This window comes from Ceratotherium simum, chromosome 2 (assembly GCF_057802395.1).
Source record: "Ceratotherium simum simum isolate JZ-2026a chromosome 2, ASM5780239v1, whole genome shotgun sequence".
NCBI classification, from domain to species: domain Eukaryota; kingdom Metazoa; phylum Chordata; class Mammalia; order Perissodactyla; family Rhinocerotidae; genus Ceratotherium; species Ceratotherium simum.
Genome location: NC_141901.1, coordinates 38,016,759 through 38,088,847, shown reverse-complemented (window position 1 = coordinate 38,088,847; position 72,089 = coordinate 38,016,759). Strand labels below are relative to the sequence as shown.

The window sequence follows — 72,089 nt, the reverse complement described above, 5'->3', positions numbered from 1 at the left end:
TTATTCTGAGATTTTTAAACAGCAGTCTCTGAGGATTAATTTTTGCAATCTTATTACCACGAATTTTCTTTACACAGGTGAGCACATATGCTCTTTTTCTGGTTTATAGATGATTCTAAAATGACACATATAGGGAAGTTTATAGCTTTAAAAGCATTTATTTGTAAACAAGGCAGCCTAAAAACATATGAACTAAGATTTTAATTGAGGAAGCTAGAAAAATAACAAAAAATAAATAAGAATTTAGAAAGTAGAAAATTCATTTAAGAGTAGTAAAATTTAAAATAAAAAGCAAAACAAAGAATTGATAAAGGTGACTGACAACACTAACAGCTGGCTTTTGGAGAAAATTTATAAAAATATAAAAACCTCTCACAGAACTGATTAAAAGAGTAATAAATATTAGAAAAGTAGACATATTACAAATGAGTAATATACAGATTAATATAAGAAAATGCTACATATAATTTATATCAATACATTTGTTATAGATAAAATTTTATTTAAAAAATCATAGAAGGGGGAGAAAACCAGAATATATGAGTAATTGTGAAGAAAATGGACAAGTAGTCAAAGTTGCTACTCGTTGCACAAGGTCCCAGCTCGAGGCTACATGGAGAAGCAGATGACCATATTCCATCTACATTGCTCCAGGTAGATAAAAAGATGGAAAACAATCCCAACTATCTTTATGAGGCAAAATTTTCATGACACTCAAGTCAGCAAGAATTCCTCAAGAGAAAAACAAAACAAACATTAAAATAATACTTATAAGCTAATCTCACTTATGTATATTTACTCAGAAACTATGTATATCAAATCCAATAAAATATCTGCAAATAAAAATCAGCACCAAACGAAGTGGGATTTATCCATAGAATGCAAGATTTGTTTACCGTTAAAAATCTCTTAATAGAATGACTTCCTTCAACAGATTAAAAAAATAAAACTGTATAATCATGTCCCGAATTCCAGAAAAAGCATTTGATGTATTTAAATGTCCATTTGGATAAAATATTAGCAACTCAGAATAGAAGGAAACTTCCACATATGGTTGAAGGGACTTATAAATGGCCCACATGAGATATATTTAATTTTGAAGCTTTAAAGCATTCCAGTGAGAATCAAGAACAAGATGTCTGCCTACTATAGTCATTGGTATTCAATAGAACACTGAAAGCCCTAGTTAATCCAATAAGGCAAGAAATATAATGAGGAACGAAAATAGAAATTAAAGAAAACATTATCATTATTTGCAAATCATATGATTATATACCAGAAAATAAAAAACAAAGTATTGGGAATAATAAGAGAGCTCATAACTTATCTATTTATTAATTTAACATATAAATAAAACTTTAAAGATTTCAAGGGAATAATTTTTTTCAGATGATTTGATTTCTACCTACAAAACTAATAGAATAAAAAGGAACCTTTAGAGCTACCATGAAAATTTAGCAAGTTATCTAGACACAAATTAAATATTAAAAAACCAACAGCCCTTTTTTATATAAGCAACAAACAAAAGAAAATAAGATACCATTTATAATAGCAATAAAGTGTATAAAATAGCTAAAAATCAGCTAAAGAAAGAATGTACAAGAATTCTACAGAGAAATTCTAAAAACTGTTAAAGATCATAAGAGTATTTCTGATAATTGGAGTTTTATGGAAGGAGTTATTCTAATAAAAAAATTAGAATTCTTTTAAAATCATTCCAAAACTTCAGTAAATTCTTAATTAAAATTCCAGCTGGATTTTGGAAGTACTTAGTAAATTTATTTTTTCTATTATATGGATGAATAAATGGTTACAAATATCTAAATCTTTTTTTTTTTTTTTGTGAGGAAGATTGGCCCTGAGCTAACATCCACCAATCCTCCTCTTTTTGCTGAGGAAGACTGGCCCTGGGACAACATCCATGCCCATCTTCCTCCACTTTATATGGGACGCCACCACAGCATGGCTTGCCAAGCGGTACGTCTGTGCTGCCCAGGATCCGAACTGGTGAACCCCGGACCGCTGCAGCGGAGTGCATGCACTCAACTGCTTGTGCCACCAGGCCAGCCCCCTAAATCATTTTTGAAAGAGGTGAGCAAAGGTTTATTCACACTGGAATCAAGTCCTAAATGTAAAAGATAATACTGCACAGTTAATAGCGTATAATCTAGCAGAATGTCTTTATGACCTATTAGTGGGGAATTATTGCTTAAACTAAATTCCCAATTTGGAAACCCTAGAGCCTTGGGGATAAATGGCCTATAGTGGGTCATTCCTCCCACCTTCCATACAGACATACACAATTCTAGTTAACCAAAGGCCCCTGAGGGTGCTGGTGTCCCTTGCTCCTGATCTTGACCACTGAGGACTTGGCCCTTCCCAGAGGCCTGTAACTAGGTCTGTTCCTTTTGGGCAGGGATCCTGAGCTCTCCATCTCTTGGAGGACAGGAGTGGGCATGTCCAGGTGGGGGGACAGCACAGACTGTTCCACTGTTTTGCATATTGTTGCTTCTGAACCACAAACTGTGTAAAATTGATGTTTCTTTGCAAAAAAAAAAATAATAAAATTAAATTAAGTGTAAAAATTGCTGAATTTATTTTATAAAATTATGATTTTCTCTTCAATAAAGTATACACTGAACAAAATTGATGGGTGAAAAATTGACAGAGATATTTGAAATTCTAAAAATAAAATATATGTGTTTTTTATACATATACACAGAAAGTAATAAGGAAACGTGTTTAAAAGAGTGCTGAATGAAATACATTAATAAATGAAGCATACGTATAATGGCTTTTGTTGAAATTAAAGTTCTACTCAAACTCATTGGTAATTATAGAAATGTAAATTAAGACAAGATCTCATTTTACGCCCCCAAATTGCCAAAATCAGAAAGCTGAGGAGTCTAGGCTTTGCAGGGATGTGGGACAGGTGGCAATACCCATGCATCGGTGGTGGTGAAGTAATTCTGGAGCGTTTGCAGCAAGATCTTATCTAATGATGTACATGTTGACCCTGCAATCCCACTTCTGAACATGCATAATAGAAAATATTTACCCAGCTCCAGAGGGAACACATATAAAGATGTTTATCACAGCATTTTTATGGTGGTGAGGTGTTGGAAGCATGCTAGATGTTTATCTCTCTAGCAACACATAAGTAAACGCAGTAAATGCAAACGATGGGATTCTGTGCAGCAGGTGGAAACAATAGACTAGACAGAGTAATACGGAAGGTCTTTAAAAGAGGGCTGAATGAAATACATTAATAGATGAAGCATACAGTATAATAACTTTTGTGGATATTGAAGTTGTACACATCAAACAACACTACGTTTTATGGGAACACATAGAAACAGTAGGATAACATTTTAATACATTAGAATGTGGTGAACAGAAGGAAATGGGGAAAAATAAATAAATCAAACAGTTTGCACAGGAGGTCTGCTCATACTGAATGATATCCATGAGTCTGTGAATGGAGGAGAATTATTAACTCAAGAATCTCCACTTAATTTTACAAAAGCTAAGTAAAACACAATAAAGCAAAAACAAGCAAATGTTTAATGATGCTCTATGGAGCAGAGACTGAACTGGGATAATGAGTTGCACCATGGGAAATACCTTCTCGGGGAAAAACCATAAAAAATATATTGTATAAACTACTTATATTTGGAAGCACAGAATCAAAATATCTGCAACATCAAAACCCTCTGGTTGAAAATGTCAGATTTGTTGTAATTATCAAAGGATACAGACTGGGATAAACGTCTATATTTTACCACCAAGTGACAGTAGAGATTAAAACAAAGTTTCAGCATCATAGTTGTTACTAAAATTTGAAGTCTCCCAAATCCTCAAGCAGCTTACAAACATACGCTTAAATTCACAAGAACTTGTTAGCTCAAAAATAATTGAAAATGACTTACAAAAATATGTACACAAATTAAAAAATATATCAATAATAATATACGAATAAAATCAAAGGGAATTTATAGCTGGTAAAATATGATGAAGCCACGAATGGAGTAAATTAAAAAAGGTGTCATGATACCCTATACACTGGCTATATGTGGGTTGCAAATTATTAGAGAACATTAAGATGAGTAAGACAGGATTAATTACATATTCACAGTGTTTAGAAGACATAGACAAGTAGTTCAGGAAAAGTATATCTATTCCTGGTCCTGAGGCCGCAAAGAAATTTCTTTCAACAGTTCTTACAAAGAAGAAACTATTTGGTTCAATGAACAATGTTGTTAGGAAAGTTCATTCAGTAAATTTTACGAAGCTCACAGGCCTGCTTTTTCAAGTCACTTAAAGTAAGGTGATTATATCAGCCTAAAGTAAAAAATGGGGAAAATAACTCTGCATAACACCACATGATTTGGTCCAGTGTGTAGCTCTCAGAAGTTTTGGCAAAGTCAAAGGTAGATTTTACATTATTTATAGGAATGAATAGTCTCTAAATCTCCCCAAAATTTTGCTTATGTTGAAATAATACAATTATTTTTGAGCATCAGCGACTTTCAGATTATGCACTCTAACATATATCTTATGTACAACAGTTTTATATTATCTTTCAGCTGCAGAGCAGCAACTTTAATAATTAGTTGAGCTATGGGTGGAATTAGCAATTGGAAATATCTTGTGGCTTTTAGAGATCTACTCAAGAACTGTTGCTTGAATCTCAGGTTTGCTCCTGGGAGGATGATAACACCCATAGAGAGTACCAAGATTCTTCTTGAGATATAATTTTGGTTCTGTTTTAAGACTTAGGCACTTGTTGGCCAAACTACAACTCTTTCCATCCCCAATGCATAATCATTTCTACCTCAGAGAGAATGTCAGATACAACTTTAGACAGTGTTACTTCCAGTTTACCTATTCAAGTGAAACTGGTTACCAACTATATACCAACAAAACTAAATGGATAGGTGAATTGACAGAAGGGGTAATACCATTGGTTGTCTCCCTGAGTCTATTTCCACTTCCTCTAGAATAAATCAACCCCCCAAATACTAGCTGAGCAGAATAAAAGCTACATCTCTTAGGCACCCTTTTAGCTGGATGTGGCTATTTGACAGCAGTCTGACCAATGGAGATTACAACTTCTGCAAAGTGGGTCTGAAATAGTGGGAGGTGGGTGTGCTCAGCTTCCTCTTAGCTCTTTATTGCTGGATAAAAGTTGGGCTTGGCGGAAAGACCTCTGGCAACCATCTCAGAGTATGAGATCACATTTTGAATGAAGACCAAGCATGGTAAAACCAAAACAAAACAAAGCAAAACAAAACTTAAAAAAAACCCAAAACAGAAGAAGAAACTAGGAACCAAGTCCCTGACCAATGAAATGCCAAAATAACCCTGAATTGCCAACTCCCAGTCTCTTCACAAGACAGAGAAATATAACTACATCTTTTTGAAGATATTATTCTCTGGAATTTTCTGTCACTTGCAGCCAAACTGGATCCAAGAATCCAGGCTGTTGGCTGAATATTAGTTAAAAGTTGACAGCTTTGGTTGATGAAATGTTTACCTGTAGCTCTTTATTTTTCTCATTGTAATGACCTGTATGGATTATGTATTTTTTGCTGAGGCTAAGTCAAATATTGGACAATGACAACCATGTTATCTCTATATAAATTCATTATTATCTGTATATTTTCTAAAGCTAGGGAGAAAACGCAACCAGCAATTCCAAACTTTATATGAAAAGAAACATGTTAGAAATCACAGTGAACCTCTGGGAAATGGTAGAGTGAAATATTTCACAACTCATTTCACTTAGATAAATCCAAAGTGGAAAATGTAACTTCACCTATGTTGATTTTAGGGAAAAGTTGTAACTTAAAACAAAAACCAAGGAAGTTATAATCAAAGGTGGAATAAATTTTTAGCATACATTTTCATTAATTTTGAAACGATGAAACATTGATGTCTGTAGTTAGGGAGAATAAATTCAATTCAGGATACAATTAACAAAGGCTACTGGGACCTTTGTTAGAAGACAACTTTGGAGAAAAAAATATTGTGAAAAAGAGGATAAATTAATGTGTGAGAAACTTTTGGTGGAGCCAAAGCAAATGGCCTTTGGCTTTAGCAATTAGGGCACGACCACCCGAGTTTTGACCTTGTTGGTGTGCAGTGATCTATATGGTTCAACATGACTAGTTCTTATATCCTGTGCAGCAGCCTCTTTACTGCTGTGGCCTAGACAGACAGGTGAAGGATTTTGCATCTAGTGTCCATTTGAGGATCTTACCATCACATATTGCTGCTGCTACGGATGGTTTTCTCCAAGCCAAGTGGCTGTTTTATATAAATGAATCTTAGGTCAGTTTTTCAGAAAACAGACTCACATGGACATCTGCATGTAAAACATTTATTAGGGAGTGCTCTCAAGAACAACACCTGTAAAAGAGAGAGGGAAGCAGAACTGAGCTGACACAGAGGTTGAACTGTGATGTAGTTGCAGCAGAGGACTTAATCAAGCTCACAGAGAGTTCTGGAGCTAGGATGGCCCTTCAGAGATTTCCTAGAACAGGGAATGGGGCTGTACATTTTTGCTCCCACATTTGATGTGTGCTCTCCTGAGGGAAGGAACATCCCCTTGGACAAAACAACTCTCTTCCACTGAAGGCAATTCCTGGAGAGGGACATGTCTGTGAGCAGTCGATAGCCATACACCCCTAAGCTGAGAGAATGAGCATATTGTCCTGGAGAGGGTATGTTGGTGACTGGCCACGGCATCCACTAGAGCAAAAGTGCTCCTATGGAGGTAGAGATTTACTTGGTGGGCCTTAAATAAATGCACAGGCCTCACCAACAAAGTCAGTATTGAAAACACAGGCCACAAGGCCAAAGAAAATCTCAGGCAATGTGCATGAGATTCTATAAACACTGACCTTCAACTAGGCTGCCTCTGCAGGAATGGCTGTGGCAAAAATTCTGTTAAAGGGATCTGGGAGCTCTTAGATATGGATTACTTTAAAACACTAGGCATAAAAACAGTTAGTGCCAGTTTTTGCCTTGGCTTTCAGTCTCTGTTGATGCATTCATTGTAACCTGTTGCATTCCATTTACCCTAGTTATTATAATGCCAACACTCTAGCACTCAGTCCTAGCTTATTCTCTGCTCACATCATTCATGTTGCCTTCTTTGAACCATTTGCCTCTTTCAACATGTCATTCATCTCTTTCTCCAACTCCAACTACCACCAATTCCTCTTTTTCTGATCCTCTATTCAAACCAAACTTTGCTCCATTCCCTCAATTTCCTAAATTTCTCCCTTATACTTCTATGATCTTTTGCTTCTGCTTTCTTTTTTAATTGTATATTAGTGAAACTTATGATCCTTCCCTGAGTGAAGACACAATTTGTGTCTCAGAAATCTGGGCAATAACAGAACTGGTGTAGACAAACTGAGACTATATAATGGGAGGAGATTCCTGAGTCTGTGTACAAGCCTCATGAATTCAAGGTTAGTTTCTTCACAGGTCTCCTTCTTGACCAGGAAGCCAGTTTGAAATAATATAGGAGAGGAACCAAATTTGGGGCATCTCATCTGGGCTGCAAGCTAGTCTAGACTGAAAGACTTCTGCTTCTCAAAATGGTAGACTACCTAATTTGGACCAACTCTCATGTCAAGAACAATTAGAAAAAGCAATAAAAATATCAAATATAATCTGCCTTAAGGCACTGAAGAACCAACAAAGGAGAGATGAATTATTGGGTCAATATCTGGGAGAAGACAGAAACTCACAGAGGTGATCTCTGTATTGGGGGCTGCTTTTCCCCTAGGGGCATCTACTGATTCCACCAGAGGCAGCTAAAGAAACTGAGAAGCTAAGCAAACTTTCAACAGACACGTACATTTTCAAATATAGCAGTGGAGCCTGAATTTTGAGTTGCGGCCTTGAAGGGCTGCGTCCTAGGAGTAAGTGGGATGCAGAAGGAGAGCAAACTTTGCAGAGTGTAACTAAGTTTCAAATTATCTTAATTTCTGCAATTAATAAGGTAATTTTATATTGCCAATGCCCCTAATTAATTCTGAAGGAAAACAACATTATTCTAAGCCCCAAATCATTTCTGTATTTTTTAAATGTAAATGATCAGTACTCAAAAACAAAAACAAAGAAAAAAATAAATAAAACACCACCCAGAAACATAAAAAGACAAGGTAAAATGAACAAATTTTTAAAAGAAGGACAACAGAGAGCAGACAGAGACTTACCTGGGTCCTAGATAATGGAGTTATCAGGCACAGACTTTAAAATAAGTAGGCTTAACAAGCTCAAGGAGATAAAAATAACACTGAAAATTTTGGTAGAGAAATGAAAGCCATAAAGAAAGAAGAAATGGAAATTGTTTAATAGAGAAATAAAACGACAGCAACTGAAAAAAAAAAAAGGATGGATGTAATAGCAGATAAGGCTCCACTGAAGAGAGAACTTGTGAACTGGAACCTATATTAGAAGCATACATCCAGAATGAATTTTAGAGGGACAAAAGTTTGGAAACTATAGAAAAGACAAAGTACACAATTGAAGGAATACCATGAAAAGGTCAAACGTGTAACTGGAGTCACAAAATGACAGAAGAGGGAATGGAGTAGATAGTGTTTGAGATGAAATAATGGCTGAGAACTCTCCAAAATAGAAAATGAGGTTCAAAAATTCCAATGAACCAAGGCAAAATGAACAAAAAGAAAGTCACTCCAAGTACATCATAATAAAACCACTGAAAACCAAAGACAATGAGAATATCCTAAAAATAGCCAGAGACAAGAGACTCATTTCCTAGAAAGAAGCAATAATTAGATGAACATCTGACTTCTCAAAAAAAAAAAAAAAATAGAAGCCAGAAATTAATATAATGTTGTTTTCAGTATGCTAAGACAATAATAGGGAAGATCTAGAATTCTATACTCAATTAAAATATGCATCACAACTGAAGGTAAATATTTTTTTTTGCCAAGAAAAAACTGGAATAATTACTCAACATACAAGAAAATGATGAAGAGTATTCATTAGGGAGAAGTTAAACTATTACAAAGGGATAGAAAAACTAATTATAGTGTTGGAAGTCAGGATAGAGATTGTGTTTAGGGGTGAGAGATGGAGTAATTCTGGGAGTGGCATAAGGAGTCTTCTGAGGTGCTAGTGATATTCTGCTTCTTGACCTGAATTGCATAACATAGGTGTGTTCTTTTTGTGATAATTCAGTGATATTTATAATTATGATTGTGTACTTTATTGAAGGCTCATTATACTTTACCAGAAAGCTTAAGTAAAGATAGGAAGTTTTGAAACCTATCCATTTATTGCACACAAATTTTTTCAATTGGTGAAAAAACAACTAGATTATAGTTGCCTTTTAAAAAAGGCTCATATGCATTATTATTTAATTTATACTGAAATTCTTTAGGAATGAAAAAATTAATCTGATGAATGAGAATGAATAAATAATCAGATTTATCAAATGTTAATAGCAAAAGGAAATGAAAATTCTTTGATAATACTTGAATACGTAAGTATTCAAAAATGAAATATGGTTATATTACAGAATGATGTGCGACTATGAGTATATGAAAATATTGACATGCTGAACATGAATGAACATATAATATGGCTGATTCAGTTTTTGGCAGGACAAAGTCAAGCATTTAGAGCACCATCCAAGAACATGTATTAGTATTCTCTTCTTTTGGCAAGTACTATAGCAAATTATGCCAAATTATGGAAGAACATTTATGAAGAAGATTGACATTAACAAAAAATAATGTAACACATTACTTAGGGAATGAAATACAAAACTAAGCAATTAATATTTTAATATGATGATTCAAATAATTTTAAATACAGTAAGAAATTCTAAATGTTTCCTTGAAGGTTTGATAATATAGCCTCAGATATAAGCCAGGTAAAACAAACAATTATTAAATTTGTGCATTTTGAAACTTATATATTTCCACATGAAACATTTTTGTGTTGAAGAATTTTCCAAGTACGTGAAATGACTGGAAAAGAATTATATAAATCATTCATAGGCAAGTTACAAGATCTGAACACAGAGAAAAATGATTTGAAGAGTCAGATATATGACAGTGCCATCATACATGGAAAATGTAATCAACAACATTTGAACATCCTTGAAAAAATTCTATGGCATTCTGTATTCTTTGGTCTGTGCACATTCTTTTAAGAATTTTGGTGGTAATTAATATAGTACAAGTCTATCTTTAAGTAGTTTTAAAAAATGTCATACAACTAAAGTACTACTACTTTTTTAGATCTCAACAAAACTTTGGAGTGTTGAAAGTACTGAAAATACAAATAAATATAAAATTAAAACCACTGTTGATTTTTTTTAAATTTTTTGTCTAGGTAACATTGGCTTATAATGTTATGTAAATTTCAGGAGTACATCATTATATTTTAATTTCTGTGTAGACTACATAGTGTTCATCACCCAAAGTCTAATTGCCATCCATCACCATACACATGTGCCTTTGTACTCCTTTTGCTCTACCCCCTGCCCTTTTGGAACCACCAATCTATTATCTGTGCCTTTGTGTTTGTTCATTTTTGATGTTTTTTAAATCTTCCCCATGAGTGAAATCATACAGCATTTGGTTTCCTCCGTCTGACTTATTTCACTTACCATGATGCCCTCAAGGTACATCCATGAGGTTGCAAAAGGTAAGAGTTCATCTTTTTTTATGGCTGAGTAGTATTCCATTGTATGTGTATATCTATCTATCTATCTATCTATCTATCTATCTATCTATATATACACACACCACATCTTCTCTCTCCATTTATCCAGTGATGGACACTAAGATTGTTCCTAAGTCTTGGCTATTGTGAGTAATGCTGCAGTGAACATAGGGGTGCATAAAACATTTTGAATTAGTGATTCTATTTTCTTTGATGAATGCCCACCAGTGGAATAGCTGGATTTTATGGTATTTCTATTTTTATTTTTTGAGAAATCTCCATACTATTTTCCATAATGGCTGCACCAGTTTGCATTCCCAACAGCAATGTATGAAGGTTCCATTTTCTCCACATCCTCTCCAACACTTGTTATTTCTTGTCTTGAAAACTATACCCATTCTGATGGATGTGAGGTGATATCTCATTGTAGTTCTGATTTACGTTGCCCTAATAATTATTGATGTTGAACATCTTTTCGGATGCCTGTTGGCCATCTGTATATCTTCTTTGGAAAAGTATCTGTTCATATCCTCTGACCATTTTTTGAATGGGTTGTTCATTTTTTTGTTGTTAATTTGTATGACTTTATATATATTTTGGAAATTAACTCCTTGTCAGATATATGTTTTTCAAATTTTTCCTTCTAGTTGGTGGGTTGTCTTTTCATTTTGTTGATGGTTTCCTTTCCCATGCAGAAGATTCTTAGTCTAATGTGCTTCCTTTTGTTTATGTTTTCTTTTGTTTTCCTTGCCTGAGTAGACATGGTATTCAAAAAGATACTGCTAAGAATGATGTCAAGAGTGTACTGCTTACATTTTCTTCTAGATGTTTTGTGGTTTCAGGTCTGACATTCAAGTCTTTAATCCATTTTGAGTTAATTTTTGTTTATGGTGTATAATAATGGTCTACTTCCATTCTTTTGTATGTGGCTGACCAGTTTTCCCAACACCAGTTATTGAAGAGGCATTCGTTTCTCCACTGTGTGTTCTTAGCTCCTGTGTAGAATATTAGCTGTCTGTAGATATGTGGGTTTATTTCTGGGATTTCCATTCCATTCCACTGACCTGTGTGTTTGTTTTTCCAGTAGAGGTTTTATAGAAATAGAAAAAAAGGAAGTAGGAAAGTTTTCTGTTTTTGAATCAGCATTGTCCCCATCCCCACCCCATGGGTGCTGAGCAAGTAAATATTCTTGTTTACAGAGAAAATGAAAACACAAGATACCAAAACTTATGGGATGCAGCAAAAGTAGTACTAACAGGGAAGTTTATAGCAACGCAGGCCTACTTCAAAAAAGAAAAAAAATCTCAAATAAACACTCTAATAATACAGTTAAAGGTAACAGAAAAAGAAGAAATGAAGCCCCAAATCAGTAGAAGCAGAGAATAAAAATCAGAGCAGAAATAAATGAAATAGAGTCTAAAATAGTAATAAGAAGAATCAATGAAACTAATAGCTAGTTCTTTGAAAAAATAAACAAAATTAACAAACCCTTAGCCAGACTCACTAAGATAAAAAGAAAGAAGACTCAAACAAATAAAATCAGAAATGGAAGAGGAGAAATTACAATAGACTGCAGAGAAATACAAAGGAATTTAAGAGAATACTATGAAAAGCTATGCCAAAAAATTGGATAACCTAGAAAAAGTGGATAAATTCTTAGAATAATACAACCTCCCAAAAATTAATCAAGAAGAAATAGAAAATCTGAATAGACCAATCACAAGTAAAGAGATTGAAAGAATAATCAAAAACCTCCCAAAACACAAGAGTCCAAGACCAGATGGCATCTCTGACAAATTCAACCAAATATTCAAAGAGGATTTAATACCTGTGCTTCTCAAAATCTTCCAAAAAATTGAAGAGAATGGAATGGTTCCTAACTCATTTTATGAGGCCAATGTTACCTTGATATCAAAACCAGACAGGGAGGGACAACACAGAAAAGGAAAATTACAAGCCAATATTGCTGATGCACATAGATGCAAATTCCTCAACAAAATATTAGCAAATCAAATACAGCAATACATTAAAAGGATCATACACCACAATCAAGTAGGATTTATTCCAGGGATGCAAGGATGGTTCAATATCTGCAAATCAATCAATGTCTTACACCACATTAATGAAATGAAGAATAAAAATCACATGGTCATCTCAATAGACACAGAGAAAGCATTTGAGAAGATCCAACATCCAATCCATTTATAGTAAAAACTCTCAATCAAATGGGTATAGAAGGAAAGTACCTCAACATAATATAGGCCAAATATGACAAACCCACAGACAACGTCATGCTTAATGGTGAAAAACTGAAAGCTATTCCTCTGAGAACAGGAGTAAGACAAGGATGCCCACTCTAACCACTCTTATTCAACATAGTACTGGAATTTTTAGCCAAAGCAATTAGGCAAGAAAGAGAAATAAAAGGGATTCACATTGGAAAAGAAGAAGTACAACTGTCATTATTTGTGAATGACATGATTCTATATATAGAAAATCCAAAAGAATCCACCAAAAACTATTAGAAATAATTAATAAGTACAGTAAAGTTGCAAGGTAAAGTTAAATATACAAAAATCTGTTGCATTTCTATATACTAATAACAAACTAGCAGAAAGAGAAATGAGGAATGCAATCCCATTAACAATGGCATCAAAAAATCCCTAAACTAATTAGGAATAAATTTAACAAAGAAAGTGAAAGACCTATACACTGAAAAGTATATGACATTATGGAAAGAAATCAAAAAAGACATAAAGAAATGGAAAGATACTCCATGCCCATGGATTGGAAGAATTAACATAGTTAAAATGCTCATATAACCTAAAGCAATCTACAGATTCAGTGTAATTCCAATTATAATCTCAATGACATTCTTCATGGAAATAGAACAAAGAACTCTACAATTTACATGGAACATCAAAAGATTCTGAACAGCCAAAGCAATTCTGAGAAAAAAGAATAAATCAGGAGGTGTTGAACTCCTTGGATTCAAAATATACTACAAAGCTATAGTAAACAAAATAGCATGGTACTAGCAGAAAAATAGACACAAGACAAATGGAACAGAATTGAGAGCCCTGAAATAAAGCCACACATCTATTGACGGCTAATTTTTGACAAAGGATCCAAGAACATACAATGGAGAATGGAAAGTGTCTTCAATAACTGATGTTGGGAAAACTGGACAGCCATATGAAAAAAAAAAAAAAATGAAAGTAGACCATTATCGTACACCGTACACAAAAATTAATTCAAAATGGATTAAAGAATTGAATGTAATACTTGAAACCATAAAACTCCTAAAAGAAAATAAAGGCAGTACACTCTTTGACATTGGTCTAAGCAGTATCTTGTTGAATAACATGTCTACTTAGCAAGGGAAAGAAAAGGAAAAATAAATATATGGGACTGCATCAGACTAAGTAGTTTCTGCATGGCAAAGGAAATGATCAACAAAATGAAAAGACAGCCCACCAACTGGGAGAAAACATTTGCAATTCGTATATCCAACAGGGGTTAATTTTCAAAGTAAATAAAGAACTCAAACAACTTAACAACAAAAAAATGAGTAACCTCATCAAAAAATGGGCAGAGGATATAAACAGACACTTTTCCAAAGAAGATATACAGAGGGCCAACAGGTACATGAAAAAATGTTCAACATCACTAATTATTAGGGAAATGCAAATCAAAACCACAATGACATATCACATCACACCTGTCAGAATGGCTATTATTTAAAAGACGAGAAATGACAAGTTTTGGAGAGGACGTGGAGAAAGGGAAACCCTCATACATGCTGGTAGGAACGCAAACTGGTGCAGCCACTATGGAAAATAGTATGGAGATTTCTCAAAAAATTAAAAATGGAACTACTGTATGACCCAGATATTCTCATACTGGGTATTTATCCAAAGAACATGGAATCATTAATTCAAAAAAATATATGCAATCCTATGTTCACTGCAGCATTATTCACAATAGCTAACATTTGGAAGCAACCCAAATGCCCATCAATGGATGAATGTTTAAAGATGTGGTATATATATATACACACACATACAACTCAGCCATAAAAAAGACAAAATTGTGCCATTTGTGACAACATGGTTGAACCTTGAGGGTATTACACTAAGCGAAATAAGTCTGACAGAGAAAGACAAATATTGCATGATTTCACTCATATATGGAAGATCAACAAACAAACAAACACACAGATAAGGAGAATAGTTGGTGGTCATAGGAGGGGAAGGGGTGGTGGGAGAGTGAAAGGGGTAAAGGGGAACATATTTATGGTGATAGGTAAAAACAAGACTATTAGTGGTGAACGTGATGCAGTCTACTCAGAAGCTGAAATATAATCATGTACACCTGAAATTTGCACAATGTTATAAGCCAATTGACCTCAATAACTAAAAAAAATTATGAGTATTAAGAATAAAAGAAGAGATATTACCACAGATCCTATTATTAAAGACATAAGGTGGAACTAGTATGAAAAACATAATGACATTACATTCAAAAATGTAGATTAGAGACAAAAAGTTTCTTAAGAAACACACTTTTACTGTAACTAAGATAAGAAAGAAGACATCTGAATGATTCTGTATTAATAATAATTAATATAACATTATTTAATTAATCTATTAATATAATAAATGTTAAGTGTAAATGTTAGTATAATGAAAGCAAATAAATATTAAAATAATTTGTTATTAAAAACTTTCCCACAAAGAAAACTCCTGTCTCAGAAGGCTTGTTGAATTAAATCAACATTTAAAGAAGGAGAAATACTAATTAATTAAATACTAATTAAAGAAACGCTAATCTTCTGTAAAATCTTTCAGAAGACAGAGGAGAAGGCAAAAGTTCCCAATTTACTTTATGAGGCCAGTAAATCCCTAACACTAAAAACTTACAAAGAAATTATAAGACAAGAAAATTATACACCAACATTTTTGTGTGTGTGTGTGTGAGGAAGATCAGCCCTGAGCTAACATCCATGCCAATCCTCTTCTTTTTGCTGAGGAAGACTGGCCCTGGGCTAACATCTGTGCCTATCTTCCTCCACTTTATATGGGATGCCGCCACAGCATGGCCTGACAAGCACTGCATCGGTGCACACCAGGATCCGAACATTGTGCCAGCAGCGGAGCGTGAGCACTTAGCCCCTACGCCACGGGGCCGGCCCCCAACACCAACATTTTTTGTAAACTTAGACACAAAAATCCTTAACAAAACTGAATAAAATCTAGTAGAGTATAAAAAGTTTGTTATATGATGACTGTGTGGGGCTTATTCCAGATAAGGAAGATTGGCTTACTATTTGAAAATCAAGCATAATTCACCACATTAACAGAATATAATAGAATAATCATACTATTATCTCAACAGATACAAATAAAATATTTGAAACATTCAACACTTCTTCATGACAAAAATTCCCAGTAAACCAGAAATAAGAGAACTTGCTCAATTTGATAAAGGGCATTAACAAAATCTTACAGCGAACATCATACTAACTGGTGACATTACAGGCTTGTCTTTGAAGATTGGGAGCAAGGCAAGGATGTCTGTGCTCACCATTTGTATTCAGCATTCTGCTGGAAGTTCCAATCTTATTAATTAAGAATTAATAAAGTAAAAGAAAGAAATTAAAGCAATAAAGATTGTAAAACAAGAAGCCTATCTTTATCTTTTAACTATCTTTATTTCTCTCTATAAGAGAGAAAATTTGCTTCTGTTCTAGCCTTTTTTCTCAGTCCAGAGCCTGCATAGTTTCTATATAGTTTGCAAAGTTTGTGGGAGAACTGAATTGGCAATATAATAAATCAATCCAGGACAAATGAAAATCATAAAATATCTCGTTAAAACTTCATCAATGAGTTAACTATTTTTGCTTTATCTAAATTTTTAAATAAATATGAATAGCAGCAAAAACAACACAAAATAAAATTTATGGTGGATAAAAACACACATAGTAACATTTAGATCTGTACATTTCAATCTGGGAAAATTGCATTTTGGTAGATATAGTGGCTACAAAAGAAAACCCGTGAAAGCAAAAACTTCACAGGTAAAATTCAACATTTGACTTGCCAATTAGTTTTTACCATGTATAATTTTTTGATAAGAAAAAGAATTTATCCTAGTGTTATACTTTTAGTAAGATATAAATAAGATTGGGTGAAATAGAAATTATTTAATGTGGTTTTAGAATAATGGAATTAAATTGACCTAAAGGAATTTACTTGGTATACTTTCTCATAGATACTCTAATTTGGAGATTTAAGAAGAGTGACTCCCAAAAGCTGGAGAAATTAGGATTTTTTGATGACAAATGTAATATAGAGATCTTGTTTAAGGCTAAGTGTAACTACGGAAAACATAAGGGGGAAGTAGCCCAGAGTCAGGTAAAATCCTCCATTTACAGCAAAGTCTTACTATAAAGCTCCCCACATCAATAGAGTTTACTTACATGGTACCACATTGGGTTTGCTGTTCTTCTTAAAGTGATGGGTTAAGATAAGGGTCCCAACGGATGAACAGCTGTTTCTGCAGGTGACTGTCCACATCAGGTACTGGGTTTTTCACTTAGAATGGAATGATACTGAGCAACATAGATTTTTTCAGAGGAAGAGCTGTAACTTGATGCTTGTGAATGTCTATATTTCACCAGTAGGTGTTCTTGGGAGTTAAACAGCTACTGAATGGACTATGGGGTATTCAAGTTTTCCTTTGAAAAAAATAACTGATTGATTTTGTGTACATATTGTATTTTTTTGTTTGGTTGCTCACAAACACCTGATAGTCAGACACCTCTTGTGTCCTGCCTCACATCTTCTCAGCCCACTTTTTTCTCCCAGTCATTGCTAAGGCAACTGGTGACAGAATCTAACTTCTGCTGCACTGCGTATCTTTTGCATTTTTGCATGAAGGCTTTTCTCATGATGCGGGTGGGACACCTGTGAGAAGCTGGTTATTGTTTGTGGATGCTCAAAACTGCAAGAAAGAGGGAATTGACACACCATGTGGTAATCGTTGACTTTTAGGGGCTGGGGATCATGAATATGTGATTTCTCAGTCGACAATACTGAGGCGTGATGTACATGATTCATCAGAGGGTTCCAGTGGGATCAGATGCTGGTTTTCCATAGTGCTGACCACTCTGATAACACATCGTTGTATTGGTTTTCTCTCCTTACCTGTTTTGTTCTTCTGGGAGTCCATTCCTAGTACCTGGTGTCATGTCATCAAATAAAGTCTTACCTATAAAACTCCCCACGTCAGTATAGTTTACTTTGACTTTCTCTTCTTTACTGTTTTTAGGGTCTGCTTTCTGGAGGGAACGTAAGAACAATGTGAAAGAATATTTTCAGCATCCAGAAGTCTCTCTCATGGCTTCACTTCCCAGTCAATATCTTTTTAAAGACAACAACTCTTCTGGTCTATATTACCATGGATTAATTTTTTTTTTTTTTTGTGAGGAGGACCAGCCCTGAGCTAACATCCATTGCCAATCCTCCTCTTTTTTACTGAGGAAGACTGGCCTTGGGCTAACATCCGTGCCCATCTTCCTCTACTTTATATGGGACGCCGCCACAGCATGGCTTGACAAGTGGTGCGTTGGTGCATGCCCAGGATCCGAACCGGCGAACCCCGGGCCGCCACAGCAGAACGCGCGCACTTAACCGCTTGTGCCACCAGGCTGACCCCTACCATGGATTAATTTTGATTCTGTTTTTGAACTTCGTGTTACTAGAATCATATAGTAAGTCCTATTTTGTATCTGTCTTCTTTCACTCAACATTATTTCTGTGAGATTTATCTATGTTGGGGCATGCAGCAATGGTTCATTATTTTTCATTTTTGTATAGTATTCCATTGTGTGAATATAGCACAATTCATGTCTTCCACTGTGGATGCACATTTGAATTGTTCCCAGATTTTAACTACTGTTCCTAATTTCTTCTTCTTCAAGTTCGTCTTGTGAAACAAGAGAAAAGGTAAATGTTTCTCTTTCAGTTTAATAAAGAAAAACTTGAGTTATTTATACATTTTGGAGAATAGAGATACCAATTTACATATAACTACTAGGGCAACAATTAATATGAAAACGATGCAGAATTACAGACTTTTTGGAAGTTAAAGTTTACTTTCATAAGCCATAGCAACAGTCTCTGAAGTCTAGATGTCCATGAGACACCTCTGTTAAAAAAACACATTTGAGGGGCCTGCCACGTGGCATAGTGATTAAGTGCGCGCATTCTGCTGCTGGCAGCCTGGGTTCAGATCCCGGGTGGGCACCAATGCACTACTTGTCAGGCCATGCTGTGGTGACGTCCTGTATAAAATGGAGGAAGATGGGCACAGATGTTAGCCCAGGGCCAGTCTTCCTCAGCAAAAAGAGGAGGATTGGCATGGATGTTAGCTCAGGGCTGATCTTCCTTACAAAAAAAAAAAAAACATTTGAAAGTTAAGAAGATTTTCAAGGGGCTAGCCCAATGGCGCTAGTTAAGTGTGTGCTCTCTACTGCGGTGGCCCGGGGTTCGCCAGTTCAGATCCCAGGCACGCCCCGACGCACTGCTTGTCAAGCCATGCTGTGGTGGCGTCCCATATGAAGTGGAGGAAGATGGGCATGGATGTCAACCCAGGGCCAGTCTTCTTCAGCAAAAAGAGGAGGATTGGCAAATGTTAGCTCAGGGCTGATCTCCCTCACAAAAAAAAAAAAAAAAAAAAAAAACAAAGGAAGATTTTCAAGAAATGAAGACTTTTAAAAGTCAAAATACCCAGTGTTATGAGTTGAATTGTTTCTCCCTAAAATTTATTTGTTGAAACCCTAAATCCCAGTATCTTAGAATGTGACTGTATTTGGTGATGTGGCCTGCAATGAGGCAATTAAATTAAACTGAGCCCCTATGGTTGGCCCTAAACCAACCTGAATAGTATCCTTATAAGAGTAGGAAATTTGGACACACAGAGAGACGCCAGGGGTGCATATGCACAGATGAAGGATGATGTGAGGACACAGTGGGAAGATGGCCATCTATAAGCCAAAGAGAGAGATCTCAGGGGAAACCAAATCTGTTATAACCTTGATCTTGGACTTTTGGCCTCTAGAACCATGAGAAATAAATTTTTCTTGTTTGAGCCACCCAATCTGTGGAACTTTGTTATGGCAATCCTAGCAAACTAATAGATGACTAGTCATTAAGCAAGGTAGCAAAGTAAACAAGCATATATTAGGCATTTTCAGATAATAATTAAACATTTAGGCAGCATTTTTAGAACATATTAGGGAAAATCAAAGTCTTTAAACTAGTTTTTGTATAGGATGCCCTTAGGAGAACTTTGAGTAAACACAAAGCAAAGAATGTCTTCATCTACTTCCTGTCTGATAATAAGGACCCTGACGGAATAAACCAGAAAAATAAGAATGTCAAATGTAAATTGGTCAAGAAGAGGCACCTACCAGGTGTGATAATTATTCTCCTTATTATCTAGTGATTGCTAGAACAGGTGAGAACTATTAAGCAGTAAGGCCAAGAGAATGTTCTCTGACCATCTAAGAATTCTCATCAGCCTCTTATTGAGAAGTTAGAAGAAGTTGATGTCTAACACACAAGGTAGTATATGTGGTGCTCAATATGCAGGTTCAGTTTCAATTCGTTTTGATATCGTCAGAAATTGCTGAGTTAAAAACCACTTGACATATTTTCACTGATATATAGTCTCTCTGCCTCAGTCCTACCTGATTCTTGCAGCCAATATTCTGGTGCTCAGAGTGGGCAAGGCCATAAGCAGTAGAAATACAGATACAATGGATTTAATGAGGCTCATTCAATCCCTGTGCTTTCTGTCACAAGAGAATTATCACATGCTACATTTATGGTTGGTTTACATGCTTTGTTCTGTAGAGTTTGAGCTTCTTTCTATTCTTTCTAATCTTAGTATTTACCACAGCATTAGTATTTAATAGTGTAGGGGTGAGAAAGAAATTTTCCTCTACCCTTCTAGGTTCTTCTGGCTGATCTAAGAATTAAATTGACATGAGATAGAATAATAGGAGAAAATCAAATAAAGTTTAATAGCATGTATACATGGAAGAGATCCAGGAAAACTGAGCAACTCACCAAAACAGCCAAATCCACCACCTTAAATACCGTCTTCAGCTAAAGACAAAAGATGATGTTGTGGGTAGTGGCTTGGGACTTCAAATGGGAGGAAGGCAACTCACAAGAAGATGGAAAAGCAAATGTTTGGTAAACTCTGGACAGCAATAACAAAATAGAGTAACATATGTTGAGGTTTCTAAAATGGAGCTGGAAGGCCGTTAAGGAAACGAAGCTTACGCATGCGCACCATGTCTCTACCCAGGTGAAATGAAACTTTTGGACTCTATTTTACTGTTATCTTGACCTTAAAAGAAATATACTTAATCCCATAGGTAAGAACTTTTTGCCTTAGGGATGGCTTTAGCAACCAATCACACAGAGCCACGAAGTAACAGTTGTTGACAGCACCAATCACAAATTTTTCAAAACTGTCTATATAATTTATCTCTTTTTGCCTTTATAAACCCTTGCCTCATTTGTCTTCCTCGGAACATGTTTTGGGTTTCTACCTTAATCTTTGCCTCCTGAATTGCGATTCTAATTGCCAAAATAGATATCTGCTGTTTGAGTTGTAGTGATTTTTTTCTTGGATGACAAAACAAGTATTTGCCATACCATGCAGAGACAATGGGTCATGGAGAGGACTCTGATCTAGGCCCTACTGCCTCCCCCACTACACTTTTGCCCATATTCTTTGTAGATATCTCTGGTGACAGCTCTGTTCCTGTTACAGGCCATTTATCTAAATTCTTTTAGGCAGTTAAGGGAGAGGTAACAAGAAAAACTTTCTGAGTCTTCTGTTTCTTAAAAATAATACTAATGTTAAAGAGATGAAATCTAAGAGAAAGGAACTTTGGTTTATTGATTTATATTATAAGCTACCTACATCTTTGTGTTGGCTTCTTTACCATGAAAAACCAAGATTATTTTTCAAATTCATTAAATTGCTTTGGAGCATTTTTCTTTCATGAATCTAAAGATTTATGGTTTTCATTAACTTGGGAAAATTCTCAGCCATTGTTTTATTTTATTTTATTTGCTGAGGAAGATTGGCCCTGGCTAAAATCTGTTGCCAATCTTTCTCTCTTTTTTTTTTTTTGCTTGACGAAGATTAGCCCTGAGCTAATATCTGTGCCAGTTTTCCTCTGTTTGTTATGTGGGTCACCACTACAACATGGCTGATGAGTGATGTAGGTCCATGCCCTGGATCCGAACCCACAAACCTGGGCCGCCAAAGCGGAGTGCACCGAACTCAGCAACTACACCCTGGGGCCAGCCTCTCAGCCATTATTTTTTCAGATATTTCCTCTTCTCATTATATGTTTTGTCTCCTAATGAAATTCCTATTAGGCTTATACTGAATTTAATTTTAGTCTTTATATCTCTTAACTTCTTTTTTCATATTCAACAGCTCTTCAACTCTGTATTGCATTGTAAGAAATTCTTCAGATCTCTCAATTTAGAAATATTTTTAAATTGCTTTCTCTATTTGTTACTTAATCCACCCATTGAGTTTTTAATTATGGTAATTAAAATTTTTATTTCTAGAGGCTTAATTTGCTATTAAAAAACCTGCCTGGTATTTTTTGGTAATGTCTTTTACTTTTCTGGTATAATTTCTTTTCATATCTTTAAGTTTTAAAAATATAATTTCCTCCATATATGATTTCTTGAGGGTCTAATCTCTTGTTTGTTTGTCTGCCAACTTTCCTTCATGATGGATTATTATCTCTGTGTTCTCTAATTTTGGATTGTGGCCTCATATTAGGAAAGGGTTTATGTGTGGGAATCCTTTGCAGCTTGTGTTGAGGGTGGTTCTCTTGAGATTAACTTTGCTTTAAATTTCACCAAGAGTCACAGAGGTATTACAAACTTGGAACCTCCTTTTATTTTAACTTATTGGCTTGTGTAGTCCAGGATCACATCAGTAGAATATTTTCGAACTCCAATCTCAGAATTAAAAACACAAACCAAACCAACATACAGTGAATACACAGACAGGCAAACTTCCTCCCCTCTACAATTGGGTGGGTATTTTCTTGGACTAGATGAGAGTGTAGCAGAAGCCTCAGTTGCATCTTTCTCCTTGTATGTCTGGCCTCAAAGCCTTATCTCTTGTTCCAAGTGACTTCAATAACTAAACCCCTAGGGAACCTGTACAATGCCTAATATGCCCAAGTGTCAATTCCTGCTAGCCTCTCTGGGTTCTCATTTCTTCTTTTCTTTTTTTTTTTTTACTGGGAGGTTTCCCTTATTTTGTTATGAATGCAGCTCTTCATTTAAAAAGAATTCAAAAGTATTTTTTACCTTGCATTTCTGGGTGTTTGTATTCAAGTTACGTAGTGTGCCATCTTGCAAGAAATGGAATCCATATCTGCATTTTATACATCTACACACAGGAATCCAAGGGTCATGTGATTAAATAAAGCTTTAGGTTTGAAAGTCAGTCAAGGGGGAGGGGCTGAGATGAGATTGAATGGATAGGAGTACGAGAAAATGGAGAGGAGACCCTGGGAGCTGAGATGAAGGCTACGTAGAAATGCTGTGAAGACAAGGAAGAGTGAGAAAGAAGGAGGGAGAAGCAGAGTGGGGAAAGAGAAGAACACATCGGTGGCAAGGAACGGGAGCCCATAGAAGAAAGACACACAGAATGTTAGAGCCAAAAGTGATAACAGAAAATATTCAGTTCTTTCAACCAGTCATTTTACAGATAAGGAAACTGAGGTCAGAATGTGGATATGATTTCTCTAATTCTCTGCTCCAACAGTTGTCTCATCCAGGAATTCATCTTGACTCTCGATTCAAAGCTCCTTTTCCTGCAAAAGATTTGCTGTGAGAGGCAAGAAACACACAGACCACATGCAGGAAGAGCTCTGGAAGCCAGAAAGACGAGAAGAAAACTTGAAGCAGAGTGGGAGGGAAATGAGAAGCTCAGTAAAAGGCACATGTTTATAAGGTCAGTGGATTTCTCTAGCTGGAAAGTTGAGGTTTCTGTTGGTGGTGAGGGGAATGTCAGATGAGTGTGTGGGACTGTGTGGGGAGGGGAGCTCACATGGGTTCTGAGGAGAGCTTCACAGAAGAGGGAGGAATTCAAGAGTTGTGATGGTGTTTGGGGAAGCAATAAACAACTGTTAAAAAGACCATGAGCGAGCTTGTGGCCTGAACACTAGTGAATCAAGAGGAGGGACCCAGGGAGTTCCGGTGACACAGGGAAGAATGATGGACTCCCCTGAGATAGCTGGGATACCCTGCCTGGTTGAATTCTAGTCAGGGTATATACCAGCCATCCCAGTTTTCTCCTCTGGGGTTTCCAGTGTCTGGGAGCACATGATTATCAGTGACTTGTATAGCCATCTCCTTCTCTCCTGTGTTTTTTTTTAATGCTGGTCCTGGTCCCTTCCCCCTGCCCCCATTTTTATCTCTTGATTTTCACTTCCAGTTCTGCTCTTTCTCATCTCTCTCATTTTTCAGTATCCCTCAGCTCCCAAGAAGCTCCTTTCCTTTCTTCTGTTTCAGATCTTGTCCTTCATCCACCATAGTCGAGTGTGCACTCAGGAGTGGGGCTGGCTGATAAAGCTTCAGATCCACAGTGAGATCATGACACAGATACCAGCCTTCCCTGCATCCCTGATCAGGATTAACTGCCCACAGGAGGTGAGCTGCAGAAATCTGTGGCTCTGCTCCACTTCTCTATCCAATCCTCATCTCCTCCCTCTCAGCTTCCTCTTCTTCTTCCTCTTCCTCCTTCTACTTCCCTACATTTTCTCCCTCCCTCCTCTTCCTCTTCTCTCCTTCTTACTCCTCCTCCTTTCCTCCCCTTCTTTGATTCTTTGACCTCCTCCTGCGTCTTTTATGCCCCTTGGTGTCTCTGACCATGTCCCAACCTTTGGTCCCAGAACTCCATTCCTTATTTAGTTAGCTCTTTCTTCTCCTTCCTACCTGAACCCAAACTGCCTCCTCCTTGTTTTCCTCACTCCACACTCAAGGCTATAAGCAGGTACACAATTTTTGTGGTTCAGTACAAAATGAAAATTTGGGGTTTCGTACTTAAAAACTAGAAAAAAATGCTTTTAAAGGTACTAAAATATAAAACTTTTTCCTTTTTTTGTAATGTCTCTCTCTCTCTCTCAACCTATCAGGGTGTTTTGTTGTTGTTGTTATTTTTGTTGTTGTTGTTTCTTTGTTTTAATTTGTTATTGTCACTCTCCCTTGGGCACAGTGACTTACATGGCCTGTGCAGATACTCTTGGGTGCCTAGTTTTTTTGTGTGTATGTTTAATAATTTTTGGTCAAAGTGCGAACATCTGTGTAGACTGAGAGACACTGAGGTAAATGATATTTTTGAGAGGAGTTTGGAAGTGGGCAAGCCTTTTCTATTGCTAAGCATTGAGTGTGGAGTTTGAATTAATCTAGTCAGCAGTTAACTGGATTTGGATTTTGCTGGTGTTCCAAAAGTCTTCAAATTCCTCTAGCAATATTTTGTTTGTAAGGTGGGGCTGTTTGCCAGAAGGTTTTTCTTAATGTTGGCTTCACTCTCAGGTTTTGGTGTTTCCTTTGTGCTGTGCCTCAAGAGGAATTATCTCCACATTCTTGCTCCTCTTCCAGCAGTGACTGCTCTTGTGACTTAGTGCTTGCTAACCTGCTTGGGAGAGGACGTAGGGCATTATTTTTGCCCTGGTTCAGTCTCATTCTTAGGCAGGTGTTTTGTTTTTTAGGTTTTGGGATTGGGCTTTGAAGAGTTCCTGCCTTTCTCTCAGCAGTATGGAATCTCTAATAGTCTAGAACAGGATTTTTAGTGTTCTTTTCCCCTTATTCCTCTTCTCCTAGTGGCAGTGACTCTTAACCTGTGCCATCAAGGCAACATGGCTTTCTTTCCTTCCCCCACCAGGTTAAGGCATTTTTCTGTATGGGAGATAGGGGAGAAAGATCTGGTTGGGACTTCCTGCCTGTCTCATGCAGGAGCTTCTCTCATACCTCAGGCTTGCACCACAGGAAAGGATTTCTCTGGTCTATATCCTTGACTCTAATCTTTCAGGAGCCCTTGGTGAGGTCTATGAAATAAGTGAATTTCCTGTTTCTGAGACTGACAGGGGTTCTATATACTCCTGCTAGGTTTTAGTAATTTGTTAACAATTTTAGCTGCATTATTCTTACTGCCTTGTATACAATCTGGCGTCTCTCCTAAGTCAGCAAGTGTTTGCATCCTCTGATTCTTTAGAAGAGTCTATCTTTCCTTAGATTCAAGGTTAATTGGTTGCCCTGGTATTCCAGCTTTCTGATAGATTCAAGAAAAGTTGTGATTTTGATTATTCAGCTTTTTTTTTTTTTTTTTGTGAGGAGATCAGCCCTGTGCTAACATCCGCCAATCCTCCTCTTTTTTTGCCGAGGAAGACGGCCCTGGGCTAACATCCGTGCCCATCCTCCTCCACTTTATATGGGACGCCGCCACAGCATGGCTTGCCAAAGCAGTGCGTCGGTGCGCGCCCGGGATCCGAACCAGCGAACCCCGGGCCGCCGCAGCGGAGCGCGCGCACCCAACCGCTTGCGCCACCGGGCCGGCCCCAGATTATTCAGATTTTTAAAATTGTGAGTATGGGAGTGAAGCTATTCTCAGCTTTCTATGTTCTAATCTTAACTTTCCAAAAAATTATTTTCTTCCTTAAATTAGCCTGATATAATTTCTGTTTACTTGTAAACAAAGAAATAACAAAATAAACAGCCCAAACACATTTATCCAGATGATACAAAGCACAAACCAATATTTCAGATCGTTGAAATAGTTATAAGCACCATGAAAGAGGAAGGAGGACGTGTCTAGCAGAGACTAGCTTATGATAAGACAAGCACAGAACATCCAAGCAGGACCAATAGGAAAGGAATCTTGGGTAAAGGATTCCAGAATACTCTATTAACTTCATTTCCTACAATTTCTCACTGGTTTCTTTTTTTTTTTTTTCTGGTGAGGAAGATTCGCCCTGAGCTAACATCCATTGACAATTTTCCTCTTTTTGCGCTTGAGGAAGATTAGCCCTGAGCTAACATATGTGCCAGACTTCCTGTATTTTTTGTATGTGGGATACCTGCACAGCAGGGCTCATGAGTGGAGTATGTTTGTGCCCAGGATCTACCTTGTGATGCTGGGCTGCCGAAGCGGAGCACACAGAACATTAATCACTCAGCCAGGGGCTGGCCCTGGTTTCTTATTACAAGTAATAGGAGATTTACAGCAGGACTACCTGTATAAACTTCATGTTTATTAGCATGTGCTTTCATCCTAAATAAAACTGTATAAGTTCCTCATTTCACCAAGTAGGGTTAGAAGGAACACATTCTGATGTCTTAAAAAAATTTTATGTTGAAAATCTCTATAATTTAAAAAAATAATTGTATGCCTGAATCAAATTCATTCAATGATTCAAAAATATTCATTGAGTGCCTACCACTTGCCAGGTGCTCTGTTAGATGTTGGGGATCCAGTACAATAGGGATATACTTCTAACACCCCCAGCCAAACACTGAAGTCAAGATTATGAGTGGACAAAAATCAGTTAAGGGTCTCCACTTTAGAAATTATTGTTTTAAGCATGCTTATTTTTGTCTAGAGAATCTATACGTTATAGGAAAACTCAGCACATCAAGATTTATAGTTCTTGGCTTAAGTATATTTCTTTTCAAGTAGACTAAAAGTTCCTTGAATAAAGTGATCACATTGTCAACCACTGTATATTCATGAGCGTAGCAAGATGCTTGATCCAGCAGGTGCTAAGTGACTGGTCAGTGAATATATATCAATGCAAGCCAAGCAGAGGGCGTTTTCCCTTCCGTGTTTCAATGTCCCTGAGGTCTCTGTGATGGCTACTGGTTCTTCCCTAAGAATAATGAAGAATTGATGGTAATTTATACCGTTACACAAGGCAATCATAGGGATTCTGAAAAAGAAAATAAAGCAACCAATGAGAAGTCAGAGAAGTGAATGAGGTGGGGTGGGGGTGAGACAGGGGAAGCGAATATTTGGGAAATATTCAACAGGACAAGAGAAGGACAGAGTGACAGAAGAAAGCAGGGCAGGAGATTAGGTACGGGAATGGGAAGCAACTTAGTTTTATGATTTTATTGTATGAGTGAGAAAGAAAATGCACTAGAGGTGCAGTGACTTCAATACCACACAAGACTTGGTCCACAGCTATTGAATTAGGGGAAGGTGAACAGGATGGAAGCTGGTTCAAGGAGAGAAGCTGGAAGCCAGAGAGGAGAGTCAGAACTGGAGAGGCCATGAGTCTGAGTAGGCGGTCCAAAGAACTGGAAGGGAAATGATGGTCTGAATAGGTGGTCCAGGGTTTAGGAAAGGAGTAGATTTTCTTTGTTGTAGACAATAATTAAAGGAAAGGTTTTCTGTTGGAAGGAGAAGGAAGTCAGAATAGAGGTATTGTGGGATTGGTTTGCTTAGAACAGAAATCAAAGACCAACTTTTCTGAGAGAAAGAAAGAACATCTGCAAATGAAATGCTGTTCCTGCAACTTCCATTGCTAGCAGTTCTCCTCCCAGCTAGTGACAGTAAAGATGGTAAGAACTCTGGCAACTGCCCAGTTGGGTGCAAGAGGGTCTGTGTGTATGTGCGTGTGTTTGTGTGTGTGTGTGTGTGTGTGGGGGGTTTCCCCAGCATATACCTGGAGAGTGACAGTGTCGGCCTCATTCCATTCAGAGTATCCCTGACCAGGTCCCTGTGCTCTCCTGAAGGTTGAATATAAATCATGGGGCCCTGGGGGACAGAAAATGTCTCCTAAGATAACTATGGCTCCCCTTTCCTTCAGATTCTGAGTTTCCCCTACGTGGAAGCTTTCTTTCTCCATACTTTCTCCTTCTCAATGCCTTTTTTCTCCTCATCTTATCTGTTCTTTTGCCACAGAGTTTCAGGAGCCAGTCTCCTTCAAAATCATCCAGATCTCATCCTTTTACAACCATTCCCGGGTACAAAATCAAGGCTCAGGTTGGTTGGGTGAGTTGCAGACTCATGGGTGTGAGAACAACTCTGGCACTATCTATTTCCTATGGCCATGGTCCAAGGGCAACTTCAGCAACAAAGAGATCATAGAACTGGAAAAATTATTTCGTATGTTCTCCGTTGGATTTCTTCAGGCATTTGACAACCATGCCAGTCAATGGAAGCTTGAATGTGAGTTTAGTACCCTCCACAGGGACTGGGGATATGGGTGGGAGGTGTGCCTGTCTCAACGAGTTTCTTATTCCTCTAGGAAACAGCCTCCCCTGACTTCTAAACCTTATCTCCCCGTATCATAAAACTGCAATTACACAGTTTTGGGCAGAGAGTATAATCCAGATCTTGATTCTTCAAATGCTTCAAGTCTTCTATTACTTAAAACTCCTCTCTCATTGACTGCAGGCTTGTGCCTTATTATCTTTCATTAGTGGTTTGCTGTGACCACCCCTTTCCCTGGGCTCCAACCAGATACCTTCAGCTTCCTCATTCTTTGATTGATTCAAAGAGTGATTTTTATCCCTCATTCCATCTCTTCAAGTGTGGTTTTCTCCCTCATTCCATCTCTTCAGAAATCTCTGTTGATACATTCATTGTAACCTGTTGCATTCCATTTACCCTAGTTATTATAATGCCAACACTCTCACACTCACTCCTAGTTTATTCTCTGCCCACACCATTCATGTTGCCTTCTTTGAACAATTTGCCTCTTTCAACGTGTCATTCCTCTCTTCCTCCACCTCCAACTACCAACAGTTCCTCTTATTCTGATCCTCTGTTCAAACCAAACTTTGCTCCATTCCCTCAATCTCCTAAATTTCTCCCTTCTACTTCTATGATCTTTTGCTTCTGCTCATTTTGTTTTATCTTTTTTACTCCCTCTTTCCTCTAATTCACAACCCCTCTTCCCCAGATCCCTTTGAGGTGCAGATGGAAGGAGGCTGTGAGCTGTGCCATGGCAAAGCCTCAGTAGGCTTCATGAGGGTTGCTTATCAAGGATCAGATTTCCTGAGCTTCCAGAACAATTCATGGTTGCCATCTCCAAAGGGTGGAAGTAGGGCTCAGCATGTCTGCAGACTATTCAATTGGGACCAAATAACCCTGGAAATAATACAGAGGCTCCTCAGTGACACCTGCCCACGTTTCCTCTTGGGACTTCTTGATGCAGGAAAGGCAGATCTCCAGCGACAAGGTCAGTCCCCCACCTATCCTCCATGAATTCTCTATTTTAAAATCACACATTCTCACCATGCCATCTCTACTTTCCTAATAAGGAGCCAAGAGGGAGAGAAAATAATGGGTGACATATTGCTAGAGATGGGAAAGTTGTATCTATCTAAATTGATGTGAAGATCTGAACCTCTAAGTATGTGGTAGAGTCCTCATCTGAATTATCTTTCCTGTCTTCTGCAGTAAGGCCAGATGCCTGGCTGTCCACCGGCCCCAGGCCAGGTCCTGGCCGTCTGATGCTGGTTTGTCATGTCTCTGGCTTCCACCCAAAGCCTATTTGGGTGGTGTGGATGCGGGGAGAGCAGGAGCATCTGCGTACTCAGCGAGGTGATGTCTTGCCCAATGCGGATGGGACATGGTATCTTCGGAAGTCTTTAGATGTCGAGGCCACTGAGGCCACTGGCCTGTCTTGCCATGTGAGGCACGGCAGTCTAGGAGGCCAGGATATCATCCTCTACTGGGGTAAGAAAGAACTAGTGCCCAAGCTGGGAATGGGAGTAGGTGGTCCTCAAGCAGACTAGGAGGGCCAGATGGAATTTGGGCTCTAGGGGCTTCAGACCCAAAATAAATGAAATTAAGTATTCCAAGAAATAGAAGAATGGAAAATGAGGGACGTGCAGATATAGGAGGATGTTAAAGGTTAGACAAAGGATTTGTCTCTGAAGAGGGATGAGGTAAGAAACAGGAGGAAAGGAGATTGGTGAGGCAAACACTCAAATGAACAAAGGAAGACCAGGGAAATGCAGTAAAACAAAGGGTGGATTTTAAATGACACCCTTGTGTTCACCCAAATCCACAGAACATCGCAACTCCGTGGGCTTGATCTTCTTGGCAGTGATAGTGCCCCTGGTGCTTCTGACAGGTCTTGCATTTTGGCTTAGGAAGTGCTGGTGAGTTCTTTGTATCCATCCTTGCTGCTCTTTTCCCCACTGAGCCACTTGTCTTTCCATCTTTTTTTGTTTTCTTTCTCCTCAGTTCTCCTCCTCCCAGTCCCCTTCCTTATTTCTCCTCACTTCTCACCTCCCCCTCATGCACAGTGACTTCCTTCTCTGTCCTTGTCAGGACACCCTATCAACCTGGAAGCACTCTCATTCCTTTGGAATGAGATCACAGCAGCCCAGGGACCCAGGACATATCTAAATGCAACATGGTAATGACTTCCATTCAACTCTTCTCGTATAACTCTGTTGTTGTTGTTTATTTCTGGTTAATGATTAGTTGTCAATATATTCTAAAGGTAATTTTACAAGATTTGTTGTTATGACTTGGGTTCTGAGAATTCAAAATTCAGATTTTAACTCTGAATAGATGAGGTCCTAGCAATCTCCACATATTCAAATATTATTGGATCATCAGACCCATTTCAGATGTCACTTCTTCCAGATGGCCCTCCGTGATTTACAATGGAAGCAGTGTTTTCCTTGTTTGAACTCCCAGCACAGTTGAACTGTACTTTGCCAAATCTACTCTTCACTTACTGCCCTGTGTTGCAGCTATTTAGATCCCTTTTCCCCTTATAATTTTGAAGCTTCTTGAGAGAAAGCTTACATTTTTTAATATTTGTATCATTGGCGAAGTGTCTTACCTGCATGTAATATGTTCTCAATAAAAATGTGAGTTGAAGTTACACCAAATTTATAGTCTTTTCTTGCTCTTTTCCTTCCTGACATGTTTATAGTAGTGAGACATTTGATGCTCATCTTGTTAAAAGTCTTCTCATTTGGCCAAAAGATTTGCACTTTCCTAGTTCCTTGGTGACTTTCTGAGCTCCTGAGGAGAAACAGAATGTTGCCTCTGGCCATTCTTATTATTTAACTATAAGAGACCTATTCGAGTGAAACCATTGCTCCAAGTATTGTAAACAAAAAGAGGAAGGCAGCATTTATGCCATTGGTATCCAGTGTGGTTCCAGAACATGCAGCAGAGTTAATATCTTAGAGCTTGTTAGAAATATAGAATCTTGGGTCTCGGACTTAATCATACTTTGCATTTATCAAATCAGTAGAGGATTCATAGGTGTATCAAAATTTGAGAATCACTGATATAGGTGATGCCTGAGAGGTAGTAGTACAAGTGTGCTACTGAAGAGAAAAGAAGATGGGTAAGAAAAGAGAACAAGAGTGTTGGTCCTCAGGATTGATGTGAGATCAAGGCAAGGAGATTACCTACAGTACATTCTTGTTACTCATGGCTGTTGTGTTAAAGTCACTGTGAACACTGAGTTAGTAAATATTGAGCTATTACTCCTATGGGACATATACAATTAGGTTCCTGTGAGCCTCTGGTCACAACATTTGTGTCAACTGATGAATACATAGCCTTGTTTTATGTATATTTCTGTTTAAAGACACCTTGTTTAATACATATATATTTCCGAATAATTTATGTATTTTATGCAGTATTTCTTTTTTTTTTTTTTTTTTTTCGCATTTAATTTTTTGTTTATTGCAGTAACATTGGTTTATGCAGTATTTCTTTTTAATAAAACATAAGCCTAGAAGTGTTTCACATTTTCCACACCCTGGGTAATGTGATGGTAAAATTCTTGGGCTTTCATCCACACAGCTCTGCTGTCCACTCTACCTTTAAAACAAACAAACAAACAAACAAACAGAAAGCAGTCATCATCTCATGAATCCACAAATCTAGCTCCCTTTCCATCTTTGCATAGCTTCATCATAGCATTATGGATATTACTTTAGCACTCTCTGGGTGATTCCATATACAGATCAGTGAATTTCTTCTTTCTTTTTCTGGAGTTACTGCATTGTTAATCCATTAACACTGAACTCATGGCCTATAAAACTATCACTCGTGCCTGAATAAAGCTTATCTCTGTGTGAATTTTCTCCATAAGGCATATCACAGCCTTCTCCTGCTTAGGAACACTAGACAGCACTTCAGCACTATGCTTCAGGGCCATTTTAAACAGCAAAATAACTAACCAAGAGCACAAAAAAGCAGAAAATGTGGCAGTAAAGAGACAGTGAAAAGGACACTTGTTTACAGTGTGAGAGCTGAAACGAGGAGACAGAGTGTCACCTGGTTTGACCTCAGCTGGAAACCTATGAGGAAGGTGATACAGTTTGTGCCAGTCTGTGCTCATCTGTGAATGACTGATAGTGTTGTGAGTATTGAATTGGGAGTTACACAATTTTAACAACTAGGCTAATTAGCAAATATATAAATCATGTCTAATGAAGATTGATTTTTTATGACTAATGACCCTGAATAAAAGTGTGATTTGAGATATCCACGAGTAGACTTCAATTATTTTAGGATTCATTAATTAATTCAATAAATAATTCTTAAGCTCTTACCATGCAGCAGGGACGCAATGAGTGTAAAGTAGTGAGGGAGAGAAAGATCATCACTCTCTTCTGAGCTTGGAAAATTTGCCTTCCTAATTTGATTCTATAGTTTACTGCTTTCATTGTTGTTTCTACCTTAGATTCTTAGTATAGCAATTTCTTTGAGTTGAGCTAGGGGAAAGGGACTTCACTGTAATTTGTTTAAGGAGCTGAGATGGGGGTCTAGGGCAAAGAAAACATCTAGAGGGACCGGTCCAAGTGCTGGTCATAGAAGCTGAACATGTGGAAATTTTTGGAAAATAGAGTTGAGATGGGAGAGGCAGAAAAGGTGAAAACTATGGGACAGAGGAGAGCAAACAGTGGGCCCACCACAGTCTTCCTGCTTGGATTAAACTGGTTGGTTGCTTCTCTAGCCTCCAATCTACCTTGTCACCCTGGCATAGCAGCCATGTGATTTTTGATTGGTTGACTCCATCCTCATCTGTAGACCTGGACTCTGATCAGCCTAAAGCAATCATGAGAAAGCATCCTTGATGAAGTGATAGGCTAAAGGATGAATAGATAATCAATAATTTAAGCCAAATCTTGATATAGATCCCACTTATCCTTGTTCAGTGATGGCTTAAGGCTAGGTATCTGCTCTAAGGTGGCAGAAGTTTGTTTATATGAAGCCTGATTCTTGTGTTTGAATGTAGGGGAAGGAGATGCTCTCTCTTGTCCTGGATCTTATGGTATGGGGTACAAACCATGAAATTCTGTGGCAAAGACAGTTAAATAGTCAAAATGCAAGACATTTTCTGTGACTTTCTTCCTGACACAATCAGTTTGTTCTTTCATCTGTTCATTCATTCATCATATGTTCAGCATTTCCTATTTGTATGGTAAACATAGTCACTGAGCTTGGTTCCAGATATATGAGAAGCAGCTCTGTCTCCAAGTATTTAAAATACAATGAGTAATCTCTTCTTCCAAGCTCATTCCTTTTTTTATGTCTATGTTTACTCACGCAGAGTCAAGCTTCAGAGTTCTTTGTAGCCTTTCTTACCCAGCTTTTCTGTTTACTAAGTTATTCTCTATAAGATCTCTGAAAATTATTTCTTCCTTTCTCTATTGGTAGGTTTAACAACCTCAACATAGGATAATTAAGGGCTTTACTCTCTCCTGGTATCCATTCCTGTTGGTTTCCTCAACAAACACTCTGCCTCATCCACAGTGGGCTCATGTTCAGGGGATAGAAATTTCAACTACCGAGAATCTCCTCAAGAAAGGATGTAGACACTAGTATAAAATGTGAGACAGCTTTGTAACTGGACTTGAAGAAAATAGAAGCTGAAATATAAGCTTCTTGGGATTTCACAATTGGAAGAAGTTGGCTGTATTGTCAGAATTAGTAGGCCGACCAGGAAAGTGGGTAAGTGAGTTTATGACAAAGCCCCTCCATTTGTAAGAACATGTAAGGTGCTGAGTATTGGGCCCACCTGTGTCCCATCTTCTGATTATTTGTATAAAATACTTTGATCAACTTAAAAGATGATAATTTAAGTGTGAAATTGTGTTGAACAGTAAAAGAGTGTAACTTAGTTTTTGATGTTTTTCTAACTTATTAATTAGATTTTAATTTTGTCTAAACTTTTTAACGGTATGTAGGAATTTTTTTTTAAGGAAATCCAGACATATAACCAGATAACTATAGTCAACTTTGTAAATGAGAGAGGATGTAACACCTCTTGCATCATCACATTTATAAATATTTATATTTACTACTTATAATCATTTAATTATGAATTCTTTAATTATTATTTTAGTTGTTAATAGTCATCTTCAAAAAATTCCTTTTCTTATTCACACATGAGAAGTTTAACTGACCCAGTTAGCAGCAGGCTGGAAGTCTATAGGAAATTTCTCAATTATAGAAAGAAGGATTAAAAGAGAACTTGTGAGTGCAGGGCTACACCATACAGGGAAAAACAAGGGAGGGGAAATTTCTTCTTCAAAGAGACCTGGCTACATCTACACACAAACATATTTTTCATCACAGGCAGGAGTAAGAGAATAGGAGGAATTTTAGCAAGAACAAAGGAAAAACCAATCTATATCACGTATCAAGAAAATTAGTATTAGCCATTCTTGCTTTGAAATTCATTTTCTGTGTGATGTTAGTTTTGGGGCTAGAAACATTCGCTGATGAATTCGATAATTGACGCGGTCTATAATTTTGTGAAATGATTTATTTATGCTATGTTCCATTTTCCGTGGTGATTTGTAAATTCAGTACCTCAGTATTTAAAACGGGAAGCAGATATGGACTGTGAACAAAGTATGTATCTGCACTCACACATTTCTGCTTTTGTTTAATTTTAATTTTTCTGAGATTTTTAAACAATGGTCACTAAGGATTAGCTTTTTTACCACGCATTGTTTTTACACAGGTGAGCACATATTGTCTTTTTCCAGTTTATGAGTGATTCTAAAATGACATATGTAGGGAAATTTAGAGCTTTAAAGCATGTATTTGTAAACAAGACAGGAAGCTAGAAAAAGAACAACAAAATTAACAAAAATATAGAAGTTAGAAAATTAATTTAAAAGTACTAAAATTAAAAAAAAATCAAAACAAGAAACTGATAAAGTTGACTGACAACACTAAAGCCTGGCTTTTTAGAAAATTTATAAAAATACAAAAACCTCTCTTAAACTGATTAAAAGATTAATATTATTAGAAAAGTAGACATATTACAGATAAGCAATGTACAATTAAAATAAGAAAATACCATGTATAATTAATATGAACATTTTTGTTATAGGTACAATTTTAGTTATAAAATCCTAGGAGAGGGATAAAATCTGAATTTATAAGTAATTTTTAAGAGAAATGAACAAGTAGTCAAAGTTTTTACGAGTTGCACAAAGTCCTAGGTCCAGACTACATGGAGCAGCAGGTAATCATATTTCATATACTTTGTTCCAGGTAGAGGAACAGATGGAACATAATCCCAACTAACTTTGAAGCAAAATTTTTATGACATCAAAATCAGCAAGAATTCTTCCAGAAAAAAAACAAAACAAATATTAAAATAGTAATTATCAAGTAATTTCATTTATGTGTCTTTACTCATAAATTATGTACATAGATTCAAATAAAATATTTACAAACAAAATCAGCACCAAGTGAACTGCGATTTTATCTATACAATGCAAGGAATGTTTACTATTAACAATCTCTTAATAGAATCACTTACTTCAACAGATTAAGGATTAAAACCATACAATCATCTCCAGAATTACAGGAAAAGCATTTGATGTATTTAAATGTCCATTTTGATAAAATACTAACAACCTAGAATAGAAGGAAACTTCCACTACCAACAAACAACCTACATGAGATATATTTAATTTTGAAGATTTAAAGTATTCCAGTGAAAATCAAGAACAACATTTCTGTCTACTATAGTCATCACTCTTCAGTAGAACACTAAAAGTCCTAATTAATCCAGTAAGGCAAGAAAAATAAGGAGGTATGAATATAGTTATTAAAGAAAAATTTACCATTATTTGCAGCTTATGTGATTATATATAAAATAATTTGCAAAATATTAGGAATAATCAGAGAGCTCAGGAACTTATCTGGTTGTAAATTTAACATATAAATAAAACTGTAAGGATTCCAGAGGAATAGGTATTTTTTTCAGATGATATGATTTCTACCTACGAAACTAATAAAATAAAAAGCAAACCATTAGATCTATCATTAAAATTTAGGAAGTTATCTAGACACAAACTAAGTATTAAAATATCAACAACCATTTTTTTTACAAAAAATAAACAAATAAAAGAAAATAAGATACTATTTATAATAGCAACAAAGTCCATAAAATTGTTAAAAACTAGCTGAAGAAAGAATATACAAGAATTCTACAGAGAACTTCTGAATAGTATTAAAGATCATAAAAATATTTCTGACAAATTGGATTTGTATGGAAGGAGTTCTTATAAAAAATTATAGTTTTTAAAAATTATTCTATAATTTCAGTAAATTCCTAATTGAAATTCCAGCAGGTTTTTGGAGGTACTTAGTAAATATTTTTTATATTATCTGGAAGAATAAATGACTACGAATATCTAAATCATTTTTGAAAAAGATGAGAAAAGGTTTACTCACGATGGAATAAAGTCCTAAATGCAAAAATTAATACTACAAAGTTAGCAGCATATAATACAGCGAATATCTTTATGACCCATTAGTGAGGAATTATTTCTTAAACTAAATTCCAAATTTGGAAATTCTAGAGGATTGGGGAGAAAAGGCCCATAGTGGTTCCTGCCCACCACTCTCCATACATCCATACACAGTTCCAGTTACACAGTGGGCCTCTGAGGGTGATGGTACCTCTCACTACCTGCCTTGACCCTTATGGGCTCAGCCCCTCCCAGGGTCCTGTAACTAAGTCAGTTCCTGCAGGGACAGGGGTCCTGGATTCTCTACCCCATGGAGGAAAGGCATGGGCATGTCCAGGTTGCAAGGGGAGCATATATTGTTCCATTGTTTTGCATATTGTTGCTTCTGAACCACAAACTGTGTAAAATTGATAGTTTTTTGCAAAAAAAAAATTAAAGTAAGCTAAAAGTAAAAATTGTTAAATTTTGCTTTATAAAATTAAGACTTTCTCTTCAATAAAGTACACACTGAACAAAATTAATGAGTGAAAAATTGAGAGAAGTATTTGAAATTCTAAAAATAAAATGTGTACATGTATTTTATACATATATACACAGAGGAATATGGGAAGGTTTAAAGAGTGCTGAATGAAATACATTAACAAATGAAGCATACCTATAATGTTATTTTTGAAATTGAAGTTGTATCAAACTCATTGGTAATTAGAGAAATGCAAATTAAGACAAGATCTCATTTTATATCCCCAAATTGGCAAAATCAGAAAGTTGTAGAAGCTCAGTGTTTGCAGGGATGTAGGATAGGTGGCAATTCCCATGCATTGAGGGTGGTGAATTAATTCTGGAGAGTCTGCAGCAGTATTTTGTCTAATGATGTACATATTGACCCTGCAATCCCACTTCTGAATATGCATAATAGAAAATATTTACCCAGCTCCAGAGGGATCATATATAAAGATGTTTATCACAGCATTTTTCACAATAGTGAGGTGTTGGAAGCATACTAGATGTTCATCTCTATGGGACTACATAAGTAAAATGTGGTAGATGCACACTATGGGATTCTACACATCAGGTAGAAACAACAGACTAGACAGAGTAACATGGAAGGTCTTTAAAAGAGTGCTGAATGAAATACATCAATAAAGGAAGCATATGGTGTAATACCTTTTGTGGACATTAAAGTTGTACACATCATACAACGGAACATTTTATAACAGCACATAGAAACAGAAGGATAACACATTAATACATTAGAATGTGGTGAAAAGAAGGAAATAGGGATAAATAAATAAATAAAAGAGCTTACAGAGGAGGTCTGCTTGGACCAAATAATATCCATGAGCTTTTAAATAGAGGAGAAAAATTAACTCAACAAGCTACACATAAGATTCCAAAGGCAAAACACAACACAACAAAGCAAAAATTGGGGAATATTTAATGATGCTCTATGGAACAGAAACTGAATGGGGATAATGATTGCACTATGGGAAGTATCTTCTCGGGGAAAAACCATAAAAATATATAATATTTTATAAAATACTTATATTTGTAAGAACAATATCAAAATATCTGCAACATCAAAACCCTCTGGTTGAAAATATCTGGGTTTTATAGTCATCAGAAGCTACAGATTGGGTTAAATGTCTACATTTTACCACTGGGTGACAGTAGAGATTAAAAGAAAGTTTCAGTGTCCTAGTTATTATTAAAAAATTAGACATCCCCCATATCCTCAAGCAGCTTACAAACCCATGCTTAAATTCATAATAACTTGTTAGCTCTAAAAATAATTGAAAATGACTTATAAAAATATGCACCTAAAATTTAAAATATATCAGTAGTAATATAGGAATAGAATCCAAGAGAATGTCTGGCCAGTAAAATATGATGAAGCTGAGAATGGAGTAAATTTTAAAAAGTGTCATGATACCCTATACACTGGCTATATGTGGCCTGTAAATTATTAGAGGACTATAAGATGATTATGAAGACAGAATTAATTACATATTCACAGTGTCTAGAAGATATACGCAAATAAGTAGCTCAGGAAAAGAATATCTATTCCTGGTCCTGAGGCCACAAAGAAATTGTCTTAGTTCTTATAAAGAAGTAACTATTTGGTTCAGTGAACAATGTTCTCAAAAAAGTTCATTCATTAAATTTTACAAGTTTCAGAGGCCTATTTGTTTTAAGTCTCTTAAAGTAAAGTGATGACATCTGCCTAAAGTGAAAAAGGGGGACAATAACTCCACAACACAACATGTTCTGGTCCAGGTGTGCAGCTCTCTGATGCTCTGGTAAACTCAAGGATAGATTTTACATTATCTATAGGAATGAACAGACTCTAAGTCTCCCATAAATATTGTTTATGTTTAACAAATATAATTATTTTTGAGCAGCAGTGACTTTTACCTTATGTACTCTAATATATGCCTTATGTACAACAGTTTTACATTGTCTGTTAAATGCAGAGCAGTAACTTTAATAATCAGTTGACCTCTGGGTGGAATTGTCAGCTGGAAATTTCTTGTGGCTCCTGGAGATCTACTCAAGAACCGTTGCTTGAATCTCTGTTTTGCTGCCAAGAGGCTGGTAACACCCACAGAGAGTATCAGGAGTCTTCCTAAGATATAATTTCTGTTCTATTCTTGGACAGAGGCACTTGTTGGCCTCCCTACAACTTCCCCCATCCCCAATGCACAACCAATTCCATCTCCGGGAGAATGTCAGATTTGACTTTAGACAGGAAAACATTTAAAACAAGTATGACCCCTAATTTTCATACAAAGCGTCCTGAGAAAAGCACCTATGGTCTTTGAGCTTTTGAACAATGTTATTTCCATGTTACCTATTTAAGTGAAACTGGTACCAGCTATATACCTATATAGCTAAATGGACAGATGAATTGTCAAATGGCATTATATAACTGGTTGTCATCCAGAATCTATTTTCCACTTCCTCTAGAAGAAATCAACCCCCTAATTATTGCTGGGCAAAGTAAAGCTACATCTCTTAGGCACCCTTTTAGCTGGTTGTGGTCGTATGACTGCAGTCTGGCCAATGAAGTGAACAACTTCTGCAAAGTTGATCTGAAGCAGTGTGAGGTAGATGTTTGCAGCTTCCTCATAGCTCCTTATTGCCAGCAAAAATGTGGATTTGATGGAAGGACCTCTGGCAACCATCTCAGAGTATGGGATGGCCTTTGGAATGAGGACCAAGCATGCTCAAGATCAAAATAAAACAAAGCAAAACAAAAAATATTAAAAAAAAAAAGAGGAAACGAGAACCAAGTTCTTGACCAATGGAATGCTAAACAACCACGAATTGCCTACTTTTTTAAAGATATTGTTCATTTGAATTTTCTGACACGTGAAACCAACTTGATCCTAATGAATTCAGGTTGTTGACTGAATATTACTTAAAGGTTGATAATTTTAATTCATGAAATATTTACCCGTAGCTCTTTATTTTTCTCACTGTAATGACCTGTATGGGTTATATATTTTTTGCTAAGGCTAAATCAAATTTTTGACAATGACACCTATGTTATATCTATATAAATTCATTATTATGTGTATATTTTCTAAAGCAAGATAGAAAATGAAACCAGCCATTCCAAAATTTATATGGAAAGAAATATGTTAGAAATCAGAGTGAATCTCTGGGAAAATGGTAGAGTGAAATATTTCATAACACATTTTACTGAGATAAATCCAAAGTAGAAAATATAACTACCTATGTTGAATCTAGGGAAGAGTTTAAGCTTAAAATCATAAACAAGGAAGTTATAATCAAAGTTGGAATAATTTTTAGCATACATTTTCACTAATTTTGACAAGATGAAAGGTTGATGGCCGTAATTTAGGAAAACAAATTCAATTCAGTGGACAATTAACAAAGGGACTACTGGGGCCTTTGAAAGAAGACAGCTATGGAGAAAAAATATTGCAGAAAAGGAGGATAAATCTGTGTGAGAATCTTTTGGTAGAGCCAAAGCAAATGGCCTTCAGCTTTAGAAATTAGGGCATGACAACATCAGTTTTGACATTGCTGGTGTGCATTACCCTATATAGTTCAACATGACTGGTTTTTATATGCTGTACAGTGGTCTCTTTATCTTTGTGGCCTAGACAGGTAATGGTAGGAATTTGCATCTAGTGTCCATTTGAGGTTTTTACTGTGTCAGATTGCTGCTGTTTAGGATGGATTTGTCCAAGTGTAGTGTCTGTTTATATATAGAGTTGTGTCAGGTCAGTTTTTGATGAAACAGATTCAGATAGACTTCTACATGTAGAACATTTATTAGGGAGTGCTCTCAATAACAACACCTATAAAAGAGTGAGGAAAGCAGAAATGAGCTGACAGAGTCGGTGAACTGTGATGTAGTTGCAGCAGATGATTTAATCAAGCTCACAGAGAGTTCTGGAGCTAGGATGACCCTTCAGACATTTCCTACAACAGGTAATGGGGCAGTACCTTTTTACTCCAACATTTGATGTGTGCTCTCCCGAGGGAAGGGACATTCCCTTGGACAAAGCAACCCTTTTCCACTGAAGGCAATTCCTGGAGAGGGACATACTTGAGAGCGGTAAGCAGCCAATAACCCCCTAAGCTGAGGGAATGAGCATATTTGTTTTGAAGGGAGTATAATTGGATTGGCTACAGTGTCCAATAGAGCAAGAGTGTATTCTTATGGAAGTAGAGATTAACTTGCTGGGCCTTAAATAAATTCACAAGCCTCACAAATAAAGTTAATATTGAAAACACAGATTTGCCAAAACAAATCTTGGGCAATGTGCATGAGATTCTATAAGCGCTGACCTTCAATTAGGCTGACTCAACAAAAATGGCTGGGGCAAAGATCCTGTTAAAGGAATCAGAGAGCTCTTAGATAAGGATTATTTTAAAACACTAGGCATAAAAACAGTTAGTGCCAGTTTTTGCCTTGGCTTTCAGTCTAGACTACGTGTGTAGCCTAGATGAGATGCCCCAAATTTGGTTCCTCTCCTATATTATTTTGAACTGGCTTCATGGTCAAGAAGGAGACCTATGAAGAAACTAACCTTGTATTCATGTGGCTTGTACACAGGCTCAGGAATCACCTCCCACTATGTAGTCTCAACTTGTCTACACCAGCTCTGTTGCCCAGATTACTGAGACACAAATTGTGGTTTCACTCAGGGAAGGATGGTAAGTTTAATTAGTAAACAATTAAAAAAAGAAACAGGAGACCTTCTCTAGACTACCTAATTTGGACCAACTCTCTTGTCAAGGACAAATAGAAAAAGCAAGAGACATATGAAAAAAAGCTGCCTCAAGGCATTGAAGAAACAACAAAGGAGAGACAAGTTCCTGGGTCAGTATCTGGGAGAAGACAGAAACTCACAGAGGTAAGCTCTGCATTTGGGGCTGTTTTTCCCCTAGGGGCATCCGCTGATTCCATGAGAGGCAGCTAAAGAGACTGAGAAGCTCAGCAAAGCCTTCAGCAGCCTCATAAATCTTCAAAGATATCATTGGAGCTTGAATTTTGTTTTGTGACACTAAAGGGCTGAATCCTAGGAGTAAGTATGAAGTTAAAGGAGAGTAACCTTTGCAGAGACTGTAACTAAATTTCAAATTTTCTTAATATCTGAAATCAATAAGGTAATTTTGTATTGTCAATTCACTTAAATGGTTCTGGAGGAAGATAACATTATCTTAAGCCCTAAATCATTTCTATATTTTTAAATATAAATGATCAACATTCAAAAACAAAAACAAAGACAAAAACAAAACATAACACCACCCAGAAACATAAAGAGGCAAGATAAAATGAAGAACAATTTACAAAAAAGGACAACAGAGAACAGAAACAGACTTACCAGGGTCCTAGATAATGGAGTTAGGTAGAGACTTTTAAATAAGTAGGCTTAGCATGCTCAAGGAGATTAAAAACAAGATTGAGAATTTTGGCAGGGAAGTGGAAGCTCTAAAGGAAGAACAAATAGGGACAGTGACATCAGCATCATGGTAGAGTGAGTTGTTCCCTTTGTCTCTCTCCTCTAAGTTACAATGAATCAGACAGCCATTGACCAACAGAGGATCCCTACACAGCACAACAGGATGCATAAGAGATCCAGGCATTTATACAAGTGAAGGTGGGTGGACTGGACTCTAGGAGGCAGTGGAACTAGGGAAGCAGTCTCCTGCCACAGCAGTGATCCAGGGTATGCATCCCCACACTGGCCTGCACACTTGGTAGAAAATAGGCATGACTTTCTCCCTGCCCATCTCCCTGCAGATTCATCCCACTTAGCCATAAGAAGTTCTGGCAGAGGCTCCAAAGGCAGGTTGGTTTGCTCCCTGCTCATCTCTTAGTGGACTTAGCCTCTCCAATCCGTGAGTGGACCCAGCAGGGGCAGAGAGTCCAGGTTGGATTGCTTCCTGCCTGTCTCCCAGAAGATTTAGCAAGATGCCACCTCCCTATCCCCTGGCAGTGGCCAGGTCTTTCCAACAATGGGGATAGTATATAAAACTCAAATTCAGCTGGGGTGGGGCGCTCTAATCTGAGTTTTCAAAACATACCAGCTAGCACCAGAGATGAGTGTCTGCACAGTGAGCAACAGCAAAAACTTCTCCCTGCTTAGCCATGCTCCCCCCAGCAGTGGCAGGTGGAGCCTGTGACCAAAGGCTTCAGGGACCACAGCAGAACTGGTGACTCAGCCCCCAGTGATCGCATCCCTGACACCAGCTCCATCAGCAGTGGGGACTGCATAAAATTCCCCAGGTCCCTGGGTCTCCAGAAGCAAAAGTGACATCTGTAAACCCAGAACCACAGGCAGTGGTGAAACCAGTATCCAGACAACCAAGGAGCAGCAGCACAGGTGGTGCACAGGGCAACAACAATCAAGCCCATGGAGAACTCATGGAGAGGCAGGGGAGGAACATTAGACCCAGGTAAGCCCAGAAGCAGTAGAAGTGCTCACAGCCTGGTGACAACAGTGGTGACACTTGAGACTAAAGTGAAGGCACTAGCAACCCCAGAGACACAAGCGGCAAAACAAGGGCACTGACATTGCCCCTGGTAGAGGCAGTGGAGGGTGGGAAGTGCAGGCTTTCAAATATAACCAGAACCAAAGTACAGAACCAAAGTAACCAAAGACACACCCAAATAAGAAAGGTGGTTACTACCACAAATGCACTGGCAAAGAATCAAATCATCAAACACCATGAAGAACTACAGTAATATGGCAGAACAGAAAGAGAATGACAGCTCTCCATAAATCAAACTTGAAGTTACAGAAGATTACAATATGACTGAGAGAGAATTCAAAATAGCTGTCATAAAGAAACACAATGAGTTATAAGAAAATTCAGAAAGACAATTTGATGAGCTCAGGAATAAAATTAATGAGCAGAAAGAGTACTTCACTAAAGAGGTTGAAACTCTAAAAAAATAAATAAAATAAAAAAAACAGAAATTCTGGAGATGAAGAACACAATTAATGAGATGAAAAAATAATGTAGAGAACATTAAAATAGAGCAGACCATAAGGACTAGAGAATTAGTGAGCCTGAGGTTGGAAATCTAGAAATGAGTCAGGTGGAGGAGTAGAGAGAACTAAAATTTTTAAAAAATGAAGAAATTTTCATTGAGAAATATCCAACTCAATTACAAAAAGTAACATAAGTATTATAGATATCCCAGAAGAAGAAGAGAGGAAGAAAGGAGCAGAGAGCATATTCAAAGAAATAATAGCTGAGAACTTCCTAAATCTGATGAAGGAACTAGACATGGAAGTACATAAATCTAACAAAACTCCTAATTTCCTCAATGCAAAAAGACCTTCTCCAAGGCATATAATATTAAAAATGTCAAAGGTCAATTAAAAATAAATAATATTAAGGGCAGCAAGGCACAACAAAATAAACTGCAAAGGAATCCCCATCAGGCTTTCAGCAGAAATCCAACAGGCTAGGAGAGAGTGGAATGATACATTCAAAATTCTGAAAGACAAACACTATCAGCTAGTGAAATTATCCTTCAGATATGACAGAGAAATAAAAGCTTTCCCAGAAAAACAAAAGCTGATGGAGTTCATCACCACTACACCTTCCTTACAAGATACACTGAAAGGAGCCCTGCTATGTGAAACTAAAAACCAAATGTTTATAAAACCTTGAGCAAGGAAATAAACAGACAAACAGAATCAGAAAATTGCAGCTCTATAGCAGAATAGGTTAGTAAACATTTAATTAAAAGATGAAAAATAAAGGGGAAGAAAGCATTAAAAATAACTATAACCAATACAATTTGCTCACAAACTCACAACACAAAAAAGAAGAATTTTTGACAACAAAAACATAGTAGGGGAAGAGGAAAGGGACACAGCCTGCATAGGCTAGTGGAGATAAGAGGCTATCAGAAAAAAGACTCTTTCTTCTACGAGATCTTTTATACAAACCTCATGGTAACTGCAAAACAAACAAACAAAAAAAGAGCAGAATCACAAAGCATAAATAAAGAGAATATAGGGGGAAAAACACAGAAAACCACCAAACTGAAACGGCAAACAGAAATACAAAGAAAAAGAAACAATAGAGATATAGAAAAATTGGAAACCAAAAAATAAAATGGCCATATTAAGCCCTCATGTATCAATAATCACTCTAAATGTAAGTGGATTGAATTCACCAATCACAAGACATAGAGTGGCTGGATGGATTAAAAACCAAGACTCAATAATATGCCACCTCCAGGAAACACATCTCAGCTCTAAAGACAAACATAGGCTCAATGTGAAGAGATGGAAGATGATACTTCAAGAAAGTCACAGGCAAAAGAAAGTAGGGGTAGCTATACTTATATTAGACAAAGGAGACTTCATGCTAAAAAAAACATAATAACAGATAAAGATTGACATTATATAATCATAAAAAAGACATTCCAACAAGAAGACATAACACTTATTAATAAACATGCACTTAGCACAAGAGCACCAAAGTATATAAAGGTCTAACAGATCTAAATGGAGAAATTGATAGCAAGACAATAATAGTAGGGGACATTAACATCACACTTATGTCAACAGATAGATCATCTAGACAGAAAGTCAACACAGAAACAGTGAACTTAAATGAAACATTAGACCAGATGGACTTAATAGATATATATAGAACATTCCATCAAAAATCAACAGAGTACACATTCTTCTCCAGTGTACATGGAACATTCTCAAAGATAGACCATATGTTGGGAAACAAAGCAAGCCTCAATAAATTTGAGGACTGAAATCATGTCAAGCACCTTTGCTGACCACAATGGTATGAAAGTAGAAATCAACTACAAGAAAAAATCTGGGAAAGTCACATATATGTGGAGACTAAACAACATGCTGCTAAACAACCATTGGATCAATGAAGAAATCAAAAAACATTTGGAAACTAATGAAAATGAAAACACGAAATATCAACACTTATGGGATGCAGCAAAAATATTAAGAGGGAAATTTATTGCAATACAGGCCTACCTCAAAAATGAGAAAAGTCTCAAATAAGAAATCTTATACTATACCTAAAAGATCCAGAAAAAGAAGAACAAACAAAGTCCAGGCAGTAGAAAGAAGGAAATAATAAAAGAGCAGAAATGAACAAAATAGAAACTAAGAAAACAACAGAAAAGATCAATGAAACTAAGAGCTGGTTCTTTGAGAAGATAAACAAAATTGACAAACCCTTAGCCAGACTCACTAAGAACAAAAGACAGCAGGCTCAAATAAATAAAATCAGAAAAGAAAGGAAAAATTACAAGAGATACCACAGAAATACAAAGGATTATAAGAGAATACTATGAGAAGATGTATGCCAAAAAATTTGATAACCTAGAAGAAATGGATAAATTCTGAGAATCATACTTCCTTCCAAAATGGAATCAAAAGAAATAGAGAACCTGAATAAACCAATTGCAAGTAAAGAGATTGAAACAGTAATCAAAAACCTCCTAAAAAACAAAAGCACAGGACCAGACAGCTGCTCTGGTGAATTCTACCAAACACTCAAAGAAAATTTAATATCTATCCTTCTCAAACTCTTCCAAAAAATTGAAGAGGACAGGATGCTTCCTAACTCACTTTATGAGTCCAACATTATTCTGATACCAAAACTCAACAAGGACAACACAAAGAAGGAAAATTACAGGCCAATATCACTGATGAACATAGATGCAAAAATCCTCAACAAAATACTAGCAAATTGAAGACAACTATACATGAAAAGGATCATACACCATTATCAATTGAAATTTATTCCAGGGACATAGGTATAGTTCAACACCTGCAAAACAATCAATATGATACACCACATTAACAAAATGAAGAAAAAAAATCACGTGATCAACTCAATAGACACAGAGAAAGCATTAGACAAGATTTAACACCCATTTATGATAAAACCTCTCAATAAAATGGGTATAGGAGGAAAGTACCTCAATGTAATAAAGGCCAATTATGATGAATCCACAGTCAACATCATAAGCAATGGTAAAAAACTGAAATTTATTCCTCTAAGGACAGGAACATGACAAGGATGCTCACTCTTGCCACTCTTATCAACATAATATTGGAAGTCTTAGCTGGAGCGATTAGGCAATAAAAAGAAATAAATGGGATCCAGATTGGAGAGAAAGAAGTAATACTGTCATGGTTTGTATATGATATGATTCTATATATAGAAAACCCTAAAGAATACACCAAGAACTGTTAGAAATAATTAACATATACAGTAAAGTTGCAGGGTACAAAATTGACATATAAAAATCAGTTATGTTTCTATATACTAAGAACGAAATAGCAGAAAGAGAAATAAAAAATACAATGACATTTACAAACACAACGAAAATGAAAAAATACTTGGGAATCAATACAACCCAGGAGGTGAAAGATTCATATACTGAAAACTATAAGAATTTATTAAAACAAATTGAAAAAGACATAAAGAAATGGAAAGATGTGCTCATGGGTTGGAAGAATAAACATGGTTAAAACGTCCATATTGCCTAAAGCAATCTCCAGATTCCATGCAATCCCAATCAGAATCCCAACGACATTCTTCATGGAAATAGAAAAAAAATCCTAAAATTTACCTGGAACAACAAAAGACTAAATACCCAAAGCAATACTGAGAAAAAAGACCACATCTGAAAGTATTATACTCCATGAACTCTAAATATACTACAAAGCTATAGTAATCAAGACAATGTGGTACTGGCAGAAAACAGACACACAGATCAACGAGTCCAGTTTTTATCTGTCACCATATATATGTGCCCCTTTACCCTTTTTGTCCTCCCCCATCCCCTTCTCCTCTGGTAACCACTAATCTATTGTCCTTGTCTATGTTTGTTTATCTTCCACATATGAGTGAAATGATATGGTATTGGCCTTCCTCTGGCTGACTTATTTTGCTGTGCATAATACTCTCAAGGGCCGTGGATGTTGTCACATATGACACAATTTTGTCTTTTTTTATGGCTGAGTATATTCCATTGTATATATATATCACATCTTCTTTATCCATTCATCTGTTGATGGGCACTTGGGTTGCTTCCTCATCTTGGCTATTTGAATAAAGTTGTGATGAACATAGGGGTGCATAAATCTTCTTGAATTATTGATTTCATGTTCTTTGGGTAAATACCCAGCAGTGGAGTAGCTGGGTCTTATGGTATTTCTGTTTTCAGTTCTTTTAGAAATCTCCATACTGTTTTTCATAGTGGCCTAGGAAGCCTAAGTGTCTGCTTCCATTTTCCTGTGTAGTTTTCAATGTCCTGTTTGTTTTGTTTCTTGATGATTTCTTCATCATCTTGTGAGGTTGGTGTATTCAGGTATAAATTTTTAAAACTTTTCCTTACCCAGTATATCTATGTGTTTTGTAGTAGTATTTTTTTTTTTTTTTAATTTCCTGGCTTGTATCTAGCAAATAAAGGATCTTGCCTGCCATTCATATATTTATGTGCACAGTATGGGCCGCTCCCAGAGTTGACAAGACTCTGAGGGTTTTCCTGGTAAAGTGCTACCTTATTCCCTTAAACAGGCTACGGGAAAAAAAAATCAGAATTAATGGGTTTGTTTAATACAAGCATGAATATTTACTGTTTGTACTGACTGAAACCCAGTAAGATATTTGAAAGGATTTAATAACTTTATAGTAAAAACTTTGGCAAAATTGGAAGCTAGTATTTAGAGCCTGATAGGAATTTTTTAGGCTTTTTCCCCTAAAGTAAAATAAAACTACATACCCAGAGGGAAAGAAGCAAATTGAGGATAATATAGTTGGATGGGTGGATCAACTTGTGGTGTCATTTAAGTTACATCTTACAAAACTTTGTAAAAAATGCAACTATAGAGGCACCTCAGTTTCCACCTATTCCTTTTCACCAGTTCCTAATTTATAAAAGAGCTTCATTCAATGCCTTAAAAATGAACAAGTACCATGTAAAATGAGTAAACTTTCAAAAATGTAATAGAAACTAACCCATCTGAATTTCAGGATCACAGGTTCTAGGAAAATATTTGATATTAAAGATAATTTAATTTTGTTGGGTTAATTGATATAGGCCCATCTTTACAGTTATCAGCATTAAATACAAAGTTTTGTTCCACCTAGGTTTACTAAAAGTCAAATAAATTTATGCTATTTCTGTTACAAAATTTGATAGCAAAAAAAATGAAGGATGACTTTTTCTAATGTGTCATGAAGTTTCATAGGTAATCTAAACATAATTATTGGGAACAAGTAAATTAAATAGATGTAAGTAAAATATTTTTGGGTGAACTTTTGAACAATAATTTTGTGTTATGGTATATGTACTTAAAAACATCAAAGCCTTTTGGTAACTTGAAACCTTAGAGTTTTACTAAATTAAGTTAAAGGACATACATTTATTGACTATCTAGATAACTTCCAAATAATATAAAATATTAGACATTGATTACTAAACATACATTTGTCTACTTTTGGCTTCTTACTACAAAAAAGTCTGTAAGATATTTAGGTCTATTAGTAATCATGTCTTGTGGCACACTGAAAATTTATAGTATGAGAAAATGTATGATTTCAGTAAAAGAAGGTATAAAGAATGAATATATTTTGTTAAGAAAGTCAATTTGTCCTAAAGTAAAACTGGTTATGGGAAAGAGGAAAGTACCAATACTGAATATAAAAAAGAATGTTACAGAAAGTTTATGAAAAAGGAACCCTGAGTAAAGAAGTTTTGCATAGTCAAGTTGTCTAAGATTGGAATGAATTTAATGAAGTAAATGAGTTTAATCTCAAAAGTAAGCTGATGCAAATTTAGAATTCAGTTTTCTTTATGTTAGAAGGACAAGGTTCTTTTTGGCTTTTAGTCTGCTGTTGATATAGAGATTATGAAATGTTTTTTTCTTTACTTTTGGCGTCTTCCTCACAGGCAGGGATTTTGTGTTTTATCAATGTAATTTCCTGTGTTGTTTTTATCAGGTTTTTTATTATAAGAGTTAAGAATTTTCTTATTACAATTTAACTTTTCATATTTGCCTAAAAGTCTTTAATTGTCACCATGGTTAAATGGATAACTGACTATTATTTCACACTGACCTATTGTCTTATTTGACCAAGTGTTTTAAAAAATTTTTGACAAACTTCCCAAAATCAGATTCTAAATGAAGCCTTTTTTGACCTGGATTCAAAAAGATTTGTTAAACTAATTAGGCTTATTTGATATGTTAAATTACATGGAAAGTACTGTCAAATAAAAAAATAACATTAAGGCTTCTTTATGCGGCATTTGCATAGGTATATAATTATTCTGGAAATTATGTGAAATTCTTAAAAATCGGATATGTCCTGGTATAACATTATCAGTCATATCTCTAGCTATTATCTTAAAATACTATATGTCATAGAAATAACCAAATTTCTTTGTCAATTGCATTGCAATGAAACTTTTTAAGTCTTTTATAATTTATAGTTACTCTGATGCTTTTGCAGAAATACTTCATAGTGAGGAAACTCATATAACTAAACTGGGTCTTGGTCATCAAAATTGAGGCTTACACTAAAGGGACTGAATCTGAGCATCAAGATAATGCCCTAGCTTACTTTCATATAAAGGTGGCAACAACATAATGTATAAAGTTTGGCAAGTGTGGATGAAGTCCATTCTGCCTCTGCAAAGAATAGCCCCTCATTAGCAGAGTTTTGCCATCCTGGTTCTTGTAACAAGGCAACAGTCATTTTCTGAATTAGAGAAATTAGGATGGGTAGACAATGGCAGTAAACAATCAGTCAGGGCTATGGGAAATCCAAGGTGGCTGCTTGCCTCTTCCCTGCTCCCTGGAAAACTGCATTTCTTGTTTTTTGTATCCCTTCACCCACCATAGTGCATTAAGAAAAACTGTTTCTGTCCCTTGAGGCCTCAGACCACCTCCTTCTGGGCCTTTGAGCACCTGCAGCTGGATTTCATTCAACTGACTCTTAATATGGGTTATCAATGTGTTCTTGTAATTGTATTTATGTTCTCTGGATGGCTTAAAGCCTACCACTTCCACAATGCTGATACCCTTATGGTGGCAAAGAAACTTAGAAAATGCATTTCCCACTTGGGATATACCTTTCATAGTCTCCAATGATGGAGGCACTCACTTCCCTGGGCAAATTATATGAACCTTAACAAAAACCCTGCAAACTGCTTGGAATTATCACTTTTCCTATCACCATGAATCATCAGGCAAAGTCAAGAAAACTAATGGAAAAACTGGATTCAAGCAGAACAAGTATTAATTACATGGAGCATCAATGAACTGAAGAGGATGCTCTAATGTTTTGCTTTCCATATTTAAAGAAATCATTTATCTTTGGTAAGATACCTTTGTGAACAAAGATGAAACATTTGCTTTTTCTCTCTACCTGGTCCCTCCAAAATTCAGACACTCTTACTTATACAAATAATCAGGCCAAGTTTTAACATGAACAAATTAGTTTTAATATAACTGATTTAAAAAATGGAGGTAATTACAGAAAGAATGATTATGTTTGAACCTTTGTAGATATCAGATTCTAGTCCTGTTAACAAGCTTTGAGATTTTGTTGTGTACCTGTAGAGTGGACTCCTCTAGCCTAAGATGTTGCCTTTGGTCTGTTTGCAGTGTCCCCTTTGGAAAACACAAACTCACTCCACATGAGATAATCACTAGCAGATCAACGTCTGTTGGTATACAACCTTCTGCTGAGCCCCTTTTGTCTTATGTCAGTATGACCAGCTACTGTAAGTCTCTAATATCTTATGCTGAAGCCTATCATGAACAGGTTAAAAAGCTTTCCTGGATTTCAATTTAAAGGATTCTGTTGGTCACAGTCTAGAGCCTGGTGACTGAGTATTCTGGGAGCATCATCAGAGGAAGACAGTCTTTGAGCCCCATTGGAAATGACCTTACCAAGTGCTCCTGACTGCTGAAGCTGCTACAGAACTACAAGGCATTAAACCTTGTAGATACATCTGACATCCAGTCCTGTACAAATACTGGAGACTTCTAAATCAAATTGACTAGGAAGAGAAGCAGGTAACATCTGATGCTAACAATTTTCCCAAGATTCAGAGCGAAGCCAGTATATACATCAACACCACTCTAACCTTATTACTGACGTTCTTTATAATAGACCTATTCTATCACACTGAGAAATTCATTGAACCTCATGATAATTACTCAACATTCTTGCTAAGAAAGACCCACTTAGTTAGCTGGTGGTTTCAGAATATAATTTAAGGACTTTGTGTGTTTATTATTGTAATTTTGCCATGTGTACTTGAATTTAAACTTCTTATGTTACTAAACACTCAGATCTTCTCCAGATCTTCTACAAACACTAAGACCATGGTCTCTCAATGTATTGAAATGATAGATAAGTCTTATTCACCTGAACCTTCAGGTAACTAGGTGAAATTCCCAGGCAAGGAAACTCCCTGAGAGCCATATTCTGACCACCACCTTGTTGCTTAAATGTGGTCTCACCCTTACGACACCCCTATGACACTGACTCCTTAGAATAACCATCAAAAAAATGAAAAAAGAAATTTCCCCTAATGTGGGCCATGACTTTCTGGGACAGGTCTATCCCAGCAACAATGGAACTAAACAAATCCATGGTTGATCAGCAATGTTTTCAGAGAAAAATCTCAATCAAAAGGGGAAAATGTGAAAAGTGGAACAAATGGGGTCACATATGCCTAAGGGCTTTAAATTATAGCTAGGAAGCCATTAAGGAAATGGGTCTTATGCAAGTCATCATTGGGCAGAACATGAACTTTTGAACTGAGTTAAGATGCAAATATTCTGAGAAGTCTGTGAGAAACCTGCAACACATCACAGTGATGGACTTTTGCCTTACTCTAGGTAGCCTTAGTAATCAATTATGTTTAGCCAAGATTAGCTTTCTGCTCCCAACCCCAATTAATATTCTTTGTAATGCAAATCTTCTTTTCCCTTTAAAAGCCCCTGCCTCTTCCTCCCTAGCAGGACACCAAAATCTGTGTACCCTGAACTGCAATTTTTAAATCCCAAAATAAATTCCTCTCTGCCTCTTATTTTGGCTATGTTTAGGTTAACATGATTATGTTAACCTAAAATCATGTAAACTCAACACATAATCATGTGTTGAGTGATTTTTTGGTGAGTGAATATATGAATTAAACTCAATACGGAGATTAGTCTTTATATTTTTCATGGTCCTAGGCACTCTGGGATGGCTGCAATTTTATCTCTAAGGGTAATGGAGAGCTGGCTATAGTTTATAAATTTGAATGGGGAAATCATAGGTGATCTGAGAAAGCAATTATTTATTTGTCCTTCTAACTCTTGTAGCAGTGAAGAGCAGCTGCTGAAATGAAGTGGGTGACAGATAGCTGATGCCTTCCTGCAGAACAATGGCATCCCAGCAAACCAGGATATAAAAGGAGGAGGCACCCTCACTCTGTACCTATGTGACAGGCCATCTATAGGATCCTTTGTTTTAAATCCTAAATCAGTAGTGTAAACAGATGTAGATTCCATGTGACAGGAAAGACAGTAAGATTTGAGGTTTTATATTTTTAAGATGTCTATTTTTGCTCTACTGACTATTAAAAAGTTATGTGTAATTTTAAGATGAAAGACATTAACTTCTTCTTAGCAGAGGGTAATCCCAAACTTCTGGAAATTTAATGACATGTAACTCACTGAAGCTTCTGACTTGGTCTGCTGTTAACTGAATCAAAGTCAGTGAAAATCTTGTGGCACTTTAGTGTGAATTTCCTGAATGTAACCCTAGCCATATTGTTACCAAAACCTAAGGGACTGATGATCCACAAGTGGGTCCTTTTGCCCAGAGTCACTCACGCTAGCAGAATGAGACTGGGTTTGGAATAGCAGAGCAGAAAATTTATTCATTGATTTCGGAAAGGAGAAAGGGGAGCTCATGCCCTAAAACACCTTCTCTCTGAAAATAGGGAAATTAGGATCTTTTAAAGGGCACCAGGTCATGGCATCCTCAGAGTTCCCAGAAAGGGAGGGTGACTTCCGGGAACAATTAGTGCTTGTGTAGTCCTCTGAACTCCTTTGCATACAGCACCAAATGTGCCTAGCAATGTATACATAGGGAGAGATTTTTGTATGGTAATGGAGCAGAGGCAACTTCCAGTCCTCTCCAAGTCCATCTGTGTAAGTGACGTTCGTGTGTTCTGGTTAAAGCTGGTTTAGAGCAGCTTGCAGTTGTGATTTCTCTGAGTTGGAAGCCCAGTTCAGCTGAAAATCATCTCAAAGGAAGATGTTTTTGTTAGGAATACATGTCAGTGCAAGAGGGATATGTAAGGCTGAAAAATCCCTCCTCTGACCATGTCCTATTCCTCATTCTTGAGGGGCAATGGATGAAGGTCTGTTGTCTGTAACTACTTCCTGCTGGCCAGGGGCATTTTAATATGGGCCCATAGAGGAGTAGAACTTGTTCCTAGCAACTTTTAGATATGTTTAGTTGTCACCCAGTTGGACTCTTAACTTCTCATATCCCTGGGTTAACACCATTGGAGTTTAATAGATTCTAGTCTTTTGCTAACAAAGGAAACCAGACAGTTTAGAATGCAAGGTCCAAAGAGCAGAAGATGTAGATTAGCCACCAGAGGTCCCCAAGCAGTAGAAACCCGGTCGGGCTAGGAAGAGCCTATTTAGCTTAATGGCTTAATAAACTGCTTGTTCTCTGGGGCCCCAGATACCCCTGCTATATTACATCTCTGGCTAGTAAGTTTGGATATTTGTAGCAAGACATTTAAGGAAACTAGAAGAAGTCAAGATCCAGTTCAGTTTACAAGTAGGAAACAAAAACCTCAAAGACAATTAACAGAAGTAGATTCTAATTTGTATCCACAATTGTGTATTATAGTTTCTACTGAAACATAATTTTTCTCTCTAAAGTCATCCTCATGTTTACCAAAGATTGCCAAATTAAGACTAATTGGTTTGCAAAATAACTCTAGTTTCAATAAAATTGGGCCAATTATTTACATAAGTACAGCAAGAATAGCAACAGATCATATTGGCTCTTTTAAACCTGCTTTGCTGGAAGTTTTTACAAGGAATCTCAGATTGAACTTTAAAGGCTTCTGGGGCCAGGAAAGGAAAGCCAAGGACTTGTCATCAGACTCTGCCTGCAATAACTTAGATTTGGGTGAATTACTCTCTTCTCCAAGTTCCCAAAATATCCTGATGTTCTTTGCACCTTCTAGGGAAGTGACCTTCTTTACTCACCTGGTATGGTTGCTAGGAACCCTGTAATCAAGGTACCAGGCCAATACATCCGAATGGCTTTATTTCACAAAGTCAATCTTTGTCCTTTAAAGCTCAGTCCTATCCTAGTCTATGCATTTTTCTCTCAAGTATGACATTCCAGTTAAAGCTTTGGTAAAATAACCAATGTTTCCAATTATGTCCCGTCATAAGGAGAACAGATTCTTATTGAACTTATGTAAATAATGATATTACCATGAAAATAAGAATATCTACTCACTAAGAGTTTCAAAATTCTGGAAGGATCAGGTAGGGAGAAAAAGATAAATGTTTCAATTCTGCTTACAAAGATATAAATTTACCAAATTGCTATAAGACATAATTAGCTTAAGATAAAAAAAAGTTTCCTTAAATCTGGAAAAATAAGACATTAAAAACATCAGCAATATTTCAAAAAAAGTTATATAAATTATAATCATCCTCATTGGTTCGTTCAGTCCCTTGTAATCAACTCTTGATCTTGATCTTTTGTTAGAAGTTTCATGAATTAATCAGTTTCTCTGTTAGAATTCTGTAATTTCTTACCCAGTTCAGTTTTATGATCTGAAAGTTTGTCAGAAACCCGTATTCTAGAGTAAGTGTCAGAGTCCTTTCCATGAATTTCTCTGAAGATGAAAACATTTACGAAAGCATGAGAGTAAAACAACAACACCTGGTAAATGAAAAAAGACTCAAAAATGGCAATTGACAAATAAATTTAGCTATTTTTGTGACATATACTCTTGAATTATTACTGATAACCAGAACTGATAAGAATTTTAGGAATGTTATATAGATTTTTTAAAACATTTATATTAATAACATTTACCACACAATATCATAGGTCCCTATGAACAATGTTTAGTTATCCATTTAACCATGGTGACAATTAAAGATTTTTCAGGCAAATGAACAAAGTTAAATAGCTGTAAGAAAAACCTTAGCACTTGTGATTGAAGATCTGATAAAAACAATATAGAAAATTTATTTTGATAAAACATATAATCCCTACCCTTCTGGTAGACTGCACAAAGAAAAAAAACCTTTCATAATCTCTTTTTAGTCTCAAGAGCAGACTAGAAATTTAAGAAAACTATCCTTTTAAGAGAGGAAAAAATACACATTCTAATTTTGCACCAGATTACTTTTGATTTGATATTAAAACTCATTCACTTAATTAAATTCACTTCAATCTTAACCAATTTGTCCATGTGCAAAACTCTTTTCTCAGAGTTTTTTTCCATAAACCTTCTATAATTTTTTTTAACAAACAAAAATATCTTTATTTCTTATGCTTTCTTTACTGAAAACATACATCTTACTTTCCTTGCATACAAAGATTTTTTCCTTATTAAATTTTAGTAGATTTAATCACATATATTAATTAGAATTCTTAACCCTTACAGACCTTAATTTTTAGTGAAAACTAAGAAGTAAGCAATTATAAACTGTCTTTTACATTAGCATTCTGTGGCTTGGCAAATTTATAAATACTTTTCATAATTTCTAAAAATATGTTAGTTTATAGTACAATCTTTTAATAAAATACAAGAAGTGTTTACTAATAGACTCAAACATCTTTTAGTTTCTCCGTTACAAGAAGCCAAAGGTACGGGGCCGGCCCGGTGGTGCAAGCGGTTGGGTGCGCGCGCTCCGCTGCGGCGGCCCGGGGTTCGCTGTTTCGGATCCCAGGCGCGCACCGACGCACTGCTTTGGCAAGTCATGCTGTGGCGGCGTCCCATATAAAGTGGAGGAGGATGGGCACGGATGTTAGCCCAGGGCCGTCTTCCTCGGCAAAAAAAAAAGAGGAGGATTGGCGGATGTTAGCACAGGGCTGATCTCCTCACAAAAAATAAAACAAAAAAAAAAACAAAGGTAGATAAACCTGTATTTAATAACTAATGTCTAATACTTTATCTTACTTAGAATTGATCTGGACATTCAAATAGATTTTTATCATTTAACTTAATTTAGCAAAACTCTAAGGTTTCAAGTCACCAAAAGGTTTTGAAATTATTTTAAGTACATATACTTAATTATTGTTAAAATTATTGTTAAAAATTTTTTAAATTATTGTTAAAAATTTCACCCAAAAACTTTTATCTTATGTACATCTATTTAGTTTACTTATTTCCAATAATTATGTTTAGATTCCCTACAAAAACATTATGAGACATTAGACAAAATCAGTTATCCTTTTAAGCTATTATTTTGCTGAAAAATTTATAACAGAGATAACATAAGCTTATTTGACTAGGAAATCTAGGCTGCATGTCTGCATCATATCCAATACTGATAACTCAGAGGACATGTCCATTTTAATCAACCAACAATCTTAAATAAGCTTCCATTTACCAAAGATTATTTCATATCACATTAACCTGAAACACATTTGGGTTAGTTTCTACTACATTTAGAAATAATTTGTGTAAGTGCTTACTTTAAGCCAATTAAACAGACTTCTTAATTTTGGTCATACCATCTGAATGCAGAAGAATATCTCACATTTATAGCATACATATAGACACACATACACAGACATATAGACAGACACAAACAGAGATCTTTAGAATTTCAGCCACGTCTCACACACAAAACTCAAAAGAATGCTGGATCCAAATTGTTACCTGTTCAGACAGCTAAAGATTTTTTTTATGCCAAAAAGCCAAAGATTCTTTTCTTTTTGTGGTAAAGATCCTTTTCATCGCTGTTTTTGAAGTCATTTTGGTCGTTTTGAAGTGAGATCTCCTTTCCCAAGCTAAATTAACATTGCCTGAGGGCTGTATTTATATGTTCTCACAATATCATGCAAGGGAAATGTTTCCCAGTGAGACACAATATTTGTCCCCACAATATAATTTAAAATACAATCAGGCAAAAGAGATGTAATCATTTTATTTAAAGCCCATCATTCCCAGCCAGTCCTAGTGGATGAAGATTAGTACAAAGACAAAACAAAACAAAAACCCTGAACAAGTGTTCTTACCTCCTTCCATCACCACCTTGAAACCTCCTGCTGAGGCATCTTAGTTGTGAGGGTTGAGAACCCCCAACTGTGACCTGGGGTGATGAAATACCCTTGATTCCTGACCCAGTTCATCCTTCATGGAATGGTACTAGTCCTTGGGAGAGGGGGTCCCTTAAGGGACCAGTGAAACCATTCCTGGGAAGCTGCCTCAGTTCTTTCCTGGGAAAGGCCCCTCATTTTTCTCAATCCATTCCTGGGAAAAAGTCTCTCCTTTCCTTGGTCTTGCATGCATGTACACTGATGCTAAATCGAAGGTAGACTATGGTTCTGATGCTAAACCGAAGGTGGACTTAATGTTGGCTCTTGGGAAATCCCCCTTAACATTAATGAAGAGGCAGAAGACAAAAGTCTAAGTGTGGCCTCAGGTGCTGGTTCAGTAAGAGTCAGTGGGTGAGTCTGGCAGCCAAGCATGGGGCGGGACAGTCATGATCTGCCTCCCTGTCATTTTAGAAGTAAGAAATGAGATCAGTGAATAATCCAGTCCCTTCATAGTAGCTAAATTTTGTTACTGAACCCTAAAGGACTGGTGACCCATAAGTGGCTCCTTTTGTCTGGAGTCACTCACACCAATAGAATGGGACCCAGTTCAGACTAGCAGAGCATAAACTTTATCCATTGATCAAGGAATGGAGAATGAGGAGTTCATGATCTAAAACATCTTCTCTCCAAAGACAGGGAAATGGGGAACATTTAAAGGGCAAGGGATCATGGCATCATCAGAGTTCTGGGAAAGGGTCAAAGATTTCCATGAACAATTGGTGCATGCGCAGTCCTCCAAACTCCTTTGCCTATGACATGAAGTTTGCCTAGCAATGTATGCAGAGGGGGAGATTTATGTATGGTAATGAAGCAGAGGCAACTTCAGGTCACCTCCAAGTCCCTCTGCGCAGGCATACTCCTGTGGCCATGTTAAAGCTGATTTAGAGTGGTTTGCAGTGATTTCTCTGAAGCAGAAGCCCAGCTCAGCTGAAAAACATCTCAAAGGAAGATGTTAGATGTGGGCCAAAGCAAATTTTTTTCTGTTAGGAATACACGTCAGTGTGCCAGGGACATGTATGGGTGACAATATCAAATATGAGCCTCATAGCTCTTGTGCCATCACTACCATGGTTATTTATCAGACATGAAAATAACTTCTTTTACACCTTCCTGGAGGATAAGCTTAGCACATTCATTACATGGGAACAAAGCAACTTACACAGTACAGCCTTTCACACTTGTGAATTTTTGTTCATGAAGGCATTCACTTGGGCATGGCACATGTAGGGGTATTTGGTATCCAGCTTACTCTCCACTGACCTCTAAGAGAACAGGTCATCACTGCACCCATTTGGCATTCTGTTTTACCCAGTCCCTACAATCACATTTTCTGCATACATGATTCAGGTTCTGGTCTGGGGATTTGGATCTTTGCTTCTCTGTGCTGATAAGAAGGCCACTGCCATGAAAGACTCAGGCCATTCCAAATAGTCACTCACTTTTCTTCAGGACCTCACTGATGCTGAGTTCACTTAGCTGTCCCCCTCCCTTTGTCCCATTTTGGGCCCATGAGCCTGCAAGCCCCTACTGGACCCCACCATTGCTGTCAAAGTGAACCCAGACCATTTAGTGATATCTTAAATTAGCCATTTAGCTCATTAATTTTCAATGTTTATCTGTTCCAATATAAGCATTTTAAAGTCTACAGATTTCCCTCGAAATATCACTTTGTGCAAAAATGTAGAGAATTTCAAGGGAAATTCCAATAAAATTCTCACAATTATTAATAACTACAGTAGCCAGAAAAACAGCATAGATATAAAAGATTTGAGCGGCAAAATAAAAATATTGATCTAGTTGACCTATACAAAATCTTTTACTCTTATTCCACCCTAAATTCTTATAAATTTTCAGTATAATTTTCCCTTTGACTAATAAATTCCTAAGAATTATGTTTTTAAACCAAGTATATGGAAATTTAAATATTTTTCTTTTTCTGTAGTGGTGTGCTTTGATTCCTTTTTCTTTATCTTTCATGTATCTACTATAAGTTTTCTTTTGTAGTTACCATGAGGCTTACACAAAACACTTTAGATTTATAACTGTCTATGCTGAATAACCTGCTCATAATCTTATAATGATTTCTGTGCATTTAATCAATTGTTTTTCTTTTGCTGCTTTTAAGATTATCTCCTTGTTTTAACTTTTGGTAATAATAATGTATTTTGGTGTAGGTCTCTTTGGATTTATCTTGCTTGTTAAACTCTTTGGGCTTCCTGGATCTGGATGTCTATTTCCCCCCCACATTATGGTAATTTTCAGTCATTATTTATTTTCATAAGCTTTATGCCCACTTTTCTCTCTCTTCTCCTTTTGGGACCCCTATAATGCATATAGTGATCTGCTTGATCATGTCCCATAAGCCTCTTAGACTATCTTCACTCTTTTTCATTCTGTTTTTCTCCATATCTCTTATCCTCTCTTTTATATTTTTCAATTTCTTTATATCTCATTATTGTGTTCTGGAAAAATGCCTCAGAAATATCTTCCTATTCTCTAATTCACTCTTCAACTGTGTCTATTACACTATTTAATGCACCCATGGGGTTTATTATGTAATCAATTTATTTTTCATTTATAGATGTCCACTTCTGATAGTTTCTTTTTGTAGAGTTATCTTTTTAGTTGCACCCTTAATTTATTTAAAATTCCACAAAGCTATCATATATGGTCTCTGACACAATCACAACATTTTATTCTTAGGTAACCTACATATGTTGTTTCTCATCTTTCCTGGCATAATGGTTTGGTAATCTTTATTTGAGATCATAATTGTTTTCAATCTATACAATTTTAGTTGTCCTAATTCAGCAAAGCTTTTTTCCAGAGTATTTACTTTTGCTGTGACCACTGTAGAGGTTTATATTCAGAGTGGGTGTTTAAGACTCAGCTTTCCACTTCCTTGTTGTTTCCAGGACTAATATGGTGTAACAAAGTTCCAATGGAAATTAGTCTCAGGGAAACCATGCTCTACTCTGCTCCTGCAGCTCTAGGTGGCTCCCTGACATTCTTTTTTTTTTTTTTTTTAAAGATTTTATTTATTTATTTTTCCCCCAAAGCCCCAGTACATAGTTGTCTGTCATAGCTGCACATCCTTCTAGTTGCTGTATGTGGGACGCGGCCTCAGCATGGCTGGAGGAGTGGTGCCTCGGTGCGCACCCGGGATCCGAACCCGGGCCGCCGGCAGCGGAGCACACGCACTTAACCGCTAAGCCACGGGGCCGGCCCGGCTCCCTGACATTCTTGATTCCCTACTCATCCATTTCCCACTCTTCTGGCATTAGCAGTCTGCTTCTTTGGCTTCAATTCTATTTCCCAAAGGCCAAGTCCTTAGTGATCCAACTGCTGTCTCCCTTACTCTTCTTCTGCAGCAGATGCAGGCTCAGCTCTTGTTGTTTTTTTAAATTTGTTACACATTCTGCTTGCTTTTTTGCTTATGAAAGAATCAAGTTAGAGGTATCTTAACTTTTGTGAGTCATAACCCCAAAGAATATGTTCCATTTGTGTTCTATTTGTAAAATAGTAGTTCCTAGGCTCATGATACAACAATGTAGAATTCTATATCATTCCATGCTGACTTTTAATATGACTACATTTTTTCTTCTTTACCTTTTCCCAGAAGTAGATAATTATAAGGAGAACCAGGCCAGTCATAAACAAATGAAGAAACTATGCTTTTCTCTTCAATTTGGCCATAATTCAACAGTAAACAATTTCCTGAGTGGGATATAAAAGGATGTAGAAGATCTTTGTTTTCATGGTAACACCAAAAAATTTAGAAATCGTAAAACTTGTACTTATCTATGAAACTATTGAAGAGAGGTAGATGCAAGAAAACCCTAGATGGACTGATTTTTCAGAGAGAAGAGCCCTATATACATGACTATCACACAGTGACAGTTATGGATGCAACAGTAGAGAAGAAAGCCAGCCAAGAGTGAGACAGTTGAGTGATTGACAATGGTGGGGAGAAGGTGGAGAGATTGGAGTCTAGAAAACTGTCAAACGCAGCAATAATTTACTTGACCTAACAATTCTCCCTGGCTTCCCACTCCTTTTTGCTGAGAAAAGATCAGTGATGGTAGGGTAACATATTCTCTAGTCTCATGTATTCTCATGGTCCCTAGAAACAAAGGGCTCTTCTTCCACTGATTCAAAAGATGAAACTGAGGTGCTGGCCCAGTGGTGTCGTGGTTAAGTTCACTCACTCCACTTTGGCGGCCTGGGGTTCAATGGTTCAGATCCTGACATAGATGTTAGCTCAGAGACAATCTTCCTCAGGCAAAGAGAGGAAGATTGACAACAGATGTTAGCTCAGGGCTAATCTTCCTCACAAAAAAAAGAAAAAGAAAGAAAAAGATGAAACTGAGGTACCACTCTCACCAGGCTCCAGGATTAAGCATTAGTAAGATCAAAAAAATTAGTCTTGGACAGGAAGAGCTATGGCACTGGGAGGAAGGTTAACAAGAGATGAAATCAATTGAAAAAATTGCCATCTAGGCCAAGATTAACTTGATACTTGGTGAAATCTGAATAACCACCTTCTTCCTTTAGCAGCCGTACACCAGAAAGAGATGGCACATTCTTGGAAATAAAAACAAAACAAAAGAATCTGTAATTAAATCTCTACTGTTATCTATATACAACATCCAACACATCACAAATCTTTGAGAGATACAGGAGAAAAATGGGACATGTAGAAAATAAAAAAATCAAAAGAAACATACCCACAGATAAACCAGCACTGGAACTCGCAGAAAAGGAGGTTAAAACTAGTATTATAAATATATTTGGCTTGTGGCACTGCCTTGGGCTAGCTCTGTCCCTCAAGAAAAGATCACTGCTCTTCTCTAAGTGGCTGATTCTACATGACTCTTTCTCTTTCCAGGTTCCAGTAATGATTCCCTTTACGTGGCCATTAAGGCCTATATGTGGTGACAGCTCTGCTGCTACTAGCTCCAGGTTACTTTACTTGAGGTTCCCCTACACTTTGTAAACAGTCCTTTCATAAATAAAACCTCTTTCCATTTTCAAAAAATATATACATTGGGAAATGTATAAGTAAAAATGAAAAATGGGTGAACATATGGGGAATCTTCTAGAATATATGAAAACATAAAATATACAAAAGTCATAAAATGTGTTCTGGGGAAAAAAAAAAACCCTACTGGATGACCTTAACAGCAGAGTGAACACTGCAGAAGATAAAGTCAGTCATCTTGAAGAAAGGGCAGTAGAAATTATCTAAGATAAAACATTGAGGAAAAAGACTGGATGAAGAACATGACTGAACAGAGTGGCTATGATTTGTTCATAATAATTGGATTGGGGCAGAATAAATATTTTTAGCAACAATACTGAATATTCCCCACAGTGGATGAAAAATATCAATTCACAAATTCAAAAATCCTAGTAAATCCCAAGCAAGATGCATACAAAAGAAACTATACAAATACATGTCATAGACAAAATGCTGAAAACCAAAGATAACAGAGAAAATCCTAAAAGCAGCCGTGAGAAAAGACATAGTATATACAAGGAACAATGATAAGAATAGCATTTGCCTTCTTATTAGAAACATAAACTAGAGGGTAATGGAATGACTTCTTATAAGTGTCTAGAAAAAAAACCAATAAAACTTTCAGCTTAGAATTCTATATTCAGCAAAAGTATCCTTCAGAAATTAAGATGAAATAAAGATATTTTCTGATAACTGAGATTTGAGAGGAATTTTTGCCTGTAGACCTACAAAGAAATGCTACAGTAAGTTTTTCAGGATAAAGACAAATGATACAAGTTGTAAACTCAGATATAGAAGACACAGAAGAGACTTGGGAATAGTAAATAATAGGAATATTTCATAATGAAAAAATGATCAGTTCTTAAACAAGGCTTAAAAATCCTAACTGTTAATGCATCTGAAAACAGAATTTCAAAATTCATGATGGAAAGATCTTAGAATCAAAGGGGGAAATAAACAAGTTAAAATCCTGATTGGAGATTTTAACATAGTTTTTTTTTGGCAATTGATTGAATAAGTGAACAAAAATGAATAAGGACATAGAAAATTTGAACACTATAACACGAGCTAATATACACCTATTGAATATTACACCTTACAAATTCTGAATATATGTTTTTATTCTAGCACACCTGAAACATTTATCATTGTAGCCCATATGTTAGGCCATAAAGAGGTCTCAAAATATCAGAACCTTGAAATCTCTCAGTATATTCTTTGATCACAATTGAATTAAATTTGGAATGAATCATAACAAAATCAAGAAAATATCTAAATATTTGAAAATTAAGCAGCACAATTCTAAATAATTCATGAGATGATGAAGGATTCAAAAGAGAGGTTAGAAAATATTTTGAACCAAATGATAATGAAAACAAAGCATATCAAAATATATGAGTTAATTCAAAAGTGGTCCAAAGAGAAGAGGAGCCCCAGAGTTCAAATGCTCATATTAAACAACAACAATACGAATGGTTTAAAATCAGTGATCTAAGCTTCCACCTTAAGAAGCAACACAAAAAGAACAAAGTAATCCCACAGTAAATAGAAAATAATAATAAAAATAAAGAAGAGATCAATAAAACAGGAAACAGAGAAAATCAATAAATGCAAATGTTTGTTTTTGAAAAGATTCATAAAATTGATAGATCCTTAGCAAGAATGATCAAGGAAAAAGGAAAGAAAAAACAAATTATCAGTATTAAGAAGAAAGAAAGGATATTATCACAGATGATATTATTAAAGGGATAAGATGGGACTATTAGGAAAAACTTTATGCCCATATATTAAAAAATATAGAATAAAAGCAAAAAGTTCCTTAAGAAACACAGTTTATTGTAACTGAGATAAGAAAAGAAAACATCTGAATAGTTCTGTATTAATAATAGGTAGCTATTAATAAGTGTTAAATATTAAAAATAAAATATAGTAAATAAAAACAAATAAGAAACATTTTAAAATTTGTTATTAAAAACCCTCCCACAAAGAGAACTCCTGGTTCAGAACACTTGTTGAATTCAATCAGCATTTAAAGAAAGAGAAATACCATTCTTATATAAAATCTTTCAGAAAACAGAGAAGGCAAAAGTTCCCAATTTACTTTATGAGGGCAGCATTTCCCTGATACTAAAAACTTACAAATGAATTACAAGAAAATTACACACCAACATTTCTTATAAACTTAGACACAAAGTCCTTAATAAAATTGAACAAAATTTAGCAGTACATGAAAAGATTATTACATGATGACCACGTGGAGTTTATCCCAGATAAGGAAGATTGGCTTAATATTTGAAAATCAAATATTATAATTCACCATGTTTACAGAATATAGGAGAAAAATCATATTACTTTCTCGAAATATACAAATAAAACATTTGAAACATTTGACAACTCTTCATGATAAAAACTCCCACTAAACTAAGAATGATGGAGAACGTTCTCAATTTGATAAAGGGCATCAACAAAAAATTACAGCTAACATCATACTAAATGATGACATTATGGGCTTTTCTTCTAAGATTGGGAGCAAGACAAGGACGTCTGTGCTCACCGTTTGTATTCAGCATTGTACCGAAGTTCCCAACCTTATTAATTAAGAATTAATAAGGCAAAAGAAAGAAATTAAAACCATAAAGATTATAAAAAAAGAGGCTAACTTTTTTCTTTCTAGGTGACATGATAGTCTCTATAACAGAGAACATTTGCTCCTCTTCTATGCTCTTTTCTCAGTCCAGAGCCTGCCCAGTTAGTGTGCAGTTTGCAAAGCTGTGAGAGAACCAAATTAACAATACAATAAATCCATCCATGTCAAGTGAAAATTATAAAATATCTCATTAAAATTGCATCAATGAGCTTAGCTATTTTTCCCTTATCTAAATTTTAAAATAAATATGAATAGCAGTAAAACCAATACAAAATACAAAATAAAATTTATAGTGGATAAAACCACATATATTAACCTTTAGAGTGTACATTTGAATCTGGGAAAATTGCATTTTGGTAGAAATAATGGATACAAAAGAAGACTCACAAAAGCAAAACTTGACAGGTAAAATTCAACATTTGCTTTGCTAATCAGTTTTTACCATGTATAATTTTTTTCATATAAAAAAATTGATCCCAATGATTATACTTTTATTAAGAAATAAAATTGGGAAAATAGAAATTAATTGCTGTTTTAGAATAATGGAATTAAATTGACTTAATGGAATTTAGTTGGTATAGTTTCTCATACGTACTTTAATTCGGACATTTAAGTGGAATGACTTCCAAAAGCTGGAGAAATTAGGATTTTTAGACGACAAGTGGAATGTACAGATCTCATTTAAGCCTGACCGTAACTATGGAAAAACATATGCAGGAAGTAGCCCAGAGTTAGATAGAATCCTCCACTTACAGCAAAGTCTTACCACAAAGCTCCCCACATCAATAGAGTTTACTTATAAGGTACCAAACTGAGTCAGCCTGCCCTTCTTACAGCAGTGGGTTAAGACAAGGGTCCCAACAGATGAACAGCTGTTACTGCAGGTGACTGTCCACATCAGGCGCTGGGTTTTTCATTCAGAATGGAGTGAAACTGAGCAACATAGAATTTTCAGAGGAAGAGCTGCAACTTGATGTTCCTGAATGTCTATATTTCACCACTAGCTGTCACAAGGAGTTCAACAGTTCCTGAACAGACTGTGGGGTATTCAACTTTTCCTATGAAAAAATAATTGATTGATTTTGTGTATATATTATATTTTTTGTTTGTTTACTCCGGAAAACCTGATAGAAATACCTCTTGTGTCCTGCCTCACATCTTATCAGCACACTTTTTCTCCAGCCATTGCTAAGGCAACTGGTGACAGAACCTAACTTCTGCTGCACTGTGTATCTTTTGCATTTTTGCACTAAGGCTTGTCTTATGATGTGGTTGGGACACCTGTGAGCAGCTGGTTATCACTGTGGATGCTCAAAATGGCAAGACTAGGGGAATGAACACCTCGTGTGGCAATCCTTGTCTATCAGGGGCTGGGAATCATGGATATGTGATCCCTCAGTGGACAAGACTGAGGCACGATCTCCGTGATTCATCAGAGGGTTCCAGTGGGATCAAATGCTGGTTTTCCACAGTGGTGACCACTCTAATAACACAACATCGTATTGGCTTTCTCTCCTTTCCTGTTTTGTTCTTCCCAGAGTCCCACTGCTAATACCTGGTGTCATGTCCCCAAAATGAAGTCTTACCTATAAAGCTCCCCATGTCAATATAGTTTACTTTGACTTTCTCTCCTTTCCTTGTTTTAGAGTCTGCTTTCTAGAAGGAACCTAAGCATAACTCTGGTAAAGAATATTTTTAACACCCCAGAAGTCTCTCTTATGGCTCCACTTCCCAGTCAACAAACTTTTAAAGACAACAATATCTGATTTCTATCATCGTAGATTAGTTTTGATTCTGGTTTTGAACTTCGTGTTACTGGAATTATACAGTAAGTCTTATTTTGTGTCTGCCTACTTTCATTTAATGTTATTTCTCTGAGATTTATCCATGTTGAGGCATGTAACCATAGTTCATTATTTTTCATTGCTCTGTAATATTCCACTGTGTGAATATAGCATAATGTATTTATTCTACTATGGATGTACTTTGAATTGTTCCTAGATTTTAGCTATTTTAAATAATGATGCTTTGAACATTTTTCTACCTGTCTTTTTGTGAAGATAAACCATCATTTCTCTTGAGAATATACATGGAAGTGGAATTGCTGGGTCACAAATTATACATGTTTTTTACATTTAATAGATACTGGAAAACTGGTATTTATAGTAGTTATATCAATTTTCCTTCCATCTTCTCCACATCTTCATCCATATTTGATATTGTTAACCCTTTTAGTTTTAGCTACTCTGGTGCGGGTGTAATATATCCAACTGTTGTTTTAGTTCATATTTCTCTGTTGACTAACTGTACTTAACATATTTTTATATGCTGATTAGCCACTGAGATACATTCTTTTGTCAATTATCAGTTTAAGTTTTTAGCTGTTTGTGTGTCTGGTGAGGAAGGAGTTCAGTCTTTTTCTTATTTGATTTGAAGTTCTTTATAATTTCTGGATACTAGTCCTTTGTTGGATATGTGTATTGTGAATATTTTCTAATAGTCTTTGGTTTACTTTTTACTCATGAAAAGGTTTTTTCTTTAATGGAATAAAGTTTATTGATATTTTTATTTATGGCTATTGTGTAGTACTATAGGAGTAGTCCTATAAATTATTTACTCCTACTCTAAGGTTATGATATATTCTCCTTAATCTGTGGTTCTCAAACCTGAGTGGGCATCAGAATCATCTGCAAGACTTTTAATACACAAATTGTTGGGACACACCTCCAGAGTGTCTAATTCTTTAGTCAGGGAAGAGATCTAAGAATTTGCATTTCCTACAATTTCCAGATGATGCTGATTCTGATGGTCTTGGGATCACACTTTGAAAACCACTATAATGTTTTATCTTCGAGAAGCTTAACTATTTTACTTTTTACATTTAGATCTACAATATACTTGGACTTGATTTTTATGTGTAGTGTGAAACGGGTAAAATTTAGATTTTTTTAATGTTAGTCAATTGACTAATAACACTGAAGAAGTTCTTCAAGTTCATCTTGTGAAAGAAAAGGAAAAATAAAATGTTTCCCTTTGGGCTTAATAAAGAAAAATCAGGATTATTTACACATTTTAGAAAACAGTGATGTTAATTTAAATATAAATACTTGAGAAAAGATGATTATTAATAAGAAAACATTACATAATTACAGTGTCTTGGAAGTTAAAGGTTACTTTCACAAGCCATTGCAACAGTATCTGAAGTCTATATATCTATAAGACAGCTCTTAAAAAAAAACACACATTCGAAAGTCAAGAAGATTTTAAAAAGTGAAAGAAGTCAAGTGATAAAGATTTTGAAAAGTGGAAATATCCAATATTATGGGCTAAATTGTGTCTTAAAATACATATGTTGAAGCCCTAACTCTCAGTATCTCAGAATGTGATGTATTTGGAGATAGGGAGATTAACTTTGCTTTACAGTTCAGCAAGTGTCATGGAGGTATTGCAGACTTGGAATCACCTTTTATTTTAATTTATTGGATTGTGTATTATAGGGTCACACAAGTAGAATATTTTCAAACTTCAATTTCATACTTGTGATTAGTAATTCTCAGAATGTGAAACAAACAAAAACAAACTAACATTCATTAAATACAAGGACAGACAAGCTTCCTCCCCTGTACAATTGGGTGGATTTTTCTCTTGCACTAGATGAGAGTGTAGCAGAAGCCTCAGTTGAATCTTTCCCCTTGTTTGCTTGGTCTCAAGGCCATATCTCCTGATCTAAGCAACCATAAAGCCAAACATCATGGAATCCAGACAATGCCTGGTACGCCCAAGTGTCAGTTCCTGCTTGCCTTTCTGGGTCCCCAATTCTTCTTTGTTTTGTTCTTTAGGAGTTTCCCTAATTTTGTCATGAACGCAGCTCTGAACACAAAAAGAATTAAAAGACATTTTTTATCTTAAATTTATGGCTGTATTTTATGTCTTTTCTAGTTTTATAGTCTGCCATCTTGCCAGAAATAGAATCCAGAACTGTGCTCCACATTGTTAAAAAACACAAACCACAGGCCCAAAATGGGGTCACTCATTCTAATAGCCAAACCTATATTTAATACCTCATTCAATTGCAGTTTCACTCTCTCTCAGATTTTAATCGGCGAGTCTGAAATTTTCTGGCCAGTAGCAATGAGGTTATCTGCCAGGAGGATCCTTTCCATCCCCCAGAGGAAGAGGAGGTAATCTTCAGGATAAATCCTTATCTTTCCTTTCCCCCTAGATAAGTGTCCTGGCCTAAAAATAATCCTTTCTTCTCTTTTGCTAATAGCTTTCTTGCTCCACCCTTCTTCCTATAAACCTTCCATTTTGTACAACCCCTGAGAGCTCCCTTCTTGTTGCCATATGGGATGTTGACTGATTTGATTTTGAAATTTACTCAGTTAAATTTTGATTTTAAAAATATATTTACTTCCAAGAATCCAACAGTCATGTGATAAAACAATGCTTTAGGTTTGAAAGTCAGTCAGGGAGGAAGGACTGAGATAAAATTAAATAGATATGGAGTATGAGAAAATGGAGAGGAGACTCTGGGGGCTGAGATGAAGGCTAAGTGGAGAATGACTGTAAAGACGTGGAAGAGTGAGAAAGAAGGAGGGAGAAGCAGAGTGGGAAAGAGAAGAACACATGGATGAGAAGGAACGAGAGCCCGTAGAAATAAGACACATAGAATGTTAGAGCCAAAAGTGATGGTAGAAAATATTCAGTTCTTTCAACCCAGTCATTTTAGAGATAAAGAAACTGAGGCCAGACTGCTGATACGACTTCTCCAATTCACTGCATCCAGCGGGTGTCTCATCCAGGAATTCATCTTGACTCTCACTTCAAAGCTCCTTTTCCTGAAAGAGCTTTGCTGTGATAGGGAGAGTCACACAGACCAGATGCAGGAAGAGCTGCTGGAAGCCAGAAAGATGGGAAGAAGAAAACTTGAAGCAGAGTGGGAAGAATGACGAGAATCTCAATAAAAGACACATAGTTATAAAAGCAGTGAATTTCTCTA

General features: G+C 36.2%; 2 pseudogenes; one reads left to right on the top strand and one right to left on the bottom strand.

Annotated features, from left to right (window-relative positions):
• Positions 1–28,280: 28,280 nt before the first annotated feature.
• On the top strand, positions 28,281–54,763 carry LOC147917903 (T-cell surface glycoprotein CD1a-like; annotated as a pseudogene).
• Positions 54,764–54,774: 11 nt separating this feature from the next.
• On the bottom strand, positions 54,775–62,840 carry LOC101392762 (deoxycytidylate deaminase pseudogene; annotated as a pseudogene).
• Positions 62,841–72,089: the final 9,249 nt, after the last annotated feature.